General features: G+C 51.9%; 1 protein-coding gene across 1 annotated transcript; it reads right to left on the reverse strand.

The window, feature by feature from the left end:
* Positions 1-14,634: 14,634 nt before the first annotated feature.
* On the reverse strand, positions 14,635-60,687 carry LOC116956059 (serine/threonine-protein kinase Nek11-like). The gene is made up of 14 exons (XM_032977490.2): positions 60,429-60,687; positions 53,889-54,265; positions 52,594-52,759; positions 51,062-51,192; positions 48,893-48,960; positions 37,369-37,495; positions 36,717-36,866; positions 35,594-35,672; positions 35,363-35,451; positions 30,155-30,274; positions 28,293-28,383; positions 27,232-27,448; positions 19,944-20,056; positions 14,635-14,774 (listed from the first exon to the last, which is right to left on the reverse strand). The coding sequence occupies exons 2-14, from the start codon at positions 54,119-54,121 to the stop codon at positions 14,694-14,696; spliced, it is 1,665 nt and encodes a 554-aa protein (XP_032833381.1). The 5' UTR covers positions 54,122-54,265; positions 60,429-60,687; the 3' UTR covers positions 14,635-14,693.
* Positions 60,688-60,948: the final 261 nt, after the last annotated feature.

Below are 60,948 nucleotides of genomic sequence, written 5' to 3' on the forward strand. Positions count from 1 at the left end.
CTACTATAGTTGTTGTTACTACTATAGTTGTTGATATTACTACTACTATAGTTGTTGGTGTTACTACTACTATAGTTGTTGATATTACTACTACTACTATAGTTGTTGTTGTTCCTACTACTATAGTTGTTAATATTACTATAGTTGGTGTTGTTGTTACTACTACTATGGTTGTTGTTGTTATTAATACTACCATAGTTGTTGTTGTTACAACTACTATAGTTGTTACTACTACTATAGTTGTTGTTACTACTATAGTTGTTGTTGTTACTACTATAGTTGTTGATATTACTACTACTACTATAGTTGTTGTTGTTGCTACTACTATAGTTGTTGTTACTACTACTACTACGATAGTTGTTGTTGATACTACTACTATAGTTGTTGATATTACTACTACTATAGTTGTTGTTATTACTACTACTATAGTTGTTGTTGTTACTACTACTATAGTTGTCATTACGGGTGCTTTATTCTATTGTAGATGGTGTGGAGGAGGGGGAAAAGGAAAGGGGGTCTATACACCCCCACAAACCACCACCATCACCACCACCACTACCACCATCAATCCAAACCACCACCATCACCACCAACCACCAACAACCATCACTATCACTACGACCAACCACCACCATTACCACCACAACCAACCACCGCCATCACCACCACCACCACCAACCACCACCACCATCACCACCACCACCAACCACCACCACCATCACCACCACCACCAACCACCACCACCACCATCACCACCACCACACCAACCACCACCACCATCACCACCACCACCAACCACCACCACCATCACCACCACCACCAACCACCACCACCACCATCACCACCACCACCATCACCACCAACCACCACCATCACCACCACCACCACCATCACCACCACCATCACCACCACCACCATCACCACCACCACCAACCATCACCATCACCACCACCATCACCACCAACCACCACCAACCACCACCATCACCACCACCACCATCACCACCACCAACCACCACCACCATCACCACCACCACTACCAACCACCACCACCACCACCATCACACCCACCACCACCATCACCACCACCACCATCACCACCACCAACCACCACCACCATCACACCCACCACCACCACCACCATCACCACCACCACCACCAACCACCACCATCACCATCACCACCACCATCACCACCATCACCACCACCACCACCACAACCATCACGACCATCAGGACCCCAATCACCGCGCCACAATCCCCAGCGATGTTGGCCGCGCGTGCCCCGCCTCGTGGCTCCACCATGCAGTGGGCTGAGAGGGATCGCTGTCAATCAGCACCCCCCCCCCACTCCCCTACCCCCCTCACCCCCCTCCTCTACCCCCCTCACACACTCAGCCCCCCCCACTCCCCTACCCCCTTCACACACTCAGCCCCCCCCCCCACTCCCCTCACCCCCCTCCTCTACCCCCCTCACACACTCAGCCCCCCCCCCCACTCCCCTCACCCCCCTCCTCTACCCCCCTCACACACTCAGCCCCCCCCCCCACTCCCCTACCCCCCATCCTCTACCCCCCTCACACACTCAGCCCCCCCCCACTCCCCTACCCCCCTTCTCTACCCCCTCACACACTCAGCCCCCCCCCACTCCCCTACCCCCCTCACCCTCCTCCCTCATCATCGTACACCCCCCCCCCCCCACCCACTCTCTCCCCACGCTCTCCCCTATCTCTAGTGACACTCTCTCTCTCTCTGATGCTCTCTCGTACCTCCACGCTCTCCTCTCTCTCTCCACGCTCTCCTCTCTCTCTATCTCTCTCTCCACTCTCTCTCTCTCCCTCTCTCTCTCCACTCTCTCTCTCCACTCTCTCTCTATCTCTCTCCACTCTCCCTCTCTCTATCTCTCTCCACTCTCCCTCTCTCTATCTCTCTCTCCTCTCTCCACTCTCCTCTCTCTCTATCTCTCTCCACTCTCCCTCTCTCTCTATCTCTCTCTCTCCACGCTCTCCTCTCTCTATCTCTCTCTCTCCACTCTCTCTATCTCTCTCCACTCTCCCTCTCTCTCTATCTCTCTCTCCACTCTCCCTCTCTCTCTATCTCTCTCCACTCTCCCTCTCTCTCGCCGCAGACTGAGAACAATAACTCGAACGGACAGCAGCCGAGAGATAACGAGACGCAAAGACAAAGGCCCCCCGTGTAGCCTGCGACATACTGCCCGGGGGCAAGTGCTGCTGTTAGCGAGCAGCGCCTACGAAAGCCGGCACGGCACGAGAGGCGTTGGGGTGAGCACACACCACGCCCACCCGGCCGCCTTTGTCTCCCCGGTGGCGATGTTTACTACACGCCGCACCAGGTGCTCGTTCGAGGCTGAGTCGACCTAGGGGAGGCACAAGACCGGTTCAGGTGGCCGCCAATGGTGTTGGTCGTGAGCGGGAATCGAACTGGTCGGGTTTGTAGTGCAGTACGCTCCCCTGTTGGTAACGAGCCAAAGATCCCCCGTGTAGCCTCAACAGACTGTTGGTGGCAAGTGCTGTTAGCGAGCAGCGCCTGTGAAGGCCGGCACGGCACACGAGGGTGGCCAGCACCACGCCTGTGAAGGCCGGCACGGCACACGAGGGTGGCCAGCACCACGCCCGGCCGTCTTTGCGGTGTTTCCTACACGCCGCCGCACCAGGTACTCATTTGAGGCCGAGTCGACCTAGGGGTGTCCCAGAACCGGCTGGGATAATCGTCACTGGGTGGTGTTGGTGGTGGCCGGGTTCGTAGCGGGAGCCGCCGCTGATGACGAGGCAGCCCACGCAGACTGCTCGGGATCCAGCAGAGCAATTATGAAGGCGGGCACAGCGCGCACATGGTGAGACAAAGAACACCCACACCCCCCCACTATCTCCCCCCACTATCTACCCCCCTCCCCCCACTATCTCTCCCCCTCCCCCCACTATCTCCCCCCAACCCCCCACTATCTCCCCCCCTCCCCCCACTATCTCCCCCCAACCCCCCACTATCTCCCCCCTCCCCCCACTATCTCCCTCCTCCCCCCCACCATCTCCCCCCACCATCTCCCCCCCACCATCTCCCCCCACCACCCCCACCCCGCTATCTCCCCCCTCCCCCCGCTATCTCCCCTCCTCCCCCTGCTATCTCCCCCCACTATCCTCACTCCCCCCACTATTTCCCCCCACTATCTCCCTCCTCCCCCCAACATGAGTTGTATTTGAGCATCGCATCAACAGGTGATCCCCTAGGTAGGCGGGGGAGGCCCAGGTCACCCGTCAGATATTCATTCGCGGCTGATGTTGGCCTTGGGTGAGAATTGAACTCGGGTCACCGGGTACAACAACAACAACCGCCATTCGCCACTAAGTGGCCGTGACGTCACTACGACGCTTGTGCCAGGCTATGTGCACCTTGAGGCCACGTGAAGTGTCGAACGCCCGCCGGCAGGAGGTCACGGGGCAGACCCAGGTGCCACGGGTCGACTGACTGAGATGACCGAGATGACCGGGTACACGCACACGCACACATACAAGCACTGTGTATCGGAGGTGTGGGGGTAGGACAACCAACTAAACACAACAGTGGATGAGACGACTCTGGCAGATCGATGCACCACCACCTGTGCGCCCCACTGCGCCAAATTGCCGAGGTTCATCCGCCCCACGCTCCGCTCGACGTTCTAGAAGGGCTACAGAGCTGATTGATGTCAATTCTAATGACGTTCTAGAAGGGTTTCAGAGCTGATTGATGTCAATTCTAATGACGTTCTAGAAGGGCTACAGAGCTGATTGATGTCAATTCTAATGACGTTCTAGAAGGGCTACAGAGCTGATTGATGTCAATTCTAATGACGTTCTAGAAGGGCTACAGAGCTGATTTAATGTCAATTCTAATGACGTTCTAGAAGGGCTACAGAGCTGATTGATGTCAATTCTAATGACGTTCTAGAAGGGCTAGAGAGCTGATTGATGGCAATTCTAATGACGTTCTAGAAGGGCTACAGAGCTGATTTAATGTCAATTCTAATGACGTTCTAGAAGGGCTACAGAGCTGATTGATGTCAATTCTAATGACGTTCTAGAAGGGCCAGAGAGCTGATTGATGTCAATTCTAATGACGTTCTAGAAGGGCTACAGAGCTGATTGATATCAATTCTAATGACGTTCTAGAAGGGCTAGAGAGCTGATTGATGTCAATTCTAATGACGTTCTAGAAGAGCTACAGAGCTGATTGATGTCAATTCTAATGACGTTCTAGAAGAGCTACAGAGCTGATTGATGTCAATTCTAATGACGTTCTACAAGGGCTACAGAGCTGATTGATGTCAATTCTAATGACGTTCTAGAAGGGCTACAGAGCTGATTGATGTCAATTATAATGACGTTCTAGAAGGGCTACAGAGCTGATTGATGTCAATTCTAATGACGTTCTAGAAGGGCTACAGAGCTGATTGATGTCAATTCTAATGACGTTCTAGAAGGGCTACAGAGCTGATTGATGTCAATTCTAATGACGTTCTAGAAGGGCTACAGAGCTGATTGATGTCAATTCTAATGACGTTCTAGAAGAGCTACAGAGCTGATTGATGTCAATTCTAATGACGTTCTAGAAGGGCTACAGAGCTGATTGATGTCAATTCTAACGACGTTCTAGAAGGGCTACAGAGCTGATTGATGTCAATTCTAATGACGTTCTAGAAGGGCTACAGAGCTGATTGATGTCAATTCTAATGACGTTCTAGAAGGGCTAGAGAGCTGATTGATGTCAATTCTAATGACGTTCTAGAAGGGCCAGAGAGCTGATTGATGTCAATTCTAATGACGTTCTAGAAGGGTTTCAGAGCTGATTGATGTCAATTCTAATGACGTTCTAGAAGGGTTACAGAGCTGATTTAATGTCAATTCTAATGACGTTCTAGAAGGGCTACAGAGCTGATTGATGTCAATTCTAATGACGTTCTAGAAGAGCTACAGAGCTGATTGATGTCAATTCTAATGACGTTCTAGAAGGGCTACAGAGCTGATTGATGTCAATTCTAATGACGTTCTAGAAGGACTACAGAGCTGATTGACGTCAATTCTAATGACGTTCTAGAAGGGCTACAGAGCTGATTGATGTCAATTCTAATGACGTTCTAGAAGGGCTACAGAGCTGATTGATGTCAATTCTAATGACGTTCTAGAAGGGCTACAGAGCTGATTGATGTCAATTCTAATGACGTTCTAGAAAGGCTAGAGAGCTGATTGATGTCAATTCTAATGACGTTCTAGAACGGCTAGGGAGCTGATTGATGTCAATTCTAATGACGTTCTAGGAGGGCTACAGAGCTGATTGATGTCAATTCTAATGACGTTCTAGAAGGGTTTCAGAGCTGATTGATGTCAATTCTAATGACGTTCTAGAAGGGTTACAGAGCTGATTTAATGTCAATTCTAATGACGTTCTAGAAGTGCTACAGAGCTGATTGATGTCAATTCTAATGACGTTCTAGAAGGGCTACAGAGCTGATTGATGTCAATTCTAATGACGTTCTAGAAGGGCTACAGAGCTGATTGATGTCAATTCTAATGACGTTCTAGAAGGGCTACAGAGCTGATTGATGTGAATTCTAATGACGTTCTAGAAGGGCTACAGAGCTGATTGATGTCAATTCTAATGACGTTCTAGAAGGGCTAGAGAGCTGATTGATGTCAATTCTAATGACGTTCTAGAAGAGCTACAGAGCTGATTGATGTCAATTCTAATGACGTTCTAGAAGAGCTACAGAGCTGATTGATGTCAATTCTAATGACGTTCTAGAAGGGCTACAGAGCTGATTGATGTCAATTCTAATGACGTTCTAGAAGGGCTACAGAGCTGATTGATGTCAATTATAATGTCGTTCTAGAAGGGCTACAGAGCTGATTGATGTCAATTCTAATGACGTTCTAGAAGGGCTAGAGAGCTGATTGATGTCAATTCTAATGACGTTCTAGAAGAGCTACAGAGCTGATTGATGTCAATTCTAATGACGTTCTAGAAGGGCTACAGAGCTGATTGATGTCAATTCTAATGACGTTCTAGAAGAGCTACAGAGCTGATTGATGTCAATTCTAATGACGTTCTAGAAGGGCTACAGAGCTGATTGATGTCAATTCTAATGACGTTCTAGAAGGGCTACAGAGCTGATTGATGTCAATTCTAATGACGTTCTAGAAGGGCTACAGAGCTGATTGATGTCAATTCTAATGACGTTCTAGAAGGGCTAGAGAGCTGATTGATGTCAATTCTAATGACGTTCTAGAAGGGCTACAGAGCTGATTGATGTCAATTCTAATGACGTTCTAGAAGGGTTTCAGAGCTGATTGATGTCAATTCTAATGACGTTCTAGAAGGGCTACAGAGCTGAATGATGTCAATTCTAATGACGTTCTAGAAGGGCTACAGAGCTGATTGATGTCAATTCTAATGACGTTCTAGAAGGGCTACAGAGTTGATTGATGTCAATTCTAATGACGTTCTAGAAGGGCTACAGAGCTGATTGATGTCAATTCTAATGACGTTCTAGAAGGGCTAGAGAGCTGATTGACGACAATTCTAATGATGTTCTAGAAGGGCTACAGAGCTGATTGACGTCAATTCTAATGACGTTCTAGAAGGGCTAGAGAGCTGATTGATGTCAATTCTAATGACGTTCTAGAAGGGCTAGAGAGCTGATTGATGTCAATTCTAATGACGTTCTAGAAGGGTTTCAGAGCTGATTGGTGTCAATTCTAATGACGTTCTAGAAGGGCTACAGAGCTGATTGATATCAATTCTAATGACGTTCTAGAAGGGCTACAGAGCTGATTGATGTCAATTCTAATGACGTTCTAGAAGGGCTAGAGAGCTGATTGATGTCAATTCTAATGACGTTCTAGAAGGGCTACAGAGCTGATTGATGCCAATTCTAATGACGTTCTAGAAGGGCTAGAGAGCTGATTGATGTCAATTCTAATGACGTTCTAGAAGGGCTACAGAGCTGATTGATGTCAATTCTAATGACGTTCTAGAAAGGCTAGAGAGCTGATTGATGTCAATTCCAATGACGTTCTAGAAGGGCTAGAGAGCTGATTGATGTCAATTCCAATGACGTTCTAGAAGGGCTACAGAGCTGATTGATGTCAATTCTAATGACGTTCTAGAAGGGCTACAGAGCTGATTGATGTCAATTCTAATGACGTTCTAGAAGGGCTACAGAGCTGATTGATATCAATTCTAATGACGTTCTAGAAGGGCTACAGAGCTGATTGATGTCAATTCTAATGACGTTCTAGAAGGGCTACAGAGCTGATTGATGTCAATTCTAATGACGTTCTAGAAGGGCTACAGAGCTGCTTGATGTCAATTCTAATGACGTTCTAGAAGGGCTACAGAGCTGATTTAATGTCAATTCTAATGACGTTCTAGAAGGGCTACAGAGCTGATTGATGTCAATTCTAATGACGTTCTAGAAGGGCTACAGAGCTGATTGATGTCAATTCTAATGACGTTCTAGAAGGGCTACAGAGCTGATTGATGTCAATTCTAATGACGTTCTAGAAGGGCTACAGAGCTGATTGATGTTAATTCTAATGACGTTCTAGAAGGGCTACAGAGCTGATTTAATGTCAATTCTAATGACGTTCTAGAAGGGCTACAGAGCTGATTGATGTCAATTCCAATGACGTTCTAGAAGGGCTACAGAGCTGATTGATGTCAATTCTAATGACGTTCTAGAAGGGCTACAGAGCTGATTGATGTCAATTCTAATGACGTTCTAGAAGGGCTACAGAGCTGATTGATATCAATTCTAATGACGTTCTAGAAGGGCTACGGAGCTGATTGATGTCAATTCTAATGACGTTCTAGAAGGGCTACAGAGCTGATTGATGTCAATTCTAATGACGTTCTAGAAGGGCTACATAGCTGATTGATGTCAATTCTAATGACGTTCTAGAAGGGCTAGAGAGCTGATTGATGTCAATTCTGATGACGTTCTAGAAAGGCTACAGAGCTGATTGATGTCAATTCTAATGACGTTCTAGAAGGGCTAGAGAGCTGATTGATGTCAATTCTAATGACGTTCTAGAAGGGTTTTAGAGCTGATTGATGTCAATTCTAATGACGTTCTAGAAGGGTTTCAGAGCTGATTGATGTCAATTCTAATGACGTTCTAGAAGGGCTAGAGAGCTGATTGATGTCAATTCTAATGACGTTCTAGAAGGGTTTCAGAGCTGATTGATGTCAATTCTAATGACGTTCTAGAAGGGCTAGAGAGCTGATTGATGTCAATTCTAATGACGTTCTAGAAGGGCTACAGAGCTGAGAGTGACCGATGTAATGCCATTGGCAGTGAAATAAAAATCCACTGTTTGCACTGAACTTCAATGCTCCCCACCTTCGACCCACCCGCACTGACCCAGAGTGGTGAAGTATGGTCAAATAACCCCCCCCCCCACCCCCATCGCCCCAAACAAACTAATACAACACAAGTGGCAACATTCGTCAATAATGCTCACTACCCTAATATGTAACAAACCAAAAAAAACATGACAGACAACGTTTCGGGCATAGGCCCTTGCTCATGGCAGGGAGATGCTACGCCAAGGCAGCCGTGCAACCGCTCATTGCGACCCGGTGCCACGTAGCTCCGTTCGCTCGATCGCGTTAAAGATCCGAATCGCAACCCGCGTTGATAAAAACACGTCTTCCCCTAATACGCCGCTAATCACGTTTCAAGTCCAAACCGCGTCGTCGAAACAACGCCCGGCGCGTCACGGAACACAAGGCCGGACGTCGTAACTTTATTAAGAGCGCTACCCGATAGGGCGTCGCCCCAAACCCATGCACGCTCACGTCGCTTTTATGACAAGTGGTTGTTTGTGTTGCATCGCGCCAATGTAAATGCGTCGGGAACCCACCACCACCACCACCACGTGACAGGGCCAAGTACAAAGGTTCGTCGCGTGAACGAAACGTGACAATTTGTTGCAACTTCACAAACGGCTTCAAATGCAACCACCGTTGAAAAGTCAGAGGACTCAAATTGTAAGCGCTGTGGGTTTTAGTCACCAATACACCGGTGGTGCTGAACCAGTCACTAATTGACACGTTTTGTGTAGGTGAGAAACTTTATGAAATTAGCTGTCGGGTGGCGGTGGTGGGATTTCTATTTACGCAATCTAAGGGGCCGTCCATAAATGACGTCACGCACCTAGGGGGGCGGGGCGGGGTCAGACATTTGTGACGATGTGTGACGAGGGGGGGGGAGGGGGGGTTTGAGAAATGTGACGTCACATCAAAATGCGCAACTTTGAATAAATATAGACAACACGTTCTACTTAATTAAATTGACTTTTTAATAAATGTTTTCTCCTACAACATCAGAGTGCAGCGCCACATTAAATACGCACTACAATGACAATAAATTTAGATTTAAAGCTTTCGTGACTGCAGTGATTCATATTCTTGGTTCTTTCGGTAAAGTCACGTTGAAGGGAAACATTAAATAATAATGTACATATAAAACAATAAAATCCTCACGACGTTTCGACCGTAACACAAACAGTCATCATCAGGTGTGAAAAACCAACGGCAATAACATTTGAAAGAAGTGGCGGTTTGTATTTATTTATTTTTAAAACGTTAGCACCACGGATAGCGATTTGACAGTTTGTTTAGAAGGACGAGTCCATCTATGTTCGGAAAAGAGGAGGGGGGAGACGAAAAATTAATGTATGCTGTCTGAAAGCCACCGTAAGCGTGAACAATCAATTAAAACCCGAAATGGTTTATCAAATCCTTCCAATTATTGCTAAGCCAGAATCCATCTTCTTGGTTGAAATTGTCTCTGTGTTTGTATATGTGGATAGCCTCATGAACGAATCTCTCATGGTAGCCAGATGGCTTGCAAAGAACCTCTGTCTTGGAGAAGCCAATGTCAAGTGAGCCTACTGAATTATAACAGTGATCTGCCACGGCCGAGGTGTTGGCCCTACCGTGTTTAAGGTCTGCTTTGTGTTCACGAATGCGGTCCGAGACATGTCGTTTGGTTTCTCCAATGTAACTACTACGTCATTTAGATAGACGTCGTTTCGATTTACGACGTTTCGATACACTTGGTTGTGATCTACGTCGTTTCGATTCACGTCGTTTACATATTAGTCATCGGACCTATCAGGAACTCATCCCCCCCCCACACCCACAACGTAATCCGTGGTATTACAGCGTTGTGTGGGATGCTGTTGGCCTGAATGAGGCGAAATCAAATAATAATAATAATATTATCACTACGACACAAACACGCCCATCCCCCCTAGCTGGCAGAGGGTGGGTGGGGGGTGGAGGTGAGGTAATCAACTGGACATCTATAATAAAAAAGAGCTTCATAGCTCATCGGATTACTTCAGTATAAAAATATATCCTTCTGATCATTATTATCGGCATCGCTCCGCTCACGAGGGCTGTTGCGAGTACCGGGGTTGCGAGCCTGCGTCGCCCCCTAGCGGCTACGGGGCGGCGTTGTTGCCGTTGAAAAAATAAAATAAAAATCGCCCCACGACGACGGAGCACGGAGTCGATAATGGACGCCACCGCGTGGCCTTAAAAGAGAAATCAAATCTATATTGATATTCTTGGTTCTTTCGGTAAAGTCACGTAGAAAGGAAACAATAAAATAATAAAAATATTATTTTTTCACGTAGAAGGGAAACAATAAAATAATAAAAATATTATTTTTTCACGTAGAAGGTAAATAATAAAATGATAAAAAATATTATTTTGTTTCCCTTCTACGTGACTTTACCGAAAGAACCAAGAATATGAATCCCTGCAGTCACGAAAGCTTCAAATCAAAATTTAAACCTATATGTATAATAAAAGTGAAATTTGTGAATATGTGTGTCTGTTCGAAATGTTTCAAGCATACTTCCCAACATGCAACAAACGTGAAATTTGGCATGTGGGTAGCTTTCAGACTGTACACAATGCAAAAAGTATAAAAATAGACTTCAGTATATTTTTTTGGGGGGGGAGGGGCGCAATAATGGATATATTTTGCACGGCAAGTGAGCGGTTACGTAACATCTGTGATGTCACCCGCATGCGGCAGCGTCACGCAGTGTGCCTGCTGACGTCACGCACTCCCCCCCCCCCAACCCTCCGCGTAGGCCGCGTATGAATCCAAGAGAAGTCCTGGGCGACGCCTGGTAGTAAAGCTCGTTGTATATAAGCAGCAGGCGACGGTTCAGACAATGACCGTTCTTTATGCGTAGCTATCAACCCCTTATCAGTGCCCTACCTTATCACAGACCAATTCAGGACCTTATTGGTCACCCCGCGCCCCTTATAAATCTCAACGTTCATCCTACAAAGTGCCATCACAAGGAAGAAACACTCACCACTAGTGCACTCACCACTAGTACACTCATCACTAGTACACTCATCACTATACTCATCACTATTACACTCATCACTAGTACACTCACCACTAGTACACTCACCACTACATACCTGTAAATCCCTTATCAGTGCCTTACCTTATCACAGACCAATTCAGACCTTATTGGTCACCCCGTGCCCCTTATAAATCTCAACGTTCATCCTACAAGGTGCCATCACGAGGGAGGAACTCAAAGAAACAGACAAAAACGTTTTTACTATTATTATTCTGCCTGTGTTGAAATGGCCGCGCGCCGTATGGACTGCACGTAGCCAACCGCGCTAATCAGAGGTGGCGGGGGAAGGACAGCAAACTAAAAACATTCATGCGGAGGGAGCTGGTAGGAACGTTGGGTCGCTCGGTCAATGGCCAGGGTCAACGGCACCACCACGTGGTGTATTCCGCACAATATGCCCGACTGTGAGGGCGGGCACAAGCCGGCGTGAGTAGGTGAAACGTTGAGTTTTATAAGGGCACCACGGGGTGACCAGCCCCTCCCCACCCAGCCCCACCCCTCCCACCCCCCACCCAGCCCCTCCCCACCCTCCCCTCCCCACCCAGACCCTCCCTCCCTAACCAGCCCCTCCCTCCCCACCCAGCCCCTCCATCCCCACCCAGCCCCTCCCCATCCTCCCCTCTTCACCCAGCCCCACCCCTCCCATTTATGGGTGCACGACGGACGGACAGACACAATAATCCCCTGTGGGCTGGTGTAACCAGGAGGTTCCTACCAGTAACACGAAAAGCAGTTCTAAATAAGTGGGTCTCTGTGTGAGGCTATGGGTCTCTGTGTGAGGCTACGGGTCTCTGTGTGAGGCTATGGGTCTCTGTGTGAGGCTATGGGTCTTTGTGTGAGGCTATGGGTCTCCGTGTGAGGCTACGGGTCTCCGTGTGAGTCTATGGGTCTCTGTGCGAGTCTATGGGTCTCTGTGTGAGTCTATGGTCTCTGTGTGAGGCTGTGGGTCTCTGTGTGAGGCTATGGGTCTCTGTGTGAGGCTATGGCTCTCTGTGTGAATCTATGGGTCTCTGTGTGAGTCTATAGGTCTCTGTGTGAGGCTATGGGTCTTTGTGTGATGCTATGGGTCAGTGTGAGTCTATGGGTCTCTGTGTGAGGCTATGGGTCTTTGTGCGAGGCTATGGGTATCTGTGTGAGGCTATGGGTCTGTGTGAGTCTATGGGTCTCTGTGTGAGGCTATGGGTCTCTGTGCGAGGCTATTGGTCTCTGTGTGAGTCAATGGGTCTCTGTGTGAGTGTATGGGTCTCTGTGGGAGTCTATGGGTCTCTGTGTGAGGCTATGGGTCTCTGTGTGAGTCTATGGGTCTCTGTGTGAGGCTATGGGTCTGTGTGAGTCTATGGGTCTCTGTGTGAGGCTATGGGTCTCTGTGTGAGTCTATGGGTCTCTGTGTGAGGCTATGGGTCTCTGTGTGAGTCTATGGGTCTCTGTGTGAGGCTATGGGTCTCCGTGTGAGGCTATGGGTCTCTGTGTGAGGCTAGGGGTCTCTGTGTGAGGATATGGGTCTCTGTGTGAGGCTATGGGTCTTTGTGTGAGGCTATGTGTCTCTGTGTGAGGCTATGGGTCTTTGTGTGAGGCTATGTGTCTCTGTGTGAGGCTATGGGCCTCTGTGTGAGGCTATGGGTCTTTGTGTGAGGCTATGGGTGTCTGTGTGAGTCTATGGGTGTCTATGTGTGTGCCTACGAGTCTCTGTGTGAGTCGAGTCGGGTCTGGGTGGGGCGTGAGTTAGGGTCTGAGGTGTCAGAAGCACGGTTGGCAACGTACGGTGCGAAAGAAGTTCAACATACATACATAGACTCGCACAGAGACCCACAGACTCGCACAGAGATCCATAGACTCACACAGAGACCCATAGACTCACACAGAGACCCATAGACTCACACAGAGACCCATAGACTCACACAGAGACCCATAGACTCACACAGAGACCCATAGACTCACACAGAGAACAATAAACTCACACAGAGACCCATAGACTCACACAGAGACCCATAGACTCACACAGAGACCCATAGACTCACACAGAGACCCATAGACTCGCACAGAGATCCATAGACTCGCACAGAGACCCATAGACTCACACAGAGACCCATAGACTCACACAGAGACCCACAGACTCGCACAGAGATCCATAGACTCACACAGAGACCCAGACTCGCACAGAGACCCATAGCCTCACACAGAGACCCATAGCCTCACACAGAGACCCATGAATAAACACGCATGTGTATTTAGTAAAATATCTTCGGCTGCCCATCACGAACGATGACGACCGTGGAGCACAGCGATCATCAGCAGCAGCAGAAGCATCAACAGCAGCAGCAGCAGCGGCGGCAGCAGCAGCAGCATCTCCCCTGCACGCCGGTGGGATGAGAGGCCCAGCCACACCGCGGCCAAGAGTCGCTGCTCGTCCGCCGGACGGCATTCGCGTCGTTGTGCCAGCTGCTGCTGGCTGGTGGCGGTTGATGCCGGTCGGTTTAATTTCCACCCTTCGTCAGCCGCCCTTGGGCCAGGCGGCCACGGCCACTTCTCTCTTCACCGCGCACGGTTGGCTCTGACGTTGCCTGCCACGGCGGCGGCGGTGGTGGTGACGGCGGTGGTGACGGCGGTGGTGACTGTGGTGGTGGTGGTGGTGGTGACGGCAGTGGTGGTGACGGCGGTGGTGACTGTGGCGGTGGTGGTGACTGTGGCGGTGGTGGTGACGGCGGTGGTGGTGTTGACGGTGATGACGGTGGTGGTGGTGATGACGGTGGTGACGGCGACAGCGATAGTGGCGATGGTAGCGGCGGTGGTGACGGTGGTGACGGCAGTGGTGGCGACGGTGGCGGTGGTAGCGGCGGTGGTGACGGCGACGGTGCTGATGGTGACGGTGGTGACGGTGGTGACGGCGGTGACGGTGGTGGTGGTGACGGTGGTGACGGCGGTGACGGTGGTGGTGGTGACGGTGGTGACGGTGGTGACGGTGACGGTGACGGCGGTGACGGTGGTGACGGCGATGACGGTGGTGACGGTGGTGACGGTGGTGGCGGTGGTGACGGTGACGGTGGTGACGGTGGTGACGGTGACGGTGGTGACGGTGGTGACGGTGGTGACGGTGGTGACGGTGACGGTGGTGACGGTGGTGACGGTGGTGATGGTGATGGTGGTGGTGATGGTGGTGACGGTGACAGTGGTGACGGTGATGGTGGTGGTGTGTCCACGCACGTGACCTCACGAGACCCCCCACGATGCCCACCGGGCCGCTTCTACCGGTGGGAGCCGCCCCCGTCGCCCGCCGAGTTCACCACGGCGTGAAAGCACCGGAGCAGATCCCTCACGTCACTGTCCTGTGACACGGTGACACACACGGGGACACACACGGTGACACGGTGACACACACGGTGACACGGTGACACACACGGTGACACGGTGACACACACAGTGACACGGTGACACACACGGTGACACACACGGTGATACACACAGTGACACACACGGTGACACACACAGTGACACGGTGATACACACAGTGACAGACACGGTGACACACAGTGACACACACGGTGACACACACGGTGACACTGTGACACACACAGTGACACACACAGTGACACACACAGTGACACGGTGACACACACGGTGACACGGTGACACACACAGTGACACACGCGGTGACACACACGGTGACACACACAGTGACACACACAGTGACAGACACAGTGACACACACAGTGACACACACGGTGATACACACGGGGACACACACGGTGACACACACGGGGACACACACGGTGACACGGTGACACACACAGTGACACACGCGGTGACACACACGGTGACACACACAGTGACACACACAGTGACAGACACAGTGACACACACAGTGACACACACGGTGATACACACAGTGACACACACACAGTAACACACAGTGACACACACAGTGATACACACGGTGATACACACAGTGACACACACAGTGACACACACAGTGACACACACAGTGATACACACGGTGATACACACAGTGACACACACGGTGACACACACAGTGACACACACAGTGACACACATGGTGACACGGTGACACACACAGTGACACACACAGTGACACACACAGTGACACACGCGGTGACACACACGGTGACACACACAGTGACACACACAGTGACAGACACAGTGACACACACAGTGACACACACAGTGATACACACAGTGACACACACGGTGACACACACGGTGACACACACGGTGACACGGTGACACACACACAGTGACACGCACAGTGACACACACGGTGACACACACGGTGACACACACAGTGACACACACGGTGACACACACAGTGACACACACAGTGACACGGTGACACACACAGTGACACACACGGTGACACACACAGTGACACACACACGGTGACACACACGGTGACACACAGTGACACACATGGTGACACACACGGTGACACAGTGACACACACGGTGACACGGTGACACACACGGTGACGCACACAGTGACAGACACACGGTGACACACAGTGACAGACACGGTGACACACACAGTGATACACACAGCGACACACACACGGTGACACACACGGTGACACACGGTGACACACACGGTGACGCACACGGTGACACACACGGTGACACGGTGACACACACGGTGACACACACAGTGACACACACGGTGACGCACACAGTGACAGACACGGTGACACACAGTGACACACACAGTGACACACGCGGTGACACACGGTGACACACACGGTGACACGGTGACACACACGGTGACACACACAGTGACACACACGGTGACACACAGTGACACACACAGTGACACACGCGGTGACACACACGGTGACACACGCGGTGACACACACAGTGATACGCACGGTGACAGACACGGTGACACACACAGTGACAGACACACGGTGACACACAGTGACAGACACAGTGACACACAGTGACACACAGTGACACACACAGTGACACACACAGTGACACAGTGACACACACAGTGACACAGTGACACACACAGTGATACGCACGGTGACAGACACGGTGACACACACAGTGACAGACACACGGTGACACACAGTGACAGACACGGTGACACACACAGTGACACACAGTGACACACACAGTAACAGACACGGTGACACACACAGTGACAGACACAATGACGCGTGCGGTGACACACACAGTGACACACACAGTGACACACACAGTGACACACAGTGACACACACAGTAACAGACACGGTGACAGACACAGTGACAGACACAATAACGCGTGCGGTGACACACACAGTGACACACACAGTGACACACACGGTGACAGACACGGTGACAGACACAGTGACACACACAGTGACACACACGGTGACAGACACGGTGACAGACACAGTGACACACACAGTGACACACACAGTGACACACACTGTGACACACACAGTGACACACACACAGTGACAGACACGGTGACAGACACAGTGACACACACAGTGACACACACAGTGACACGGTGACACACACAGTGACACACACAGTGACACACACAGTGACACACACGGTGACAGACACAGTGACACACACAGTGACACGGTGACACACACACGGTGACACACACAGTGACACACACAGTGACACGGTGACACACACGGTGACACACACAGTGACACACACGGTGACACACACAGTGACACAGACAGTGACACGGTGACACACACGGTGACACACACAGTGACACGGTGACACACACGGTGACACACACAGTGACACACACAGTGACACACACAGTGACACACACAGTGACACACACAGTAACAGACACGGTGACAGACACAGTGACAGACACAATGACGCGTGCGGTGACACACACAGTGACACACACAGTGACACACACAGTGACACACACGGTGACAGACACAGTGACACACACAGTGACACACACAGTGACACACAGTGACACACACGGTGACAGACACGGTGACAGACACGGTGACACACACAGTGACACACACAGTGACACACACACGGTGACACACACTGTGACACACACAGTGACACACACAGTGACAGACACGGTGACAGACACAGTGACACACACAGTGACACACACAGTGACACGGTGACAGACACAGTGACACACACAGTGACACACACGGTGACACGGTGACACACACAGTGACACACACAGTGACACACACAGTGACACACACAGTGACACGGTGACAGACACAATGACACACACAGTGACACACACGGTGACACGGTGACACACACAGTGACACACACAGTGACACACACAGTGACACGGTGACAGACACAGTGACACACACAGTGACACACACGGTGACACGGTGACACACACAGTGACACACACAGTGATACACACAGTGACACACACACGGTGACACACACAGTGACACACACACAGTGACACACACGGTGACACGGTGACAGACACGGTGACAGACACAGTGACGCGTGCGGTGACGTGCGCGTTGGAACGCGCGGCGACACGAGACAAAGATCCCCCGTGTAGCCTTAACAGACTGTTGGGGCAAGTGCTGTTGGCGAGCAGCACCTGTGAAGGCCGGCACGGCACACGCCCGGCCGCCTTTGTCTCCACAGCGGCGGTGTTTACTACACACCGCATCAGGTTACTCATTTGAGGCTGAGTCGACCTAGGGGACGCCCAGGACCGGCTCAGGTAATGGTCACTGGTGTTGGTGGCCATGAGCGGGAATCAAGCCACGGCGCTTGTGCCAGGCCAGGTGCACCTTGAGGCCACGTGAAGTGTCGAAGGCTCGCTGACTGCAGGTCTCGGGACAGACCCAGCATGTGGCATGGGTTGGCTGACTGAGATGACCGCTAGATGCACCACCAACACCTGTGCCCCCTGCTGTGCCAAATTGCTGCATTTTAGCCGCCCGGCGACTCCGCTCGTTGTTGTGAGCGTCGCTGCTCCGCCCTCCGTTGTTGCTGGAGGGCGACTGCCTCCAACTGCCCAGTAGCAGCGTCCTTCACGAGCCTCCTCCACAGAGGCCGATCTTGACACCGCTGGTACCGCTCATCGGCAAGTCCACTCAGCTCCACGTCCTCCTGTACCACATCACTCCTCAATCCGGCCGAACAAAAGCTGTTTCGGCATGCGGTGGCTGGGCATGCGGGCTACATGACCCAGCCATCGCAGCCTCGCCTGCCGGAGGAGCTCACCGATGGGAATGTGTCCAGATCTTTCAAGGATTTGTGAGCTCCTCACACAATCCAGCCTGCTGGTTAAACCCAGGATGGATCGTGGGTGCCACACACAGTGACACGTGCATTGACACCCATACGGGAGTTGGTACGTTGGTGTGTTTGTCGCTGTGTGAGTGAGAGTGTCGCTGTGAGTGAGAGTGTAACTGTGAGTGAGAGTGTCACTGTGAGTGAGAGTGTCACTGTGAGTGAGAGTGTCACTGTGAGTGTCACTGTGAGTGAGAGTGTCACTGAGTGAGAGTGTCACTGTGAGTGTCACTGTGAGTGTCACTGTGAGTGTCACTGTGAGTGAGAGTGTCACTGAGTGAGAGTGTCACTGTGAGTGTCACTGTGAGTGTCACTGTGAGAGTGTCACTGTGAGTGAGAGTGTCACTGTGAGTGAGAGTGTCACTGTGAGTGTCACTGTGAGTGAGAGTGTCACTGTCAGTGAGATGGTCACTGTGAGTGAGAGTGTCACTGTGAGTGAGAGTGTCACTGTGAGTGTCACTGTGAGTGAGAGTGTCACTGTGAGTGAGAGTGTCACTGTGAGTGAGAGTGTCACTGTGAGTGAGAGTGTCACTGTGAGTGTCACTGTGAGTGAGAGTGTCACTGTGAGTGTCACTGTGAGTGAGAGTGTCACTGAGAGTGTCACTGTGAGTGTCACTGTGAGTGAGAGTGTCACTGTGAGTGAGAGTGTCACTGTGAGTGTCACTGTGAGTGTCACTGTGAGTGAGAGTGTCACTGTGAGTGAGAGTGTCACTGTGAGTGTCACTGTGAGTGTCACTGTGAGTGAGAGTGTCACTGTGAGTGTCACTGTGAGTGTCACTGTGAGTGAGAGTGTCACTGTGAGTGTCACTGTGAGTGTCACTGTGAGTGTCACTGTGAGTGAGAGTGTCACTGTGAGTGAGAGTGTCACTGTGAGTGTCACTGTGAGTGTCACTGTGAGTGAGAGTGTCACTGAGAGTGTCACTGTGAGTGTCACTGTGAGTGAGAGTGTCACTGTGAGTGAGAGTGTCACTGTGAGTGTCACTGTGAGTGTCACTGTGAGTGAGAGTGTCACTGTGAGTGTCACTGTGAGTGTCACTGGGAGTGAGAGTGTCACTGTGAGTGAGAGTGTCACTGTGAGTGTCACTGTGAGTGTCACTGAGAGTGAGAGTGTCACTGTGAGTGTCACTATTAGTGAGAGTGTCACTGTGAGTGAGAGTGTCACTGTGAGTGTCACTGTGAGTGTCACTGAGAGTGTCACTGTGAGAGTGTCGCTGGCTCAGCGTACGTTTGTGGTGGACTCATCATCATCGTCGTCGTCCGTGCTGGTGCTGTCCTCACTGTCCACTTCGAAGTCGTCCTCGTACAGAATCTCAGCCAGGGCCGGATCATCCGGGATCTCTGCGGAGACACGAGTATGGGCGGGACACGTGCGGAGACACGGTGAGACACGGGGGACACGGTGAGACACGGGGGACGCGGTGAGACGCGGGGGACACGGTGAGACGCGGGGGACACGGTGAGACGCGGGGGACACGGTGAGACACGGGGGACACGGTGAGACACGGGGGACACGGTGAGACGCGGGGGACACGGTGAGACACGGGGGAAGCGGTGACACAGAGAGACAGGGAAAGGGTGGACGTGGGGAGACATGGCGATCTACGAGCACCTGGAGAGGCAAGGGGACGTGGCAAGCTACCGGGTTGACGGTGAAACACGGGAGATGCATTTATATAGAGAGACACGGGGATGGGTGAGACACGGGGGACACACACACAGAGACACAGGGATACACGGGGACACAGACAGAGAGACAGGGAGACACGGGGACACACACACGGACACAGGGAGACACGGGGAAACACACAGAGACACAGGGAGACACGGGGACACAGATAGACAAGGAGACACGGGGACACACACAGAGACACAGGGAGACACGGGGACACAGAGAGAGAGATACATGGAGAGACGGACACACACACAGACACAGGGAGAGACGGGGACACACACACACAGACACAGACGGGGACACAGATAGACAGGGAGACACGGGGACACACACAGACACAGGGAGACACGGGGACACACACAGAGACACAGATAAACACGGGGACACACACAGAGACACAGGGAGACACGGGGACACACACAGAGACACAGGGGGACACAGAAAGAAAGATACAGGGAGATACGGGGACACACACAGAGACACAGGGAGACACGGGGACACACACACAGAGACACAGGGAGATACGGGGACACAGAGAGAAAGATACAGGGAGAGACGCGGACACACACAGAGACACAAGGAGACACAGGGAGACACGGGGACACAGAGAGAGAGACACAGGGAGACACGGGGACACACACAGAGACACAGGGAGACACGGGAGAGAGAGACAGGGAGACACGGGGACACACACACAGACACAGTGAGACACGGCGACACACAGAGATACAGGGAGACACGGGAGAGAGAGACAGGGAGACACGGGGACACAGAGAGAGACACAGGGAGACACAGGGACACACACAGACACAGGGAGACACGGGAGACACGGGGACACACACAGACACAGACACAGGGAGACACGGGAGAGAGAGACAGGGAGACACGGGCACACACACACACACAGAGACAGGGAGACACGGGGACACACACACACACAGACACGGCGACATAGAGAGAGATAGACAGACAGGGGAGACACGATGGGACACGGTGAGACACGGTGGGACACGGTGAGACAGGGAGACACGATAGGACACGGTGAGACACGGTGAGACAGGGAGACACGGTGAGACACGGTGAGATAGGAGACACGGTGAGACACGGTGAGACAAGGAGACACGGTTAGACACGGTGAGACAGGGAAACACGGTGAGACACGGTGAGACAGGGAGACACGGTGAGACACGGTGAGACAGGGAGATACGGTGAGACAGGGAGACACGATGGGACTCGTTGAGACACGGTGAGACAGGGAGACACGGTGAGACACGGTGAGACAGGGAGACACGGTGAGACACGGTGAGACACGATGGGACACGGTGAGACACGGTGAGACAAGGAGACACGGTGAGACACGGTGAGACAGGGAGACACGGTGAGACACGGTGAGACAGGGAGACACGGTGAGACACGGTGAGACAGGGAGACACGGTGAGACAGGAGACACGGTGAGACAGGAGACACAGTGAGACACGGTGAGACAGGGAGACACGGTGAGACACGGTGAGACAGGGAGACACGGTGAGACACGGTGAGACAGGGAGACACGGTGAGACACGGTGAGACACGGTGAGACACGGTGAGACAGGGAGACACGGTGAGACACGGTGAGACAAGGAGACACGGTGAGACACGGTGAGACACGGTGAGACAGGGAGACACGGTGAGACAGGAGACACAGTGAGACACGGTGAGACAGGGAGACACGGTGAGACACGGTGAGACACGGTGAGACAAGGAGACACAGTGAGACACGGTGAGACAGGAGACACAGTGAGACACGGTGAGACAGGGAGACACGGTGAGACACGGTGAGACAAGGAGACACGGTGAGACACGGTGAGACACGGTGAGACAGGGAGACACGGTGAGACAGGAGACACAGTGAGACACGGTGAGACAGGGAGACACGGTGAGACACGGTGAGACACGGTGAGACAAGGAGACACAGTGAGACACGGTGAGACAGGAGACACAGTGAGACACGGTGAGACAGGGAGACACGGTGAGACACGGTGAGACAGGGAGACACGGTGAGACAGGAGACACGGTGAGACAGGAGACACAGTGAGACACGGTGAGACAAGGAGACACGGTGAGACACGGTGAGACAGGGAGACACGGTGAGACACGGTGAGACAGGGAGACACGGTGAGACACGGTGAGACACGGTGAGACAGGGAGACACGGTGAGACAGGGAGACACGGTGAGACAAGGAGACACGGTGAGACACGGTGAGACAGGAGACACGGTGAGACACGGTGAGACAGGAGACACGGTGAGACAAGGAGACACGGTGAGACACGGTGAGACAGGAGACAGGAGACACGGTGAGACAGGGAGACACGGTGAGACACGGTGAGACACGGTGAGACAGGGAGACACGGTGAGACACGGTGAGACAGGGAGACACGGTGAGACACGGTGAGACAGGAGACACGGTGAGACAGGAGACACGGTGAGACACGGTAAGACAGGGAGACACGGTGAGACACGGTGAGACAGGGAGACACTGCGAGGGGGTGGTAAGCCGTGTGTGTTGATGCTGGGGGGGGGAGGGTGGTGGTGAATGTTTGCTGAGGGGTCGTGGCGAGGCGCGTGTGTGATGGGAGGCGGATTTGCATGGAAATTGATTTAATCTGAGAACACGGGGGGAGGGGGCATGGCCGGAGAGTTCTGTGAGAGAGTGTGAGAGAGTGTTGTTCTAGAGAGTGTGCGAGAGTGTGGCAGAGTGTGAGAGAGTGTGGCTCTAGAGAGTGTGAGAGAGTGTTGCTGTAGAGAGTGTTGCTCTAGAGAGTGTGAGAGAGTGTTGCTCTAGAGAGTGTGAGAGAGTGTTGCCGTAGAGAGTGTGAGAGAGTGTGAGAGAGTGTTGCTGTAGAGAGTGTGAGAGAGTGTGAGAGAGTGTTGTTCTAGAGAGTGTGAGAGAGTGTGGCAGAGTGTGAGAGAGTGTGGCTCTAGAGAGTGTGAGAGAGTGTTGCTGTAGAGAGTGTTGCTCTAGAGAGTGTGAGAGAGTGTTGCTCTAGAGAGTGTGAGAGAGTGTTGCCGTAGAGAGTGTGAGAGAGTGTGAGAGAGTGTTGCTGTAGAGAGTGTGAGAGAGTGTGAGAGAGTGTTGTTCTAGAGAGTGTGAGAGAGTGTGAGAGAGTGTTGCTCTAGAGAGTGTGAGAGAGTGTTGCCGTAGAGAGTGTGAGAGAGTGTGAGAGAGTGTTGCTGTAGAGAGTGTGAGAGAGTGTGAGAGAGTGTTGCTCTAGAGAGTGTGAGAGAGTGTTGCCGTAGAGAGTGTGAGAGAGTGTGAGAGAGTGTTGCTGTAGAGAGTGTGAGAGAGTGTGAGAGAGTGTTGTTCTAGAGAGTGTGAGAGAGTGTGAGAGAGTGGTGTTCTAGAGAGTGTGAGAGTGTGGCTCTAGAGAGTGTGAGAGAGTGTGGCTCTAGAGAGTGTGAGAGCGTGTGAGAGAGTGTTGCTGTAGAGAGTGTGAGAGAGTGTGAGAGAGTATGATAGAGTGTGGCTCTAGAGAGTGTGAGAGAGTGTGAGAGAGTGTTGCTGTAGAGAGTGTTGCTCTAGAAAGTGTGAGAGAGTGTTGCTCTAGAGAGTGTGAGAGTGTTGCCGTAGAGAGTGTGAGAGAGTGTGAGAGAGTGTTGCTGTAGAGAGTGTGAGAGAGTGTGAGAGAGTGTTGTTCTAGAGAGTGTGAGAGAGTGTGAGAGAGTGGTGTTCTAGAGAGTGTGGCTCTAGAGAGTGTGAGAGAGTGTGGCTCTAGAGAGTGTGAGAGCGTGTGAGAGAGTGTTGCTGTAGAGAGTGTGAGAGAGTGTGAGAGAGTATGATAGAGTGTGGCTCTAGAGAGTGTGAGAGAGTGTTGCTCTAGAGAGTGTGAGAGTGTTGCCGTATAGAGTGTGAGAGAGTGTGAGAGAGTGTGATAGAGTGTTGCTGTAGAGAGTGTGAGAGAGTGTGGAGTGTTGCTCTAGAGAGTGTGAGAGAGTGTGAGAGTGTTGCTGTAGAGAGTGTGAGAGAGTGTGAGAGAGTGTGGCTCTAGAGAGTGTGAGAGAGAGTGAGAGAGTGTGAGAGAGTTGCTGTAGAGAGTGTGAGAGAGTGTGAATGTTGTTCTAGAGCAGTGGTTCTTAACCTTGTTGGAGGTACCGAACCCCACCAGTTTCATATGCGCATTCACCGAACCCCTCTTTAGTGAAAAATAAAATGTGATTTTTTTCAAATTCAAGACATAGATATGTTTTTTACTGGTACACAAAATGAGCCGTGCATGAACATTACCTTGTTCAAAGAATAAAACCAACACAATGCATAAACTCACAACAAATTACATACCTGGAAATCAATGTGACTTCTGCTGTTGCCTTTGAGAGATCAGTTCAGATATGCGTGGCTTCACCTTGGCAAGTGCCACTCTCATGTCATTTTCACAGCAAAGTCTGTTCCTTTTCTTCGTTTTTATGTCCAGCATCCTCGAAAAGGATTGCTCACAAAGATATGTTGTAACAAATGGTATAAAAAAATCCAGGGCTTTCTTAGCAATAACTGGATACTTGTTCATTTGTCGACACCAAAACGTTGAGAGCGTTGTTGTTCTGAAGAGTTGCTGTTGAACCTGGCTCTGCTGAATTTCAATGATTTCGTCGAGGAATTCATCATTGACATCTGCTGTTTCAACAGCAAACGTGAACGGCTGTCTCACCCATGCTGGATATGACTCTCTTGTAGGGAAATATCCGTCGAGAGACTTTGCAAGCTCATCTAAGTGCGTGGCAATTGTTTGCTTCAGTTCCGTGGATACAGAAATATCTCCGATTCCAGACACATCTTCGATCTTACTTGCACAGTCGTCCAGAAGCGGGAAGTTTGCGAAGTTATTGTTCTCTGTTCGTCGTTTCCATAACGGTAGCTTTTTTTGAAAAGCCTTCAGGTGTTCTTCCGCTTCCATGATATTGACTCCACCACCCTGCATCTGCTGATTGAGATGATTGAGAGCTGCGAATATATCAGCCATGTACGCTAAAATGAGAATGAACTCAGGATTTTTGAAGCAATCTGCACGGCAGTGTTGGTGCTCTTGCAAAAACAGGGCTAATTCCACACGCATGGCAAAAACACGATTCAGCACCTGTCCCCGGGATAACCACCGAATATTAGAATGGAGCAGAAGTACCTCAAATTCAGAGCCCATTTCTTTACACAGCTCACTGAAGATGCGGTGCCTCAGAGCACTTTTTCGCACATAGTTCACACATTCCACCACAGTTTTTAATACTTCTGCCATTTTTGGAGGTAAGGTTTTTGTTGCCAACGCATGCCTGTGCAGAATACAATGCGTCACAATGATGTGTGGTGCATCGGCCTTTACTAGCGCACCAAAACCAGACTTTCTTCCCAGCATGACTGGAGCTCCGTCCGTACAAACTGCAGAAACCATATCCCATGAAAGATTGTTGTCTCTGAAGAAGTCATCCACAAGCTTCTTCACATCGGCTGCCTTCGTTGTTGTTGTAAGAGGCTTACAAAATAAAAACTCTTCTTTTATCATGTCGTCTTTCACATAGCGTACAAAAACAGCAAGCTGGCTTAGATCAGAAACGTCTGTGGTTTCGTCGAGTTGAAGGCTGAATTTTGCCGGGCTTGAAATCAGATCCGCGACTACTTGAGCCAAGATGTCTTTACTCATGTCTTCTATTCTGTCACTGACGGTGTCATTTGAAAGGGGAATTTGGGATAATTTACCTTCGGCCGCTGTTCCGAGTATCAGATTCGCCATCTTTAATGCAGCTGGTTTCACAAGTGTTTCACCAATGGTGTGTGGCTTGCCCTGCTTTGCGATCAGGTAAGCAACTTCGTACGATGCTGTCAGGATCGGTTTGTTAACAGGTACAAATCCAAGAGCAGGCAGAGTGGCCCTTTCATCGAATCTGGCTCTCTTCACCCTGAATTCAGCAAGTGTTGTGTTCTTGTATTCCCCGTCTCCATGCAGCTTCAAGAAGTGTTCCTTTAGTTTTGCCGGTGCAAGACTAGAGTTGCTCAACTTGGCGTTGCAAATCATGCAGATAGGACGCTCACTCCCATCACGTTCCGTGATACATGAGAATCCATGTTGTACATATTCGTCCGACCACTTTCTTCTTTTGCCCGACATAGTTAGTATGGATAAAATATTAAAGAAATCACACGACGTACGACAACAACAGTCACACGTTGACTACTGAGTACGCACTAAATTCCCCGCAGCGCTGATTGGCCAAGCAGTGTAGCATGATCATCTGCAGCCAGTGATGGCCAAGCGGGCCGTGTGTGTCATCACAAATTTACACAATAATTCAAGTGTGTCCGGACCTCCGTGGCGGGGGCTCTGCCGAACCCCTGAGATCGACTCACCGAACCCCTGGGGTTCGATCGAACCCAGGTTAAGAACCACTGTTCTAGAGAGTGTGAGAGAGTGTGAGAGAGTGTGGCTCTAGAGAATGTTAGAGAGTGTGAGAGAGAGTGGCTCTAGAGAGTGTGAGAGAGTGTGAGAGCGTCCCCTTCTCTCAGCTTGTGAAACGTGGTCCCCTCTAATGGAACATCTCCCGCTGGCCTGCCCTCGATCCGTCCTGGCTTTGACCAGGCTGGATTGTGTGAGGAGTTCACAGAGCCATGAAAGATCTGGACACAGTCCCATCGGTGTTAGAGGTACAGCTAATACAGGGACAGCAGAGATGAATTCACCCACTCAGTACAATCATCGCTCCAGGATTGCAATTCGGCCCGCGATATATTTGAGCCGATTGTATCTTTCCCCACTGGCACGGGGGGGGGCAGAGATGGGGGGGGGGGTGGCAGCGATGTCCCCGCCACCAGCCTCTCACCGTAGCCCTGTCCGTCACGCACGGCCAGGCCCGAGTTCCCGCCGGCCCCGGGGGCCACGTGTCCCTCCATCCCAGGGCCCACGTGTCCCTCCATCCCAGGGCCCACGTGTCCCTCCATCCCAGGGCCCACGTGTCCCTCCGTCCCGGCGCTCCTCCTGTCTGAGCGCCGGAGCGATTCTAACTCCTCCTCCTCCGCCGTCGCGGCTTCGTCGATGTTCTGGAGGGGGAGAGAGACGGGCGAGGTGACGTCACCTGGATTGTGAGTCCACGTGTCTGTGTGTGCGTGCGTGCCTGTGTGTGTCTGTGTGTGCGTGCGTGCCTGTGTGTGCGTGCGTGCCTGTGTGTGCCTGTGTGTGCGTGCGTGCCTGTGTGTGTGCGTGCGTGTGTCTGTGTGTGCGTGCGTGCCTGTGTGTGTCTGTGTGTGCGTGTGCCTGTGTGTGTCTGTGTGTGCGTGCGTGTGCCTGTGTGTGCCTGTGCGTGACTGTGTGTGCGTGCCTGTGTGTGCGTGCGTGCCTGTGCGTGCCTGTGTGTGTGTGCGTGCCTGTGTGTGTCTGTGTGTGTCTGTGTGTGTCTGTGTGTGCGTGTGTGCCTGTGTGTGCGAGTGCGTGTGTGTGTCCGGGCGTGGTGTTGGCCACCCACTCACTCGTTTGCCGCCCCGGCCTTCATAGGTGCTCGCTAACAGCACTTGTCCCAACAGTCTGTTAAGGCTATACGGGGGATCTTTGTCTTTGGGTAGGTGTGTGTGTCTGGGGAGTGGTGGCTATGAACCCGGCCACCCGAATTCGATTCTCGCTCACGGCCAACACTGGTGACGATTATCTGAACCGGTTCTGGGCCTCCTCCCCTAGATCGACTCAGCCTCAAATGAGCACCTGGTGCGGTGTGTAGTAAACATCGCCACTGGGGAGACAAAGGCGGCCGGGCGTGGTCCTGGCCACCCACCCCCTCGTGTACCGTTCCCGCACATCATAGGTGCTCGCTAACGGCACTTGCCCCTACAGTCTGTCAAGGCTATACGGGGGATCTTTGTCTTTTTTTGCGTGTGTGATTGTGCCCCCCACCATGAGCGCTCTCAAGTGGTTGGCCGTGTTGCGCATGCGGTTGTTGTTTCTCTGCCGCAGGTTGTTGAGTCGGTGATCCTCAGCCACCTCCCTGGACACACAGAGACACACAGAGACACACACACAGAGACACATAGAGACACATAGAGACACACACACAGAGACACACAGAGACATACACACAGAGACACACAGAGACACACACACAGAGACACACACACAGAGACACATAGAGACACACAGAGACACACACACAGAGACACACAGAGACACACACACAGAGACACACAGAGACACACAGAGACACACACACAGAGACACACAGAGACACACAGAGACACACACACAGAGACACACAGAGACACACAGAGACACAGAGACACACAGAGACACAGAGACACACAGAGACACAGAGACACACATACAGAGACACACAGAGACACACACACAGAGACACACAGAGACACACACACAGAGACACACAGAGACACACACACAGAGACACACACACAGAGACACACACAGAGACACATAGAGACACACACACAGAGACACACACAGAGACACACAGAGACACACACACACAGAGACACACAGAGACAAAGGTCCCCCGTGTAGCCTTAGCAGACTGTCGGGGGCAAGTTGCGTTCGCGAGCAGCACCACCTATGAAGCCTACCGGCACTGCGGCACACGAGGGGGCGGGTGGCCAGCGCCACGCCCGGCCGCCTTTGTCTCCCCAGTCGCGATGTTTACTACGCACCGCACCAGGCGCTCATTTGAGGCTGAGTCGGCCTAGGGGAGGCCCAGGACGGCTTCGGATAACAGTGCACAGCTCCCAGTAGCTTCCCAACATGGGCCGGAAGAGCGTTCCAGACGGCCGCAGAAGCGCATCTGAAAGCGCGCGATGCAGCGTGCGAGTCCACGGGTCTCTGCGCGATGAGTCTGTGGGTTTCTGCGTGAGTCCACAAGTCTTTATGTGCGCACGATGAACTTGTTTCGCACCACGTGTGGCCACCCGTGCTAATCGTGTTTTGTGTGCCTGTGGTGGGCAGCGGTGGTGTAGCGGTTAGCGCACTGGGCTATGAACCCGGTGACCCCAATTCGATTCCTGCTCAAGGTCAACATTGAGTACCTGGTGCGGCGCGTGGTGAACATCGCTACTGGGGAGACAAAGGCGGCCGGGCGTGCTGCTAGCCGCACAAACTCCCTCGCGTGCCGTGCCGTGCCGGCATAGGTGCTGCTCGCTAACGGCACTTGCCCCGATAGTCTGTTAAGGCTACACGGGGGAGGAATATTTGTCTTTGTTAGACTGATGGCCTCAATCTAAGTTTTGTCTCGTGGTTGTTGTTGTTGTTGTTTGACTTTGCATCCCACTGGGATTTTTTTTGTTGTTGCACGCAGCGTTGGCGGTGTACACGGTGATTTTTTTTACAGGAATATTTTGCTGCGGTGTTTTTTTTTTTCCATGGATATTCTGTTTTTGCACGGTCACACACATCGTCACTTTAAGATGTGTTGTTGTTGTTTTTATTGTGTTGTTGTGGTTGCACCCGATTCAAGAGCCGAATGGCTCACAGGGCTGCACCAAAATAAATTAAACCGAAATAAATAACCCTGTCCGTCAACGCGCTGCCTTACGAAGCCGGCGAACAATCGATAACGAGCATCTGAAACCGCTCATGGGTGTCGCCTAGGTAGACTCGGCCTGAAATGAGCACCCAGTGGCGCTGTGCGAACACCAGGTACTGGGGAGACAAAGGCGGCCGGGGCGTGGCCCGCCACGTGGTTACGGGCCACGCGGGGTGGGGGGGTGGTGGTGGTGGTGGTGGGGGGGGGGACGATCTTCGTCTTTGTTCCTCACTGGAGTTTTCTTGCGTGGAGGTCGGCTGTCTGGAGCTTGCGGATCCGCATCCTCTCACGCGGGGTCATGGCACGCACCTGCGCGCAGGCGCGCAGCGTCTCCAGGTGCACCGTGCGCTGCCTGCAACGCACACGCACAAAGGCAAAGGTCCCCCGCGTAGCCTTGCCAGATTATTGGGGCGAGCGCTGCTAGCGAGCACCTTTGAAGGCTGGAACGGCACGCGAGTGGGCGGGCGGGCGGGTGGGTGGCCAGCACCACGCCCGGTCGCCTTTGTCTCCCCAGTGGCGATGTTTACCACACACCGCGCCGGGAACGCATTTGAGGCTGAGCTGACCTAGGGGAGGCCCCAGGACCGGTTCGGACAATGGTCACCGGTGTCGGTGGCCGTGAGCGGGAAGTAGCGCAGCGTAGCGCTAACCGCTGCACCACCGCTCCCCCCCCCCCACACACACACACAGGCATGTGTACACACACACACAGGCATGTGTACACACACACACAATCACAGGCATGTGTACACACACAGGCATGTGTACACACACACACAATCACAGGCATGTGTACACACACACACAATCACATGCCTGTGTGTGTGTACACACACAGGCATGTGTACACACACACACAATCACAGGCATGTACACACACACACAGGCATGTGTACACACACACAATCACAGGCATGTGTACACACACACACACAGGCATGTGTACACACACACACACAGGCATGTGTACACACACAATCACAGGCATGTGTACACACACACAGGCATGTGTACACACACACACACAGGCATGTGTACACACACACACAATCACAGGCATGTGTACACACACACACTCACAGGCATGTGTACACACACACACAGGCATGTGTACACACACACACAGGCATGTGTACACACACACAGGCATGTGTACACACACACACAATCACGGCCAGCTCAGCCGACGGGTGCCATCGTCACAAGCCAGCCGAGGCACGCCACGTGTCTGATGGAATTCGGGCGTGCGACGAGGAGGGAGGGAGGGAGGGTTGAAATGATTCGGTGTGGGCAAACATTCGGGTTGCCCTCTAATCTTCACCTCCTCTCCGCTACCAGCGCTGGGCGAGGAGACCCTCACGTGCACACGCGGTGGGGGGTAGGTGTATATGCTTGTGTGGGTGCGTGTCTGTGTGCTTGTGTGGGTGCGTGTCTGTGTGCTTGTGTGGGTGCGTGTCTGTGTGCTTGTGTGGGTGCGTGTCTGTGTGTTTGTGTGGGTGCGTGTCTGTGTTTGTGTGGGTGCGTGTCTGTGTGCTTGTGTGGGTGCGTGTCTGTGTGCTTGTGTGGGTGCGTGTCTGTGTGTTTGTGTGGGTCAGTGTCTGTGTGTTTGTGTGGGTGCGTGCCTGTGTGTTTGTGTGGGTGCGTGTCTGCGTGTTTGTGTGGGTGCGTGTCTGCGTGTTTGTGTGGGTGCGTGTCTGTGTGCTTGTGTGGGTGCGTGTCTGTGTGCTTGTGTGGGTGCGTGTCTGTGTGCTTGTGTGTGTGCGTGTCTGTGTGTTTGTGTGGGTGCGTGTCTGTGTTTGTGTGGGTGCGTGTCTGTGTGCTTGTGTGGGTGCGTGTCTGTGTGCTTGTGTGGGTGCGTGTCTGTGTGTTTGTGTGGGTCAGTGTCTGTGTGTTTGTGTGGGTGCGTGCCTGTGTGTTTGTGTGGGTGCGTGTCTGCGTGTTTGTGTGGGTGCGTGTCTGTGTGCTTGTGTGGGTGCGTGTCTGCGTGTTTGTGTGGGTGCGTGTCTGTGTGTTTGTGTGGGTGCGTGTCTGCGTGTCTCTGTGCACAGAGCGATAGTGGGGAGCGGTGGTGTAGCGGTGTTAGCGTGCTGAGCTATGAACCCGGCGACCCGGGTTCGATTCCCGCTCACGGCCAATACCGGTGACGATTATCTGAACCGATCCTGGGCCTCCCCTAGGTCGACTCAGCCTAAAATGATTACCTGGTGTGGTGTGTAGTAAACATCGCCACTGGGGAGACAAAGGTGGCCGGGCGTGGTGTTGGCCACCCACCCCCTCGCGTGCCGTGCCGGGCCTCATAGGAGCTCGCTAACAGCACTTGCCCCTACAGTCTGCTATGGCTACAATGGGGGTCTTTGTGTGGGTGAGTGTGATTGCGTTTGTGTGGGTGAGTGTGGTTGAGTTTGTGTGGGTGAGTGTGGTTGAGTTTGTGTGGGTGAGTGTGGTTGAGTTTGTGTGGGTGAGTGTGGTTGAGTTTGGGTGGCTGTGTGAGTGGATGAGTGTGTGGCTGTGTAGGCGAGTGTGGACGAGTGTGTGGTTGTGTGGGTGAGTGTGTGGTTGTGTGGGCGAGTGTGTGGTTGTGTGGGCGAGTGTGTGGTTGTGTGGGGAGTGGGTGGGTGGATGTGTGTTTGGCTGGGTGGCTGTGTGAGTGTGTGTGTATGGGTGAGTGTGGGTGGGTGGGTGGGTGAGTGTGTGTGTGTATGGGTGAGTGTGGGTGCGTGTGGGTGAGTGTGGGTGGGTGGGTGAGTGTGTGGCTGTGTGGGTATGGGTGAGTGTGGGTGAGTGTGTGGCTGTGTGGCTGTGTGAGTGTGTGGGTGAGTGTGAGTGAGTGTGTGGGTGAGTGAGTGAGTGAGTGTGGGTGGGTGAGTGAGTGAGTGTGTGGCTGTGTGAGTGTGTGGGTGAGTGTGAGTGAGTGAGTGTGTGGCTATGTGGCTGTGTGAGTGTGTGGGTGAGTGTGGGTGGGTGGGTGGGTGAGTGTGTGGCTGTGTGGGTATGGGTGAGTGTGGGTGAGTGTGTGGCTGTGTGGCTGTGTGAGTGTGTGGGTGAGTGTGAGTGAGTGTGTGGGTGAGTGAGTGAGTGAGTGTGGGTGGGTGAGTGAGTGAGTGTGTGGCTGTGTGAGTGTGTGGGTGAGTGTGAGTGAGTGAGTGTGTGGCTATGTGGCTGTGTGAGTGTGTGGGTGAGTGTGGGTGGGTGGGTGGGTGAGTGTGTGGCTGTGTGGGTATGGGTGAGTGTGGGTGAGTGTGTGGCTGTGTGGCTGTGTGAGTGTGTGGGTGAGTGAGTGAGTGAGTGTGGGTGGGTGAGTGAGTGAGTATGTGGCTGTGTGAGTGTGTGGGTGAGTGAGTGAGTGTGTGGCTATGTGGCTGTGTGAGTGTGTGGGTGAGTGTGGGTGGGTGAGTGAGTGTGGGTGTGTGTGGCTGTGTGAGTGTGTGGGTGAGTGTGAGTAAGTGTGGGTGGGTGGGTGAGAGAGTGTGTGGCTATGTGGCTGTGTGGCTGTGTGAGTGTGTGGGTGAGTGTGAGTGAGTGTGGGTGGGTGAGTAAGTGAGTGTGTGGCTATATGGCTGTGTGAGTGTGTGGGTGAGTGAGTGAGTGTGAGTGAGTGTGAGTGAGTGTGAGTGAGTGTGGGTGAGTGAGTGTGGGTGAGTAAGTGTGGGTGAGTAAGTGTGGGTGAGTGAGTGTAAGTGTGAGTGAGTGTGGGTGAGTGAGTGAGTGTGAGTGAGTGAGTGAGTGTGAGTATGTGAGTGTGGCTGTGTGGCTATGTGGCTGAGTGTGAGTGAATGAGTGAGAGTGAGTGTGTGAGTGAGTGAGTGTGAGTGAGTGTGGGTGGGTGAGTGTGTTAGTGAGTGTGAGTGTGTGAGTGAGTGAGTGAGTGTGAGTGTGGGTGGGTGGGTGAGTGAGTGTGAGTGAGTGAGTGTGAGTGAGTGTGAGTGAATGAGTGTGGGTGAGTGAGTTTGGGTAAGTGAGTGTGGCTGTGTGGCTGAGTGAGTGTGAGTGAGTGAGAGTGAGTGAGCGTGAGTGAGTGTGTGAGAGTGTGGCTGTGTGGCTATGTGGCTGAGTGAGTGTGAGTAAGTGAGAGTGAGGTTGAGTGTGTGAGTGAGTGAGTGTGAGTGAGTGAGTGTGGGTGGGTGGGTGAGTGAGTGTTAGTGAGTGAGTGTGAATGAGTGAGTGTGAGTGAGTGAGTGTGAGTGAGTGAGTGTGAGTGAGTGTAAGTAAGTATGAGTGTGAGTGAGTGTGAGTGAGTGTGAGTGAGTGTGGGTGAGTGTGAGTGAGTGAGTGTGAGTGAGTGTGAGTGAGTGTGTTAGTGTGAGTGTGTGTGAGTGAGAGTGTGTGTGAGTGAGTGTGAGTGAGTGTGAGTGAGTGAGTGTGAGTGAGTGTGAGTGAGTGTGTGTGAGTGTGAGTGAGTGTGAGTGAGTGTAAATGAGTGAGTGTGAGTGAGTGTGAGTGAGTGTGAGTGAGTGTGAGAGTGAGTGTGTTAGTGTGAGTGAGTGAGTGTGAGTGACTGTGTTAGTGTGAGTGAGTGTGAGTGAGTGAGTGTGAGTGAGTGAGTGTGAGTGAGTGTGGCTGTGTGGCTATGTGGCTGAGTGTGAGTGAGTGTGAGTGAGTGTGAGTGAGTGAGTGTGAGTGAGTGAGTGTGAGTGAGTGTGTTAGTGTGAGTGAGTGAGTGTGAGTGAGTGAGTGAGTGTGAGTGAGTGGGTGAGAGTGAGTGTGAGTGAGTGTGTTAGTGAGTGTGAGTGAGTGTGAGTGAGTGTGAGTGAGTGTGTTAGTGAGTGTGAGTGAGTGTGAGTGAGTGTGAGTGAGTGTGTTAGTGTGAGTGAGTGAGAGTGAGTGAGTGTGAGTGAGTGTGTTAGTGTTAGTGAGTGTGTTAGTGTGAGTGAGTGTGAGTGAGTGAGTGTGAGTGAGTGAGTGTGTTAGTGAGTGAGTGAGTGTGAGTGAGTGTGTTAGTGTGAGTGAGTGTGAGTGAGTGTGTTATTGTTAGTGTGAGTGAGTGTGAGTGAGTGTGAGTGAGTGTGTTAGTGTGAGTGAGTGTGAGTGAGTGTGTTAGTGAGTGTGTTAGTGAGTGAGTGTGAGTGAGTGTGTTAGTGAGTGTGAGTGAGTGTGTTAGTGTTAGTGTTAGTGAGTGAGTGTGTTAGTGTTAGTGAGTGTGAGTGAGTGTGTTAGTGAGTGTGAGTGAGTGTGTTAGTGTTAGTGTTAGTGAGTGAGTGTGAGTGAGTGAGTGTGTTAGTGTGAGTGAGTGTGTTAGTGTTAGTGAGTGAGTGTGAGTGAGTGAGTGTGAGTGAGTGTGAGTGAGTGAGTGTGAGTGAGTGTGTTAGTGAGAGTGAGTGAGTGTGTTAGTGAGTGTGTTAGTGAGTGAGTGTGAGTGTGTGTGAGTGAGTGTGTTAGTGAGTGTGAGTGAGTGTGAGTGAGTGTGAGTGAGTGAGTGCTCACAGGGCTCACACCAACTCACGGCACTTGGGACGTCTCCTCCTCCCCCTGCTCCGCTCCGCACCGCCTCCTCTCTGCTCCCAGCTGCTCCTCCAGCCGTGAGAGGGAACTCTGTGGCAGAGGTCGGGGGGTCAGGGGAGGCTGGAGTGGGAGAGAGGGTGACTGAAACCAGGCACGCTCAGGAGGAGCGGGAGGAGCGGGAGTGGGCGAGTGGGCGAGGTTAATCTGTGGTGAGAGCGGAGCGTGGAGCCACCTGTATCCGCTGCTGGATGAACGGCTCGTGCAGGAGCTCCTCTGCCGAAGGGCGATCGGACGTCTCCTTGCTGAGCATCCTGCACGCAACGCGCACCGAGACAAAGGTCCCCCGTGTAGCCTCCGCGGGCCGCTGGGGCAAGTGCTGTTCACGAGCGGCAGGGAGGGGGTGGGGGTTGCTTGGGGGCTGTAGCAGGAAGGACCTCTCGGTGATGATGTTGGTGACAGTGCTGCTGATGATGATGATGGGGAGTTGATGGTGGTGGCAATGGTGATTATGACAATGGTGATGATGTTGGTGACAGTGCTGCTGATGATGATGATGATGGGGAGTTGATGGTGGTGACAATGGTGATTATGACAACGGTGATGATGATGGTGACGGTGCTGCTGATGATGATGATGACAATAGGGAGTTGATGGTGGTGACAATGGTGATCATGACAACGGTGATGATGATGGTGACAGTGCTGATGATGATGGGGAGTTGGTGGTGACAACGGTGATGATGATGGTGATGGTGCTGATGATGATGATGGGGAGTAGATGGTGGTGACAATGGTGATTATGACAATGGTGATGATGATGGTGACAGTGCTGCTGCTGATGATGATGGGGAGTTGATGGTGGTGACAATGGTGATCATGACAACGGTGATGATGATGGTGACAGTGCTGATGATGATGACTATTAGTTGATGGTGGTGACAATGGTGATTATGACAATGGTGATGATGATGGCGACGGTGCTGCTGATGATGATGATGATGACAATAGGGAGTTGATGGTGGTGACAATGGTGATCATGACAACGGTGATGATGATGGTGACAGTGCTGATGATGATGACTATTAGTTGATGGTGGTGACAATGGTGATTATGACAATGGTGATGATGGTGACGGTGCTGCTGATGATGATGATGATGACAATAGGGAGTTGATGGTGGTGACAATGGTGATCATGACAACGGTGATGATGATGGTGACGGTGCTGATGATGATGATGATGGGGAGTTAATGATGGTGGTGGCAATGGTGATTATGACATTGGTGATGATGACGGTGACAGGGGGCTGGGGAGGTCCTTCCCCCCCACCCCCCCCCCCACCCCCCACCCCCCCCACCTCTGCAGGAGGGCGTCGAGAGCGGGCGGGAAGCCGGGCGGCAGGGCTGGCCCCGGCTCTTCCAGGATGCGCCGCAGGATCTGTACCCACGTCGAGGCGGCAAACGCCGGGCGCAGGGTGCACATCTCGTAGAGCACACAGCCCAGGGCCCTGGGGTGACGGCGCTCAACGTCACAGCTGGGCGGCAGTCGTTGGGGTGGGTGATGAGGTGGGTGATGTGGTGGTGGTGGGTGATGAGGTGGTGGTGGGTGATGAGGTGGTGGTGGGTGATGAGGTGGTGGTGGTGGGTGATGAGGTGCGCTGGTGGATGAGGTGGGTGATGAGGTGGTGGTGGTGGTGGTGGTGGTGGGTGATGAGGTGCGCTGGTGGATGAGGTGGTGGGTGATGAGGTGCGCTGGTGGATGAGGTGGTGGGTGATGAGGTGCGCTGGTGGATGAGGTGGTGGGTGATGAGGTGTGCTGGTGGATGAGGTGGTGGTGGGTGATGAGGTGCGGTGGTGGGTGAGGTGGTGGGTGGTGATGGTGATGGGTGATGAGGTGCGCTGGTGGATGTGGTGGTGGGTGATGAGGTGCGCTGGTGGTGATGGTGAGTGTGCGGGTGATGAGGTGCGCTGGTGGTGAGCGTGTGGGTGAGTGGGACCGGCGCCGCTCACCAGATGTCGGCCTTGGCCCCATAGGCGTGCAGCTGCAGCACCTCCGGGCTCATGTAGAGCGGCGTGCCCGTGAAGGTGGAGGCCATGTCTGCCGGGGCCTGCAGAAGCCGCGACACCCCAAAGTCTCCTGCACGCGGTGGGGGGGCGGGGGGAGGGGGGGGCACGGCGCCACAACAATGACGACAACGACAACAATGACGACAACAACAACAACAATGACGACAACGACAATGACAACAACAGCGACAATGACAACAATGACGACAACAATGACAACAACGACGACAATGACAACAACAATGACGACAATGACAACAACAATGCCAACAACGACGATGACGACAACAATGACAACAACAACAGCGACAACAACAACAACAATAACGACAACAACAACGACAACGATGACGACAACAACAACAACGACGACAACAACAACGACAATGACAACAACGACAACAATGACAACGACAATGACAACAATGACGACAACAACAACAACGATGACAACAACGACAATGACAACAACGATGACGACAACAACAACGACGACAACAACAACAACAACGACAACAACGACAACAATGACAACGACAACAACAACAATGATGACAACAACAACAACGACGACAACAACGACAATGACAACAACGATGACGACAACAACAACAATGACGACATCAACAACAACAATGACAACAACAACGACAATTACAACAACGATGACGACAACAACAACAATGACGACATCAACAACAACAACAATGACAACAACAACAACGACAACAACGATGACGACAACAATGACAACAACAGCGACAATGACAAGAATGACGACAACAACAACAACAACAGCGACAATGACAACAATGACGACAACAACAGTGACACAACGACGACATGTCTATGGGTCTCTATGTGAGTCTATGGGTCTCTATGTGAGTCTATGGGTCTCTACGTGAGTCTACGGGTCTCTATGTGAGTCTATGGGTCTCTGTGTGAGTCTACGGGTCTCTATGTGAGTCTACGGGTCTCTATGTGAGTCTATGGGTCTCTATGTGAGTCTACGGGTCTCTATGTGAGTCTATGGGTCTCTGTGTGAGTCTACGGGTTTCTATGTGAGTCTATGGGTCTCTGTGTGAGTCTATGGGTCTCTGTGTGAGTCTATGGGTCTCTATGTGAGTCTATGGGTTTCTATGTGAGTCTATGGGTCTCTACGTGAGTCTACGGGTCTCTATGTGAGTCTATGGGTCTCTATGTGAGTCTATGGGTCTCTATGTGAGACTATGGGTCTCTATGTGAGTCTATGGGTCTCTATGTGAGTCTATGAGTCTCTACTTGAGTCTATGGGTCTCTATGTGAGTCTATGGGTCTCTACGTGAGTCTACGGGTCTCTATGTGAGTCTATGGGTCTCTACGAGAGTCTACGGGTCTCTATGTGAGTCTATGGGTCTCTACGAGAGTCTACGGGTCTCTATGTGAGTCTATGGGTCTCTACGTGAGTCTACGGGTCTCTATGTGAGTCTATGGGTCTCTACGTGAGTCTACGGGTCTCTATGTGAGTCTATGGGTCTCTACGTGAGTCTACGGGTCTCTATGTGAGTCTATGGGTCTCTACGAGAGTCTACGGGTCTCTATATGAGTCTATGGGTCTCTACGTGAGTCTATGGGTCTCTATGTGAGTCTATGGGTCTCTGTGTGAGTCTATGGGTCTCTGTGTGAGTCTATGGGTCTCTATGTGAGTCTATGGGTTCCTATGTGAGTCTATGGGTCTCTACATGAGTCTACGGGTCTGTATGTGAGTCTATGGGTCTCTATGTGAGACTATGGGTCTCTATGTGAGTCTATGGGTCTCTGTGTGAGTCTATGGGTCTCTATGTGAGTCTATGTGGTCTCTACGTGAGTCTATGAGTCTCTACTTGAGTATATGGGTCTCTACGTGAGTCTATGGGTCTCTACGTGAGTCTATGGGTCTCTATGTGAGTCTATGGGTCTCTGTGTGAGTCTATGGGGTCTCTACGTGAGTCTATGGGTCTCTGTGTGAGTCTATGGGTCTCTATTTGAATCTATGGGTCTCTACGTGAGTCTACGGGTCTCTATGTGAGTCTATGGGTCTCTACGTGAGTCTACGGGTCTCTATGTGAGTCTATGGGTCTCTACGTGAGTCTACGGGTCTCTATGTGAGTCTATGGGTCTCTATGTGAGTCTATGGGTTTCTATGTGAGTCTATGGGTCTCTATGTGAGTCTATGGGTCTCTATGTGAGTCTATGGGTCTCTATGTGAGTCTATGGGTCTCTGTGTGAGTCTATGGGGTCTCTATGCTAGTCTATGGGTCTCTATGTGAGTCTATGGGGTCTCTATGCTAGTCTATAGGTCTCTACGTGAGTCTATGGGTCTCTGTGTGAGTCTACGGGTCTCTATGCTAGTCTATGGGTCTCTATGTGAGTCTATGCGTCTTTATGTGAGTCTGTGTGAGTCTATGGATCTCTACGTGAGTCTATGGGTCTCTATGTGAGTCTATGGGTCTCTATGTGAGTCTCTGGGTCTCTATGTGAGTCTATGGGTCGCTGTGTGAGTCTACGGGTCTCTGTGTGAGTCTATGGGTCTCTGTGTGAGTCTATGGGTCTCTATGCTAGTCTATGGGTCTCTATGCTAGTCTATGGGTCTCTGTGTGAGTCTATGGGTCTCTGTGTGAGTCTATGGGTCTCTATGTGAGTCTATGGGTCTCTGTGTGAGTCTATGGGGTCTCTACGTGAGTCTATGGGTCTCTGTGTGAGTCTATGGGTCTCTATGTGAATCTATGGGTCTCTACGTGAGTCTACGGGTCTCTATGTGAGTCTATGGGTCTCTACGTGAGTCTGCGGGTCTCTATGTGAGTCTATGGGTCTCTACGTGAGTCTACGGGTCTCTATGTGAGTCTATGGGTCTCTATGTGAGTCTATGGGTTTCTATGTGAGTCTATGGGTCTCTATGTGAGTCTATGGGTCTCTATCTGAGTCTATGGGTCTCTATGTGAGTCTATGGGTCTCTGTGTGAGTCTATGGGGTCTCTATGCTAGTCTATGGGTCTCTATGTGAGTCTATGGGGTCTCTATGCTAGTCTATAGGTCTCTACGTGAGTCTATGGGTCTCTGTGTGAGTCTACGGGTCTCTATGCTAGTCTATGGGTCTCTATGTGAGTCTATGCGTCTTTATGTGAGTCTGTGTGAGTCTATGGATCTCTACGTGGGTCTATGGGTCTCTATGTGAGTCTATGGGTCTCTATGTGAGTCTCTGGGTCTCTATGTGAGTCTATGGGTCGCTGTGTGAGTCTACGGGTCTCTGTGTGAGTCTATGGGTCTCTGTGTGAGTCTATGGGTCTCTATGCTAGTCTATGGGTCTCTATGCTAGTCTATGGGTCTCTGTGTGAGTCTATGGGTCTCTGTGTGAGTCTATGGGTCTCTATGTGAGTCTATGGGTCTCTGTGTGAGTCTATGGGTCTCTGTGTGAGTCTATGGGTCTCTGTGTGAGTCTGTGGGTCTCTGTGTGAGTCTGTGGGTCTCTGTGTGAGTCTATGGGTCTCTACGTGAGTCTATGGGTCTCTGTGTGAGTCTATGGGTCTCTGTGTGAGTCTATGTGTCTCTACGTGAGTCTATGGGTCTCTGTGTGAGTCTATGGGGTCTCTATGTGAGTCTGTGGGTCTCTATGTGAGTCTGTGGGTCTCTGTGTGAGTCTATGGGTCTCTGTGTGATTCTATGGGTCTCTGTGTGAGTCTACGTGTCTCTACGTGAGTCTATGGGTCTCTGTGTGAGTCTATGGGGTCTCTATGTGAATCTGTGGGTCTCTATGTGAGTCTGTGGGTCTCTATGCTAGTCTATAGGTCTCTGTGTGAGTCTATGGGTCTCTGTGTGAGTCGACGGGTCTCTATGCTAGTCTACGGGTCTCTGTGTGAGTCTATGGGTCTCTGTGTGAGTCTACGGGTCTCTGTGTGAGTCTATGGGTCTCTGTGTGAGTCTATGGGTCTCTATGCTAGTCTATGGGTCTCTATGCTAGTCTATGGGTCTCTGTGTGAGTCTATGGGTCTCTGTGTGAGTCTATGGGTCTCTATGTGAGTCTATGGGTCTCTGTGTGAGTCTACGGGTTTCTATGTGAGTCTATGGGTCTCTGTGTGAGTCTATGGGTCTCTGTGTGAGTCTATGGGTCTCTATGTGAGTCTATGGGTTTCTATGTGAGTCTATGGGTCTCTACGTGAGTCTACGGGTCTCTATGTGAGTCTATGGGTCTCTATGTGAGTCTATGGGTCTCTATGTGAGACTATGGGTCTCTATGTGAGTCTATGGGTCTCTATGTGAGTCTATGAGTCTCTACTTGAGTCTATGGGTCTCTATGTGAGTCTATGGGTCTCTACGTGAGTCTACGGGTCTCTATGTGAGTCTATGGGTCTCTACGAGAGTCTACGGGTCTCTATGTGAGTCTATGGGTCTCTACGAGAGTCTACGGGTCTCTATGTGAGTCTATGGGTCTCTACGTGAGTCTACGGGTCTCTATGTGAGTCTATGGGTCTCTACGTGAGTCTACGGGTCTCTATGTGAGTCTATGGGTCTCTACGTGAGTCTACGGGTCTCTATGTGAGTCTATGGGTCTCTACGTGAGTCTACGGGTCTCTATGTGAGTCTATGGGTCTCTACGAGAGTCTACGGGTCTCTATATGAGTCTATGGGTCTCTACGTGAGTCTATGGGTCTCTATGTGAGTCTATGGGTCTCTGTGTGAGTCTATGGGTCTCTGTGTGAGTCTATGGGTCTCTATGTGAGTCTATGGGTTCCTATGTGAGTCTATGGGTCTCTACATGAGTCTACGGGTCTGTATGTGAGCCTATGGGTCTCTATGTGAGACTATGGGTCTCTATGTGAGTCTATGGGTCTCTGTGTGAGTCTATGGGTCTCTATGTGAGTCTATGTGGTCTCTACGTGAGTCTATGAGTCTCTACTTGAGTATATGGGTCTCTACGTGAGTCTATGGGTCTCTACGTGAGTCTATGGGTCTCTATGTGAGTCTATGGGTCTCTGTGTGAGTCTATGGGGTCTCTACGTGAGTCTATGGGTCTCTGTGTGAGTCTATGGGTCTCTATTTGAATCTATGGGTCTCTACGTGAGTCTACGGGTCTCTATGTGAGTCTATGGGTCTCTACGTGAGTCTACGGGTCTCTATGTGAGTCTATGGGTCTCTACGTGAGTCTACGGGTCTCTATGTGAGTCTATGGGTCTCTATGTGAGTCTATGGGTTTCTATGTGAGTCTATGGGTCTCTATGTGAGTCTATGGGTCTCTATGTGAGTCTATGGGTCTCTATGTGAGTCTATGGGTCTCTGTGTGAGTCTATGGGGTCTCTATGCTAGTCTATGGGTCTCTATGTGAGTCTATGGGGTCTCTATGCTAGTCTATAGGTCTCTACGTGAGTCTATGGGTCTCTGTGTGAGTCTACGGGTCTCTATGCTAGTCTATGGGTCTCTATGTGAGTCTATGCGTCTTTATGTGAGTCTGTGTGAGTCTATGGATCTCTACGTGAGTCTATGGGTCTCTATGTGAGTCTATGGGTCTCTATGTGAGTCTCTGGGTCTCTATGTGAGTCTATGGGTCGCTGTGTGAGTCTACGGGTCTCTGTGTGAGTCTATGGGTCTCTGTGTGAGTCTATGGGTCTCTATGCTAGTCTATGGGTCTCTATGCTAGTCTATGGGTCTCTGTGTGAGTCTATGGGTCTCTGTGTGAGTCTATGGGTCTCTATGTGAGTCTATGGGTCTCTGTGTGAGTCTATGGGGTCTCTACGTGAGTCTATGGGTCTCTGTGTGAGTCTATGGGTCTCTATGTGAATCTATGGGTCTCTACGTGAGTCTACGGGTCTCTATGTGAGTCTATGGGTCTCTACGTGAGTCTGCGGGTCTCTATGTGAGTCTATGGGTCTCTACGTGAGTCTACGGGTCTCTATGTGAGTCTATGGGTCTCTATGTGAGTCTATGGGTTTCTATGTGAGTCTATGGGTCTCTATGTGAGTCTATGGGTCTCTATCTGAGTCTATGGGTCTCTATGTGAGTCTATGGGTCTCTGTGTGAGTCTATGGGGTCTCTATGCTAGTCTATGGGTCTCTATGTGAGTCTATGGGGTCTCTATGCTAGTCTATAGGTCTCTACGTGAGTCTATGGGTCTCTGTGTGAGTCTACGGGTCTCTATGCTAGTCTATGGGTCTCTATGTGAGTCTATGCGTCTTTATGTGAGTCTGTGTGAGTCTATGGATCTCTACGTGGGTCTATGGGTCTCTATGTGAGTCTATGGGTCTCTATGTGAGTCTCTGGGTCTCTATGTGAGTCTATGGGTCGCTGTGTGAGTCTACGGGTCTCTGTGTGAGTCTATGGGTCTCTGTGTGAGTCTATGGGTCTCTATGCTAGTCTATGGGTCTCTATGCTAGTCTATGGGTCTCTGTGTGAGTCTATGGGTCTCTGTGTGAGTCTATGGGTCTCTATGTGAGTCTATGGGTCTCTGTGTGAGTCTATGGGTCTCTGTGTGAGTCTATGGGTCTCTGTGTGAGTCTGTGGGTCTCTGTGTGAGTCTGTGGGTCTCTGTGTGAGTCTATGGGTCTCTACGTGAGTCTATGGGTCTCTGTGTGAGTCTATGGGTCTCTGTGTGAGTCTATGTGTCTCTACGTGAGTCTATGGGTCTCTGTGTGAGTCTATGGGGTCTCTATGTGAGTCTGTGGGTCTCTATGTGAGTCTGTGGGTCTCTGTGTGAGTCTATGGGTCTCTGTGTGATTCTATGGGTCTCTGTGTGAGTCTACGTGTCTCTACGTGAGTCTATGGGTCTCTGTGTGAGTCTATGGGGTCTCTATGTGAATCTGTGGGTCTCTATGTGAGTCTGTGGGTCTCTATGCTAGTCTATAGGTCTCTGTGTGAGTCTATGGGTCTCTGTGTGAGTCGACGGGTCTCTATGCTAGTCTACGGGTCTCTGTGTGAGTCTATGGGTCTCTGTGTGAGTCTACGGGTCTCTGTGTGAGTCTATGGGTCTCTGTGTGAGTCTATGGGTCTCTATGCTAGTCTATGGGTCTCTATGCTAGTCTATGGGTCTCTGTGTGAGTCTATGGGTCTCTGTGTGAGTCTATGGGTCTCTATGTGAGTCTATGGGTCTCTGTGTGAGTCTACGGGTTTCTATGTGAGTCTATGGGTCTCTGTGTGAGTCTATGGGTCTCTGTGTGAGTCTATGGGTCTCTATGTGAGTCTATGGGTTTCTATGTGAGTCTATGGGTCTCTACGTGAGTCTACGGGTCTCTATGTGAGTCTATGGGTCTCTATGTGAGTCTATGGGTCTCTATGTGAGACTATGGGTCTCTATGTGAGTCTATGGGTCTCTATGTGAGTCTATGAGTCTCTACTTGAGTCTATGGGTCTCTATGTGAGTCTATGGGTCTCTACGTGAGTCTACGGGTCTCTATGTGAGTCTATGGGTCTCTACGAGAGTCTACGGGTCTCTATGTGAGTCTATGGGTCTCTACGAGAGTCTACGGGTCTCTATGTGAGTCTATGGGTCTCTACGTGAGTCTACGGGTCTCTATGTGAGTCTATGGGTCTCTACGTGAGTCTACGGGTCTCTATGTGAGTCTATGGGTCTCTACGTGAGTCTACGGGTCTCTATGTGAGTCTATGGGTCTCTACGAGAGTCTACGGGTCTCTATATGAGTCTATGGGTCTCTACGTGAGTCTATGGGTCTCTATGTGAGTCTATGGGTCTCTGTGTGAGTCTATGGGTCTCTGTGTGAGTCTATGGGTCTCTATGTGAGTCTATGGGTTCCTATGTGAGTCTATGGGTCTCTACATGAGTCTACGGGTCTGTATGTGAGTCTATGGGTCTCTATGTGAGACTATGGGTCTCTATGTGAGTCTATGGGTCTCTGTGTGAGTCTATGGGTCTCTATGTGAGTCTATGTGGTCTCTACGTGAGTCTATGAGTCTCTACTTGAGTATATGGGTCTCTACGTGAGTCTATGGGTCTCTACGTGAGTCTATGGGTCTCTATGTGAGTCTATGGGTCTCTGTGTGAGTCTATGGGGTCTCTACGTGAGTCTATGGGTCTCTGTGTGAGTCTATGGGTCTCTATTTGAATCTATGGGTCTCTACGTGAGTCTACGGGTCTCTATGTGAGTCTATGGGTCTCTACGTGAGTCTACGGGTCTCTATGTGAGTCTATGGGTCTCTACGTGAGTCTACGGGTCTCTATGTGAGTCTATGGGTCTCTATGTGAGTCTATGGGTTTCTATGTGAGTCTATGGGTCTCTATGTGAGTCTATGGGTCTCTATGTGAGTCTATGGGTCTCTATGTGAGTCTATGGGTCTCTGTGTGAGTCTATGGGGTCTCTATGCTAGTCTATGGGTCTCTATGTGAGTCTATGGGGTCTCTATGCTAGTCTATAGGTCTCTACGTGAGTCTATGGGTCTCTGTGTGAGTCTACGGGTCTCTATGCTAGTCTATGGGTCTCTATGTGAGTCTATGCGTCTTTATGTGAGTCTGTGTGAGTCTATGGATCTCTACGTGAGTCTATGGGTCTCTATGTGAGTCTATGGGTCTCTATGTGAGTCTCTGGGTCTCTATGTGAGTCTATGGGTCGCTGTGTGAGTCTACGGGTCTCTGTGTGAGTCTATGGGTCTCTGTGTGAGTCTATGGGTCTCTATGCTAGTCTATGGGTCTCTATGCTAGTCTATGGGTCTCTGTGTGAGTCTATGGGTCTCTGTGTGAGTCTATGGGTCTCTATGTGAGTCTATGGGTCTCTGTGTGAGTCTATGGGGTCTCTACGTGAGTCTATGGGTCTCTGTGTGAGTCTATGGGTCTCTATGTGAATCTATGGGTCTCTACGTGAGTCTACGGGTCTCTATGTGAGTCTATGGGTCTCTACGTGAGTCTGCGGGTCTCTATGTGAGTCTATGGGTCTCTACGTGAGTCTACGGGTCTCTATGTGAGTCTATGGGTCTCTATGTGAGTCTATGGGTTTCTATGTGAGTCTATGGGTCTCTATGTGAGTCTATGGGTCTCTATCTGAGTCTATGGGTCTCTATGTGAGTCTATGGGTCTCTGTGTGAGTCTATGGGGTCTCTATGCTAGTCTATGGGTCTCTATGTGAGTCTATGGGGTCTCTATGCTAGTCTATAGGTCTCTACGTGAGTCTATGGGTCTCTGTGTGAGTCTACGGGTCTCTATGCTAGTCTATGGGTCTCTATGTGAGTCTATGCGTCTTTATGTGAGTCTGTGTGAGTCTATGGATCTCTACGTGGGTCTATGGGTCTCTATGTGAGTCTATGGGTCTCTATGTGAGTCTCTGGGTCTCTATGTGAGTCTATGGGTCGCTGTGTGAGTCTACGGGTCTCTGTGTGAGTCTATGGGTCTCTGTGTGAGTCTATGGGTCTCTATGCTAGTCTATGGGTCTCTATGCTAGTCTATGGGTCTCTGTGTGAGTCTATGGGTCTCTGTGTGAGTCTATGGGTCTCTATGTGAGTCTATGGGTCTCTGTGTGAGTCTATGGGTCTCTGTGTGAGTCTATGGGTCTCTGTGTGAGTCTGTGGGTCTCTGTGTGAGTCTGTGGGTCTCTGTGTGAGTCTATGGGTCTCTACGTGAGTCTATGGGTCTCTGTGTGAGTCTATGGGTCTCTGTGTGAGTCTATGTGTCTCTACGTGAGTCTATGGGTCTCTGTGTGAGTCTATGGGGTCTCTATGTGAGTCTGTGGGTCTCTATGTGAGTCTGTGGGTCTCTGTGTGAGTCTATGGGTCTCTGTGTGATTCTATGGGTCTCTGTGTGAGTCTACGTGTCTCTACGTGAGTCTATGGGTCTCTGTGTGAGTCTATGGGGTCTCTATGTGAATCTGTGGGTCTCTATGTGAGTCTGTGGGTCTCTATGCTAGTCTATAGGTCTCTGTGTGAGTCTATGGGTCTCTGTGTGAGTCGACGGGTCTCTATGCTAGTCTACGGGTCTCTGTGTGAGTCTATGGGTCTCTGTGTGAGTCTACGGGTCTCTGTGTGAGTCTATGGGTCTCTGTGTGAGTCTATGGGTCTCTATGCTAGTCTATGGGTCTCTATGCTAGTCTATGGGTCTCTGTGTGAGTCTATGGGTCTCTGTGTGAGTCTATGGGTCTCTATGTGAGTCTATGGGTCTCTGTGTGAGTCTATGGGGTCTCTACGTGAGTCTATGGGTCTCTGTGTGAGTCTATGGGTCTCTATGTGAATCTATGGGTCTCTACGTGAGTCTACGGGTCTCTATGTGAGTCTATGGGTCTCTACGTGAGTCTACGGGTCTCTATGTGAGTCTATGGGTCTCTACGTGAGTCTACGGGTCTCTATGTGAGTCTATGGGTCTCTATGTGAGTCTATGGGTTTCAATGTGAGTCTATGGGTCTCTATGTGAGTCTATGGGTCTCTATGTGAGTCTATGGGTCTCTATGTGAGTCTATGGGTCTCTGTGTGAGTCTATGGGGTCTCTATGCTAGTATATGGGTCTCTATGTGAGTCTATGGGGTCTCTATGCTAGTCTATAGGTCTCTACGTGAGTCTATGGGTCTCTGTGTGAGTCTACGGGTCTCTATGCTAGTCTATGGGTCTCTATGTGAGTCTATGCGTCTTTATGTGAGTCTGTGTGAGTCTATGGATCTCTACGTGGGTCTATGGGTCTCTATGTGAGTCTATGGGTCTCTATGTGAGTCTCTGGGTCTCTATGTGAGTCTATGGGTCTCTGTGTGAGTCTATGGGTCTCTGTGTGAGTCTATGGGTCTCTATGTGAGTCTATGGGTATCTGTGTGAGTCTATGGGTCTCTGTGTGAGTCTATGGGTCTCTGTGTGAGTCTGTGGGTCTCTGTGTGAGTCTGTGGGTCTCTGTGTGAGTCTATGGGTCTCTACGTGAGTCTATGGGTCTCTGTGTGAGTCTATGGGTCTCTGTGTGAGTCTATGTGTCTCTACGTGAGTCTATGGGTCTCTGTGTGAGTCTATGGGGTCTCTATGTGAGTCTGTGGGTCTCTGTGTGAGTCTATGGGTCTCTGTGTGATTCTATGGGTCTCTGTGTGAGTCTACGTGTCTCTACGTGAGTCTATGGGTCTCTGTGTGAGTCTATGGGGTCTCTATGTGAATCTGTGGGTCTCTATGTGAGTCTGTGGGTCTCTATGCTAGTCTATAGGTCTCTGTGTGAGTCTATGGGTCTCTGTGTGAGTCGACGGGTCTCTATGCTAGTCTACGGGTCTCTACGTGAGTCTATGGGTCTCTTTGTGAGTCTACGGGTCTCTGTGTGAGTCTATGGGTCTCTATGCTAGTCTATGGGTCTCTGTGTGAGTCTACGGGTCTCTATGCTAGTCTATGGGTGCCTCTGTGTGAGTCTGTGGGGTCTCCTCGCGAACAAGCGGCAAGAAGAGGAAACCCAGAGTGAAAACCCAGGGCTTGTGAGCGGCTCCCGGTCAGCGTCTCTGACCACTGCCGCCCCCCTCCACCATCACCCCACGGAGCGTCACGACATCACCAGGGCAGCCGCTCACCGATCTTGATGACGTCGTTCCTGCTCAGGAAGATGTTCTTGGTCTTGAGGTCGCGATGGATGACACAGCTGTGGGGGCACCACACAGCAGCAGCAGCAGCAGCAGCACGCAGCAGGAGTTAATAGCAGCACGCGGTAGTAGTAGCAGCAGCAGTTGCACGCAGCAGTAGTAGCAGTAAAAGCAATAGCAGCAGTAGCAGCAGCACGCAACACGCAAAAGCAGTACGCAGCAGTAGCAGCACGTAGCAACAGTACGCAGCAGGAGCAGCAGCGTGTAGAAGCAACAGCAGCAGTAGCAGCAGCAGCAACCACGATGAGTCCGTTAGTCACGCCGTTCCGAAGAGGAACTCAAAGAGAAAACAGCTGCTCAACTAAAACTAAACTATTCTTACGCACTTTCATTTAACTCACTCTGTCTGTTGTTGTTGTTGTTGGCGTTGTCGTTGTTGTTGTTGTATCCTCAAATCTTGTAACTCAATTGTAACCCACTTCCCAATGTGGCATCGACTCCAAACTTGGTATACTTACGTCATACTGATGACAATACCATAGTATTCTATCACAAAAAAAAAAATATAAACGTTATTTTTCATATGTTATGTTTCGGTCTTGGGTCTAATTTTCCACGGTCAACTGACGTTGGCTGTAATTGGCCACGGGTCCCCTTACGTTGTGGCGAGCTTCGGGGCCACTTCCTGGAGTCGTGGAGTTCTTCCATTAACTAGCACGGTACATTTCATTAAAGCGTGTTTTTAAAAAAGAAAAAGTTTTTTTTAAATATTACTTATTTTTATATTTGAGCAGGCAAGGCCCCGCTTGAGCTATGTAGCTCTTAAATTTTGAAGCGACCTGGCTATCGAAAAATATAGCTCGACCTTAGAGCCCCACAGAGACCCATCGAGACTCATGGAGACCCATAGACACCCATACGCATCGAAATCCACACTAAAACTTTTTAATTTTTTATTATACCAGGCGAGGCCCACTGAGCTGCATAGCTCTTAAATTTAGAAGCCACCTGGCTATCAACAATGATAGCTCGAAGAATTGGCCGATATCATCATCATCATCATCGTGTGGGGACATTCAGAGCAGCCAAACACTCTAGGCGCATGCTGTCTGTGAGCATGTTGAACTTATTCCGCCCGCGTACGTAGCCAACCGCGCGAATCGGAGGTGCGGGATTTCTAAACGTGGAGGGGGAAAACCGGAGGAGCCGTGGGAAAATCCGCGCGACCACGGACAGAGAGAGAAAGGGAGAGAGAGAGAGAGAGACGCAAACTCCAAATTTACAGCAGGCGACAGGATTTGGATCAAACCCACGACCTCCTGCCGTATATCAGTTTACAACTTCTAGCCACAAGCAGGGGCGGAGCCACAGGGGGGGCTGGGGGGGGCTCAGCCCCCCCTGAAATTTTGGGAAAGTCGGTAATCGGGATAACCGGATGTTCGGCTGCTGCAACATGCTGCAGGCTGCCACCTTGTGCTGCCCTGCAGGCTACCACCTTGTGATGTCACCTCGTGCTGCCCTGCAGGCTACCACCTTGTGCTGCCCTGCAGGCTACCACCTTGTGATGTCACCTTGTGCTGCCCTGCAGGCTACCACCTTGTGCTGCCCTGCAGACTGCTACCTTGTGCTGCCCTGCAGGCTGCCACCTCGTGCTGCCCTGCAGGCTGCCACCTTGTGATGTCACCTTGTGCTACCCTGCAGGCTGCCACCTTGTGCTGCCCTGCAGGCTGCCACCTTGTGTGCTGCCCTGCAGGCTGCCACCTCATGTGCTGCCCTGCAGGCTACCACCTTGTGATGTCACCTTGTGCTGCCCTGCAGGCTACCACCTTGTGCTGCCCTGCAGACTGCTACCTTGTGTGCTGCCACCTTGTGCTGCTGCCCTGCTGGCTGCTTGAGCGGCAGCCTTTCGAACTTATCGAACTTATTAGCCACACCGGCGGCTCCGACCCATTAATAAACTCCGCGTTCAAATCCAATACAATTTGTTTTATACATCTGCGGCGCCCATTGGTAAACATAAACTGGATATCTCAGAATATTGAAGTCAGCCCACCCCCCCCCCCAAAGTCAAAATCCTGTCTCCGCCCCTGGCCACAAGTGGGGGCACTGGTCCCTCTACTACACGGCACACAGACGCTTGCCGCTATCGTTAGCGCCTACCTGCTGTGCATGTAGTGCACTCCGAACAGCAGCTGCAGCAGCCAGTCGAGGATCTGGTCACAGGGAAGCACTCCTCCTGCCCCTCCTCGGCTGCAGCGGCACTGCTCCAGCCTCGCGTCCAGGTCCCCTCCCTGTGCACACACCGCCATCGACATCCTACTCAACATCCTCATCATCATCAACATCGTCCCCGTCAACATCAACATCGTCAACATCAACATCGTCGTCAACATCAACATCGTCCCCATCAACATCACAGCCATCGTCATCAACATCCTAGTCAACATCGTCAACATCATAATCGTCATGATCAACATCGTCAACATCAACATCGTCCCCATCAACATCGTAGCCACCGTCATCAACATCCTCATCATCATCAACATCGTCCCCGTCAACATCGTCCCCGTCAACATCGTCCCCGTCAACATCAACATCGTCAACATCAACATCGTAGCCACCATCATCAACATCGTCAACAGCGTCAACATCATAATCGTCATGATCAACATCGTCATCATCAACATCGTCCCCATCAACATCGTAGCCATCGTCATCAACATCCTAGTTAACATCCTCATCATCATCAACATTGTCCCCTTCAACATCGTCGTCAACATCGCCAACATCAACATCGTCCCCATCAACATCGTAGCCATCGTCATCAACATCCTAGTTAACATCCTCATCATCATCAACACTGTCCCCGTCAACATCGTCGTCAACATCGCCAACATCAACATCGTCCACCATCAACATCGTAGCCATCGTCATCAACATCCTAGTCAACAGCGTCATCATCATAATCGTCATGATCAACATCGTCAACATCATCACCATCATCATCCCCAACGTCAACGTCATCGTCATCACCTTCGTTATCACACTCGCCATCATCATCACATCCATCGACACCATCATCATCATCACATCCATCGACACCATCATCATCATCATCACATCCATCGACACCATCATCATCATCACATCCATCGACACCATCATCATCATCATCACATCCACCGACACCATCATCATCATCTTCATCACATCCACCGACACCATCATCATCATCACATCCACCGACACCATCATCATCATCATCACATCCACCGACACCATCGTCATCATCATCATCATCACATCCACCGCCACCATCTTCATCATCACATCCACCGACACCATCGTCATCATCATCATCACATCCACCGCCACCATCATCATCATCACATCCACCGACACCATCATCATCACATCCACCGACACCATCATCATCATCACCATCACATCCATCGACACCATCATCATCATCACATCCACCGACACCATCATCATCATCACATCCACCGACACCATCGTCATCATCATCACATCCACCGACACCATCATCATCATCATCACCATCACATCCATCGACACCATCATCATCACATCCATCCACCGACACCATCATCAACATCATCGTCATCATCATCACATCCACCGCCGTCACCACCGCTCTGCGCGCCGTGCGTGCCTTCCGGCGGCCGCACCTCGCACAGCTCGGTGACGATGCACAGCAGGTCTCGCTCCAGGAAGCTCGCGTGTAGCCGCACGATGCACGGGTGGCGCAGGCGCGCCAGCAGCCGCGCCTCCGTGTGCGCGTGCACCGTCTCGTCCGCGCGCAGCTCCCCGACGGGCACCGTCTTCAGCACACACCTTGGCAGGCCGTTGTGCGGGCAAGCGAGTGAATAACTGAGCGCTAAGTGAGTGAGTGAGCAGGTGAGTGAGTGAGTGAGCAGGTGAGTGAGTGAGCAGGTGAGTGAGTGAGTGAGCAGGTGAGTGAGTAAGCAGGTGAGTGAGTGAGCAGGTGAGTGAGTGAGCAGGTGAGTGAGTGAGCAGGTGAGTGAGTGAGCAGGTGAGCGAGTGAGCAGGTGAGTGAGCAGGTGAGTGAGCGAGTAAGCAGGTGAGTGAGCAGGTGAGTGAGTGAGCGAGTGAGTGAGTGAGCAGGTGAGCGAGTAAGCAAGTCAGTGAGTGAATAACTGAGCGCTAAGTGAATAAGTGAGCAGGTGAGTGAGTGAGCAGGTAAACCAGTGAGCAATTGAGTGAGTGAGTGAGCGAGTGAGCAGGTGAGCGAGTGAGCAGGTGAGCGAGTGAGCGAGTGAGCAGGTGAGCGAGTGAGCAGGTGAGTGAATGAGTGAATGAGCAGGTGAGTGAATGAGTGAGTGAATGAGTGAGCAGGTGAGTGAGCAGGTGAGTGAGCAGGTGAGTGAGCAGGTGAGTGAGCAGGTGAGTGAGCAGGTGAGTGAGCAGGTGAGTGAGCAGGTGAGTGAGCAGGTGAGTGAGCAGGTGAGTGAGCAGGTGAGTGAGCAGGTAAACGAGTGTGCGTGTTCATGCGCGCACTTTCGTGTGTTTATCGGTGCTCGCTGACAGCGGGTGGTGTAGCGGGAGGTGTAGCGGGTGGTGTAGCGGGAGGTGTGGCGAGTAGTGTAGCGGGTAGTGTAGTGGTTAGCGCGCTGCGCTATGAACCCAGCGACCCGAGTTCGATTCCCGCTCACGGCCAACAGCAGTGACAATTATTTGAACCCGTCCTGGGCCTCCTCCCCTAGGTCGACTCAGCCTCAAATGAGTACCTGGTCCGGTGTGTAGTAATCATCGCCACTGGGGAGGCAAAGGCGGCCGGGCGTGGTGCTGGCCACCCACCCCCTCGTGCTGCTGCTCGCTAACAGCGCTTGCCCCTACAGCCTGTTACAGGCTACACGGGGGATCTTCGTCTTTGTGCGTGTAGCCCGTCAGCCACCCGGCGCGCCTCACCATGCAGGGGTGAGCGCGGCCTAACAATACTCACATCGCCTCACCACCACCACTACCACCAGCGGTGGCGGCAGCGGCGGCGGCCTTGAGATCCCGCACCAGGTAGACGCTGCCAAAGCTCCCGGCTCCCAGCCTGCGCCGCACCTCGTAGCGGCTCGCCACCACCCCGAGCCCCGCCACGGTCGGCGGCGGCGGCGCCGGCGGTGGCCGCGGCGGCGGTCGCTCCGGCGTGGGCAGAGACGGCTTCACCTGGCGGAACCTGGACATGGCGGCGGTGGTGGTGGCGGCGGTGGCGGTGGTGGTGGTGGTGGCGGCGGTGGTGGAGGCGGTGGTGGTGGCGGTGGTGGCGGTGGCGGTGGTGGTAGCGGCACCAGCGTCGTCCGCGCCACGCGGGAGGTCGCGCACCGTCGCCTGTAGTCACCCGCGGAGCACAAGGGAGAGGCGGTCGTCTTAGTGGGCTCGCACGGTGACCTGTGTGTGTGTGTACCTGTGTGTGTGTACCTGTGTGTGTGTACCTGTGTGTGTGTGTACCTGCGTGTGTGTGTACCTGCGTGTGTGTGTACCTGCGTGTGTGTGTACCTGTGTGTGTGTACCTGTGTGTGTGTACCTGTGTGTGTACCTGTGTGTGTACCTGTGTGCTCGTGTACCTGTGTGTGTGTACATGTGTGTGTGTGTGTGTACATGTGTGTGTGTGTACCTGTGTATGTACCTGTGTGTGTGTATACACCTGTGTGTGTACCTGTATGTGTGTGTACACTGTGTGTGTGTACTTGTGTGTACCTGTGTGTGTATACCTGTGTGTGTACCTATGTGTGTACCTGTATGTGTGTGTACACTGTGTGTGTGTACCCGTATGTGTGTGTACGTGTATGTGTGTACCGGTGTGTGCACCTGTGTGTGTGTGTGTACCTGTGTGTGTGTGTACCTGTGTGTGTGCACCTGTGTGTGTGTACCTGTGTATGTGTACCTGTGTGTGTGTTATCTGTATGTGTGTGTACCTGTGTGTGTCTATCTGTATGTGTGTGTACCTGTGTGTGTGTGTACCTGTGTGTGTGTACCTGTGTGTGTGTGTGTACCTGTGTGTATGTGTGCACCTCTGTGTGTTGCGGGGAACATATTTGTCTTTGTTGTGGGGAGCGGTGGTGTAGTGGTGAGCGCACTGCACTACGAACCCAGCTAGTCGAGTTCGATTCCCGCTCACGGCCAACACCAGTGACGATTATCTGAACTGGTCCTGGGGCTCCCCTAGGTCGTCTCAGCCTTAAATGAGTACCTGGTGCAGTACGTAAACTTCGCCACTCGGGAGACAAAGGCGGCCGGGGGTGATGCTGGCCACCCACCCCCACTTGTGCCATGCTGGCTTTCATAGGTACTCGCTAACAGTACTTGCCCCTACAGTCTGTTAAGGCTATATGTTGGATATTTTGTCTTTTGTGTACCTGTGTGTGTACCTGTGTGTGTACCTGTGTGTGTACCTGTGCGTCTGTACCTGTCCTTGTACCCGTGTGTGTACCTGTGTGGGTACCTGTGTGTGTACCTGTGTGTGTACCTGTGTGGGTATCTGTATGTACCTGTGTGGGTACCTGTGTGTGTACCTGTGTGTGTACCTGTGGGTTACCTGGGTGTGTACCTGTGTGTGTACCTGTGTGGTTACCTGGGTGTGTACCTGTGTGGGTATCTGTGTGTACCTGTGTGGTTACCTGCGTGTGTGCGAGCGAATCGGAAGCCACACACGCAGGTGTGTCTGTGTAAGTGTGTGAGTGAGCACCTGTGTGTGTACCTGTGTGGGTATCTGTGTGTGTACCTGTGTGTATCTGTGTGGGTACCTGTGTGTGTACCTGTGTGGGTATCTGTGTGTACCTGTGTGTGTACCTGTGTGTGTACCTGTGTGGTTGCCTGTGTGTGTACCTGCGCGTGTGTGCGAGCGAGTCGGAAGCCACACACACAGGTGTGTGTGTAAGTGTGTGAGTGCGTACCTGTGTGTGTACCTGTGTGGTTGCCTGTGCGTGTACCTGTGTGTGTGTGCGAGCGAGTCGGAAGCCACACACACAGGTGTGTGTGTAAGTGTGTGAGTGAGCACCTGCGTGTGTACCTGTGTGGTTGCCTGTGCGTGTACCTGTGCGTGTGTGTGTGCGAGCGAGTCGGAAGCCACACACACAGGTGTGTGTGTAAGTGTGTAAGTGTGCTGCTCTGCGTCACGTTGCCCCCGGCGACGCGCGTAAGAGAGACGACGTCTTACTGTGGCACACAAAAGGCCCTCACAGTCCTCCTCAGAGCGTGCGAGGAGGTGGCACCCGACAGGGTGTCGTAGTCAGGGGCCTACCCCCTGCGGGACACGCACAGACAAATACCCCCATCCCCCCCCACACTCCATCCCCACACAATCACACACACACAGCCACCCACACACACAGCCACACACACACACAGCCACCCACACACTCACCCACACAGCCACACACACACACAGCCACCCACACACACACACAGCCACCCACACACTCACCCACACAGCCACCCACACACACACCCACACAGTCACCCACACACACACAGCCACCCACACACTCACCCACGCAGCCACCCACACACACACCCACGCAGCCACCCACACACACACCCACACAGCCACCCACACACACACAGCCACCCACACACTCACCCACGCAGCCACACACACACCCACACAGCCACCCACACACACACCCACACAGCCACCGACACACACACACAGCCACCCACACACCCACACAGCCACCCACACACACACCCACACAGCCACCCACACAGCCACCCACACAGCCACCCACACACACAGCCACCCACACACTCACCCACCCACACAGCCACACACTCACCCACCCACACAGCCACACACTCACCCACCCATCCACACAGCCACACACTCACCCACCCACACAACCACACACTCAACCCCCCACACAGCCAAACACCCACACAGCCACACACTCACCCCCCCACACAACCACACACTCACCCACCCACCTACATAGCCACACACTCACCCCCCCCCCCACACAACAACACACACATTTACCCACATAGCCACACACTCACCCCCCCCCCCCCCCACACAGCCACACACTCACCCACCCACACAGCCACCCACACAGCCACACACTCACCCACCCACACACCCACCCACACAACCACCCACCCACACAACCACACACTCACCCACCCACACAACCACCCACCCACATAGCCACACACTCACCCACCCACACAGCCACACACTCAAACTCGGTTCACCGGGTTCGAAGCGCAGTGCACTAACCACTACACTACTGCTTCTCTACACGCGTGGCAACACAAACATGTGAACGTCCCACCAGTCAATTTCTGTATGTTTTGTATGTTTTTTTCTCAACCGGGGATGCTCATCTTAACCAACTGGGGTGGCCCGTCTTACCCAACCGGGGTTGACCGTCTTACCCAACCAGGGTTGCCCGTCTTACCCAACCAGGGATGCCCGTCTTACCCAACCAGGGTGGCCCGTCTTACCCAACCAGGGTGGCCCGTCTTACCCAACCGGGGTTGCCCGTCTTACCCAACCAGAGTTGCCCGTCTTACCCAACCAGGGTAGCCCGTCTTACCCAACCAGGGTTGCCCGTCTTACCCAATCGGGGTTGCCCGTTTTACCCAATCGGGGTTGCCGGTCTTACCCAACCAGGGTTGCCCGTCTTACCCAACCAGGGTTGCCCGTCTTACCCAATCGGGGTTGCCCGTCTTACCCAACCAGGGTTGCCCGTCTTACCCAACCAGGGTTGCCCATCTTACCCAACCGGGGTTGCCCGTCTTACCCAACCAGGGTTGCCCGTCTTACCCAACTGGGGTTGCCCGTCTTACCCAACTGGGGTTGCCCGTCTTACCCAATCGGGGTTGCCCGTCTTACCCAACCAGGGTTGCCCGTCTTACCCAACCGGGGTTGCCCGTCTTACCCAACCAGGGTTGCCCGTCTTACCCAATCGGGGTTGCCCGTCTTACCCAATCAGGGTTGCCCGTCTTACCCAATCGGGGTTGCCCGTCTTACCCAACCGGGGTGGCCTGTCTTATGGGCTGTACGTATGTTGAACTTCTATGGCGCCATACCTAGCCAACCATGCCAATTGGAGGTGCGGGTGAAAGACAACAAACTAAACACACGCTAATGAGACACGATCCTAACGAGACCCCGTCTCTCTCTGCATAGAGTCGAGCCATGAGTGTGGACGATGAGACACGATCCTAACGAGACCACGTCTCTCTCTGCATAGAGTCGAGCCATGAGTGTGGACGATGAGACACGATCCTAACGAGACCACGTCTCTCTCTGCATAGAGTCGAGCCATGAGTGTTTACGATGAGACACGATCCTAACGAGACCACGTCTCTCTCTGCATAGAGTCGAGCCATGAGTGTGGACGATGAGACACGATCCTAACGAGACCACGTCTCTCTCTGTCTATAGAGTCGAGCCATGAGTGTGGACGATGAGACACGATCCTAACGAGACCACGTCTCTCTCTGTCTATAGAGTCGAGCCATGAGTGTGGACGATGAGACACGATCCTAACGAGACCACGTCTCTCTCTGCATAGAGTCGAGCCATGAGTGTTGACGATGAGACACGATCCTAACAAGACCACGTCTCTCTCTGTCTATAGAGTCGAGCCATGAGTGTGGACGATGAGACACGATCCTAACGAGACCACGTCTCTCTCTGTCTATAGAGTCGAGCCATGAGTGTGGACGATGAGACACGATCCTAACGAGACCACGTCTCTCTCTGTCTATAGAGTCGAGCCATGAGTGTGGACGATGAGACACGATCCTAACGAGACCACGTCTCTCTCTGTCTATAGAGTCGAGCCATGAGTGTGGACGATGAGACACGATCCTAACGAGACCACGTCTCTCTCTGTCTATAGAGTCGAGCCATGAGTGTGGACGATGGTTCGCGCACTGCGTCACGAACACGCCAGTTCGACTCCGGGCCACGGCTAACATCAGTGGTCGTGACCGACACTCACTGACCAGCGTGGTGAAGTATGGTCGAGCATAAATCGAGTGGCGTGTATGCCGGCGACCTGAGTTCGATTTACCCTCAGTGGCCAACACCGGTGACGATTATCTGAACCGGTCCTGGACCTTTCCTAGGTCGACTCAGCCTCGAATGAGTACCATTAAAAAAATAAACTGGTACTGTGTATAGACATCACCACTGGGGAGGCATAGGCAACATGACGTGGTTGTTGGCTACCCACCCTCTCGTGGACCGTGCTGGCTTTCATAGGCGCTGCGAGCTAACAGCACTTTCTGCCACAGTCTGTCAAGGCTATACGGGGGATTAATCTTTGTTTTTTTTCGGTAAAGTCACGTAGAAATAAGAAAAAATTTAATTACATAATATACGACGTTTCGATCGCAACACAAGCAATCATCATCAGGTAGAGGAAACACATAACAGCAGATAGATATACACAGACCTTAAGTAAAGGGAATTGACACAGATATACCAGGGGATACAGAGAGACGGACCATCACACTAAATCAAACAGGGTTTCGCAAAATTTGGAAACTATGTAAAGCAACACAGACGGTCGGTTAAAACACAATTAACGCACGGTCTTGTTGAATACACTATTTCAAAGATTGTTAAATTGTAAGTTGAGTGTGAAATTTATACATAGTGATAGAATACATACCGTATAGAGACCTATGGGGGGAGACACGCACACAGTTCAGAGGTGAAGCAGCTCTGTACCGAGGGGATCTTTGACTTTGTTTAGCATTGCATGGGGAGCGGTGGTGCAGTGGTTAGCGCACTGCGCTCCGACCGGAGTTTCCCTATCAGAATCAGAATATTTCTTTAAACCGGAGGAATCCGATGAGCTATAAAGCTCTTTTTTCACAGATGCTCAGTAGAGGCACGGGGTAAGAACGTTACAACAACAACAACAGTAGTAGTAAAACATGAGAGTAATGCAAAGGGGCCGTCCATTAATGACGTCACGCGATTTTGGACGATTTTTGACCCCCCACCCCCCCCTCGTGACACGACGTCACAAAAAGTCAGACCCCCCCCCTCAAATATGACGTCACAAAGCTCTGCCCCCCCCCCATAAAAAGAAAACATGCTTCAAATCGCTTTAAACTATTGTCATTGTAGCGCGTATTTAATGTAATGTGGCGCTGCACTCTTGATGTTGTAGGAGAAAACATTTATTTAAAAAAAAGTCTATTTAATTAAGTTAGAACGTGTTGTCTGTATTTATTTAAAGTTGCGCATTTTGATGTGACGTCACATTTCTCACATACCCCCTTCGTCACACATCGTCACAAATGTCTGACCCCCGTCCAAAAATTACGTGACGTCTTTTGGACTAAATGACGTGACGTCATTTTTGGACGACCCCCCCCCCCCTTACTGGACATCTATCAAACAAAGAGCTTCACAGCTCATCGGATTCCCCAGTATCAATAGAGATTCTGATCGATAAAAGGGCGCTCGCTAACAGCACTTTGGCGCAGCAGCCGAGCCGCGTTAGTAACGATGCAGACGCAGCAGTACCTGTGCGCGTGCGTTGAATTTCTTTCGCGCCGTACGTGGAGGAACGTGTTGGTTATCTGGAGGTCACGTTCAGGCTCTGCCACCACTCCCGGTTAACTTAAACAACAACAATAATAATATAACGGGGTTTTTTTTTTCTTTGTACAACGTGGTGGATTAACGTCGTCTAATGAAGGCGAGTTATATACACAGCAACTCTGCCTCCCTCCTGCACACACACGCTCGACGTTGCCACGGCAACAGCGGGCTCGTCCATTATTGGCTGGCTGGGTAGGGGAGGGTTGTGTTAATCTTGGCAAGGACCAATCACACGCCAGCACCAGACATTAACGCACCAACACACAGCCAATCACACGCCAGCACCAGACATTAACGCACCAACACCAGCCAATCACACGCCAGCACCAGTCATTAACGCACCAACACCAGCCAATCACACGCCAGCACCAGACATTAACGCACCAACACCAGCCAATCACACGCCAGCACCAGACTAACGCACCAGCACCAGCCAATCACA

This window comes from Petromyzon marinus, chromosome 63, assembly GCF_048934315.1.
Source record: "Petromyzon marinus isolate PM22_M1 ecotype Great Lakes invasive population chromosome 63, UKy_Petmar_22M1.pri1.0, whole genome shotgun sequence".
In the NCBI taxonomy this organism is placed as follows: Eukaryota; Metazoa; Chordata; class Hyperoartia; order Petromyzontiformes; family Petromyzontidae; genus Petromyzon; species Petromyzon marinus.

Bases quoted from the DNA above. Each gene is read 5' to 3' on its own strand.
- LOC116956059 (XM_032977490.2), bottom strand. From the start codon at position 54,121: ATGTCCAGGTTCCGCCAGGTGAAGCCGTCTCTGCCCACGCCGGAGCGA. The intron at 51,193-52,593 runs GTGCGGCCGCCG...GTGTGTGCACAG, and splicing joins TCGTCACCGAGCTGTGCGAG to GGAGGGGACCTGGACGCGAG. The intron at 14,775-19,943 runs GTACGCTGAGCC...ACCGTGTCACAG, and splicing joins ATGATGAGTCCACCACAAAC to GACAGTGACGTGAGGGATCT.